The 72,089-nt window shown below is 44.8% G+C and overlaps 1 protein-coding gene across 2 annotated transcripts; it reads left to right on the top strand.

The window, feature by feature from the left end:
• The first annotated feature begins 2,798 nt into the window (after positions 1-2,798).
• FNBP4 (formin binding protein 4) lies at positions 2,799-32,145 on the top strand. Of its 2 annotated transcripts, none has more exons than XM_082269637.1 (17): positions 2,799-2,983; positions 7,034-7,117; positions 8,940-9,076; positions 14,399-14,591; positions 14,673-14,820; positions 14,904-15,021; positions 15,911-16,237; positions 16,810-17,002; positions 17,219-17,331; positions 18,938-19,042; positions 19,614-19,747; positions 20,633-20,820; positions 25,752-26,041; positions 27,027-27,150; positions 27,250-27,506; positions 30,578-30,735; positions 31,981-32,145. In XM_082269637.1, exons 1-17 carry the CDS (start codon positions 2,866-2,868, stop codon positions 32,069-32,071), a joined length of 2,778 nt encoding a protein of 925 aa, XP_082125763.1. In that variant the 5' UTR covers positions 2,799-2,865; the 3' UTR covers positions 32,072-32,145. The 2 variants fall into 2 exon arrangements, with proteins under 2 accessions (XP_082125763.1, XP_082125762.1); XM_082269636.1 differs by having other exon boundaries at positions 2,800-2,983; positions 14,901-15,021.
• Positions 32,146-72,089: the final 39,944 nt, after the last annotated feature.

Here is a 72,089-nt window from a genome sequence, read left to right on the forward strand (position 1 = left end):
ACTGTATGGGCGCGGGGCTTCAGGAATGACCATAGAGACCTGTGATCCTATATAGAAGAATCACAGGCACTCTGTGATCATTTCAGAGAGAAGAACGGTCAGCTGTGTTTACAACAGCTGACCGTTCTTCTCTCTCAGCGGGGAACAATCATGGGTGTCAGGCGGCAATTGGAGCCACCTGCCCCGTGCATCAGAGCCCCCGCTGCCGAGTGGAGGCAGGACCGCGCCACTGGCAGCGCGTGCTCGGCCCCTAGCTGCAGGCGTGCAACTGACGTAGGTCACGCAGGAGGGCCAGCTTGCTGCAGTAAATCGGCGGCTGGCGGTCCGGAAGCGGTTAAGGAAACAGGATCCGTTTTTTTTTTTAGGATAACAAATGCTTTTAGACCCGGTTCACTCTACTCTGACTTGGGACGCGACTTGTGCGACCTCAAGTCGCCCCAAGTCGCTTGTCATTACAAATTCAATATAAATGAATGAGAGCCGTCAATATGCACTACTGAAGTAGCTCCGACTTCAGAAAAGGTTCCTGTACTACTTCAAGGCGACCTCTATCCGACTTGTGCCCATAGACTTCAATGGGAGTCGCCTCTAAGTCGGATCCTTATCTATTTTCAAGCGACTGTGATCAGACTTTCCAGGAAGAAGAAAAAGATTACCCAGGCATTCCCCAAAGACAAAGTCGCCTGTCATTTAAGTCTCTTCAAAGTCACGCTAAAGTCACGTTAAAAAGTCGCTCCTTCATGGGGTGACTTTCTGGTCGTGGTAGTGTGAACCGTCTCTAAGGGATATCGTTAATAAATATTTCTGTCCCAAGTGAAGGAGCTTCTCCAACCCGTTCTGCAGGAAGGCCACCATATTTCCTCTGACCATTCCCATGTATCAGTTTAATATTACACCTTTCCATCCACCTATTCACAATAGGTGACCCAATTAACAATGGGAGTGACACAAACTTGGGAATTCTGTCCACTAGACACATCATCAGAAGACAAACGATGTCCCAGCAGTCTGATACAGTGGAATTAATTTATCTTCATAGATCTCTTGAGGATTATGGTTGATAAATATTTCTGTCCCAAGTGAAGGAGCTTCTCCAGCCCAATCTGCAGGAAGGCCACCATATTTCCTCTGACCGTTAACCTGTACAGGATTAATATTACACCTTTCCATCCACTCCAGGAGGGAAGCTTTATTGTCTTTATTCAGGGAAGTAATCCAAGTCTTGCTCTCAGCGTCCATTATTGTAGAATGATCTGCTCTCTCCAGGGGCCATAATCAGTGGGTAGGAGGCTTGCCCTTAGTCCTCTCCAAAAGCCCCTATGCTGGGTGGGTTTGTCACACCCGTGTTTTTGGAAATGTGTGAAAAATGCTCTACACTCCACGTCGTACTTGTGGTGCCGTTATTCAGGGGAGGACTGGGCCAGGGGGCCGGGGGGCAATTGCCACTTGGGCCACTCTGATGCCCTGTAAAAAGGCTGCACTGCTTATTCTACAGACATGCCTAAAGGATTCCTGGTGAAGAGAAGTAAAAGTCCCCACCGCTGACCTACTGAGTGGGGGTTGAAGACAAGGACAAAGTGCAGGCATCCCTCCCCCCCAGCATGGATGGTGTAAACTGTGTCTAAGCAGTGGCTGGTTCCATGCCCCACTGGAGACTCATCTACCCTGGCCAGCTCCCCCCAACCTCCCCCTGCTGGGCGGGTCAGAAACCTGGATTCAGACAGTAAGTAGAGAGTATCTGGATCAGGGCTTCAACTTGGAATGGGGGTCAGGAGGAGGATTGGGAGAGTGAGAAGGGGGGGAGGGAGAGTGGGAGGGGGGCCGAGTCGCTGCACCATGGGCCTCTGGTTTGTACTTGCCCCCTAGGCTGAAAGTTGCCAGTCTGCCCCTGCCGTTATTTCTCAATTGCATCGCAAACGCAGGTAGAAGTCACGTGTTTTGTCGCATTTTTTTCTCACTACAAAACATGTAAAAACATGTCGCCAAACGCGCTTGACTCTTGGCCAAAAATTCATTCTTGAGCTTCTTTGGTTTGTCGCAAGACAAGCAGCCTGTTGAAGCCAATGGGCTACCGTGTGAAAAACATGTGACGTGCAATGCGTCAAATCGTTCGGTGTGAATTCAGCCTCACCCTACGTTCACATCTCTGCGTACGACTGCGGGCGCGAGAATCGCATCGATTCCTGCAACCACCCGCAGTAAGAACTCACTGCTCTGCGGAAGCGCACGGGGCTGCCATTCATTCTAAATGACACCCCCACACATGTAAAATCGCAGTACGGGTGCAGGAACCACAGGGAAATGGCATGGTCATAAAGACCGCTGCATTTTTTTAAAGAAGCGCATGCACTTTTATTTATTTTTTTCAGAAACGGCAGCCCTTTCAAATGAATGAACTGCCGTGACTGCACAAACGCGGCATGCACAAATCGCAGATATGTGAACCCAGGGTAACGCTAAGGAGACACCTGAAACTGGGATTGAGAGGATTTGCACTGGGGATAAGTAGACATACAGGATTCATTGTACTGTTGGGGTCTGCAGTACTTTATTAATTTTGTTATGAGGGGTTTATTTATCACTTCAATTGATACAAAGTAATGATTTCACGTCAGTGACCAGAGCTGAACACTGCAGCCACCTCTGGCTCAGGTCAGTCAGTATGGGCGGGAATTATTCCCTGATTAAGTTGGTTGTAGTGAGTAAGTGTGCCAGCAGGGAGCAGTAAAGTGCATGCTTTATTGACACCAGGGGCGGGGTTTCTGACGGTCACATGCACCGGGAAAGTCTAGACGGAATGACGAAGGGGTACCGGCGCCCGGAAGTGACGTATTAGTTCCGCGCCCCGAGGTGAGAGGGGGCCCTATGCGCGCTCTCATGGGGAAGAAGACACGGGCGGTATCGGGCCGGAGACCTATACTTCAGCTCTCTCCGCCGGGACCCCGTGCTGCCACCCGGGAGGAGGCCGGCTCTGGTTCAGAGGGTAAGCCCCGCAGGCCCTGTGGAGGGAGTGGTGGTGTGGGGGAGGGGAGCACGTCTTCTGGTAATAGGATGATGGGTGGCGGAATACCCGTCTGTCAGTCCTATGTGTAACCAGCACAGGCCTCGGTGTGATTGTATGGGGGCCCTGCGGGTGCTGTACTGCGCTGACTTCCTCTGGGCCTTGTCACCAGGATATATTTTTACTTTCGCTGTTTATTGGCTGAAAGTTATGAAAGCAAATCGTGTAAACTAACCCGAACCTCAGCCTGTGTACAAGGAATACCGTGTCTCCCGCAATACCTCTTCTCCACCAATAGATGTCCTCAGTCTTCAACCCCGGAGACTGAGAACTTACTGTGAGTGCACAGCGCCCTCCTAGCCCATATCACCAATCACGCAGAAGCTGGTCGTCGACTGGGGGGGGGGGGGGAGGGGTGCAGAAGCCGGTTGGAGACTGGGGGGGGGGAGGGGTGCAGAAGCCGGTTGGAGACTGGGGGGGTGCTGGGGCACAGAAGCCGGTCGGCGACTGGGAAGGGGGGATGCGGGGCACAGAAGCCGGTCGGCGACTGGGAAGGGGGGATGCGGGGCGCAGAAGCCGGTCGGCGACTGGGAAGGGGGGATGCGGGGCGCAGAAGCCGGTCGGCGACTGGGAAGGGGGGGTGCGGGGCGCAGAAGCCGGTCGGCGACTGGGAAGGGGGGGTGCGGGGCGCAGAAGCCGGTCGGCGACTGGGAAGGGGGGGTGCGGGGCGCAGAAGCCGGTCGGCGACTGGGAAGGGGGGGTGCGGGGCGCAGAAGCCGGTCGGCGACTGGGAAGGGGGGGTGCAGAAGCCGGTTGGAGACTGGGGGGGTGCTGGGGCACAGAAGCCGGTCGGCGACTGGGAAGGGGGGATGCGGGGCGCAGAAGCCGGTCAGCGACTGGGAAGGGGGGGTGCGGGGCGCAGAAGCCGGTCGGCGACTGGGAAGGGGGGGTGCAGAAGCCGGTTGGAGACTGGGGGGGTGCTGGGGCACAGAAGCCGGTCGGCGACTGGGAAGGGGGGATGCGGGGCGCAGAAGCCGGTCGGCGACTGGGAACAGGGGATGCGGGGCGCAGAAGCTGGTCAGCGACTGGGAAGGGGGGGTGCGGGGCGCAGAAGCCGGTCGGCGACTGGGAAGGGGGGGTGCGGGGCGCAGAAGCCGGTCGGAGACTGGGAAGGGGGGGCGCAGAAGCCGGTCGGCGACTGGGAAGGGGGGGCGCAGAAGCCGGTCGGCGACTGGGAAGGGGGGGTGCAGAAGCCGGTTGGAGACTGGGGGGGTGCTGGGCACAGAAGCCGGTCGGCGACTGGGAAGGGGGGATGCGGGGCGCAGAAGCCGGTCGGCGACTGGGAAGGGGGGATGCGGGGCGCAGAAGCCGGTCGGCGACTGGGAAGGGGGGGTGCGGGGCGCAGAAGCCGGTCGGCGACTGGGAAGGGGGGGTGCGGGGCGCAGAAGCCGGTCGGCGACTGGGAAGGGGGGGGCGCAGAAGCCGGTCGGCGACTGGGAAGGGGGGGGGGCGCAGAAGCCGGTCGGCGACTGGGAAGGGGGGGGCGCAGAAGCCGGTCGGCGACTGGGAAGGGGGGGCGCAGAAGCCGGTCGGCGACTGGGAAGGGGGGGCGCAGAAGCCGGTCGGCGACTGGGAAGGGGGGGTGCGGGGCGCAGAAGTCGGTCCATGGCGGGGGAGCGGAACGCAGAAGCTGGTCAGTGGGGGGTGCTGCGGACGCGAAAGCCTGTGGGCAACGGGGAGGTGCTGCGGGACGTGGGGGTTGTGGGTCATTATGGGGTATTGTTTGTAGAATTTTTAGGAAAATAATGAATTAAATCCATTTTGGAATACGGCTGTTGCATGCCAAAATGTGGATAAAGTGAAGCGCTGTGAATACTTTCCTGATACACTGTTCTAAAATCTCATACAATCTCTGTAATTGTAGTACCAAAACTTTGTAATACATAGACAAACCTAAACAATCTATTCAAATTGAATCCAACCAGGCAGGCTATTGCCCTACAAAGTTTGTGGCAGATCTAAAGGAGATTGTACAATCAGATTGTGTAGAGTACGGTCAGCTTTATAAGCCCCATTTACTCCCCTAAATCTGCAGTCTTGTCATGTACCAGGTCCCAAGTCTTTCTTCTTCTGGACTGCAAAGTTGGGAGGGCCCTTTTCTGGGTTCCCAAGTCACTCCCTGGCTAATAGGCTCCAAAACACTGCACCACCGTGGGGAAATTATGATGAGTGGAGAACTGGGTGCACAGATTGTAATGCCTAATCCTCAATCCTAGAAGAAGTACAAGTGAGGACTAAGGATGGCAGATTTTTAGGTGTCATGGAAGGGAGGTTTATGTATGCCTCAAGATGAACTTTAAACAAAAAAAAATAAAAAATCCTCCATAATACAATATATTGTAGTCTCTGACTCTGTAAAACAGTAATATGCTTTCTCTGTATATCAATGTTGTGACACTGTTGCTAAAATGAAATGGCTCAAAAAAGCTGTCTCTGAAAAAGAAAATAAAAAGTACAAAAGTACGTTCCTATCCCGCTGCCCGCATCGCCAAACTCTGCAATGATTCGGAGAAATCATCTGAAAAAATCTGTTCAGAAACCAACACTAGTTTCAGGAGTGTCAGATTCCTGGTCCCCCACTGCGCTCAGTGGTTTCTCCTGTCGTCCCCTAAAGGACACACTATTGAAGCTGAAGTTTGGGGGGGGGGGGGGGGGTGTGAAGCAATTTAGCGAAGAGATTGACCAGACATTGAAATGTATTCAGAACTCTTCTAAATGCTTCTGAAACAGATTTTGGAAAAAAAAAAAATGGATGTTGTAAGACTCTAAACTAGAAAAACTTGTTCTGGTTTGTTAGCTTCATAAAGTATCTGTACATTATGTTTGGATGAATCCTGTCATTACAGTACAGGGTGCTGTATGAAGGCTGTTTTTTTTTTTTTTCTGTTTCCTCTAAGGTACGCCAATTTTCCACAACTACACAAAAATTTGCTGCTTGGTGAATTAGTTGCTATGTAAAGCCCCGTACACACACGCAGATCGTCGTCATACAAACGTCGGCGGACGAAAGATCTGCCGATTGTATGCGTGTTAGTATGGTGCCTCCGACAGATGTCTGCACACAATCCGCGGACAAGAGTCTTTCTTGCAAACATGAAAATTTTTGTCTGCAGACACCAGAACGGACAATTGTTCGCCTGTCAGTACAGAAATCAGCCGACAGACCGCAGATTTGCAAGACTGGGCATGCTCAGAAAATAAAAAACACAGGGAAAGTTAACCATTACATGACATCACTTCTGCAGTCAGCTGAAGTCTGCGGACAAAATTCTTGTGCTGTCCTTGTGCTGTCTTTGCACTTTTCAACAGACACCGACATCCCGGGGAGAAAAGACGAACATTTGTATGACGACGATCTGCGTGTGTGTATGGGGCTTAAGACTCCACTCTGGACACATTGTGTGTGTGTGTGTGTGAAAGGCTCCCTTACTTGTGTTGCCTTTGGGACAAAAAGTGAGGAACATTATTTAACACACAAACTACCAGATAACAGCAATTAAACAAGTTGGTATCGGTGAAGTTATTTTTATTTTTTTCTTTCTGCTGTCTGCATCTCCATCATGGTGATCGCCCTTCTGGTTTGGTCACCAGGATAAGGTTGAGGTGTGGACCTCAAAATATTATGTATTTGGACTTTTTATTAGCTTAGGCAAAAAAAAGGCAAACATGTTTTGATCTCTGCCATTGTGTATTTGGAGCTTTGCATCTCAGCTTATCCAAAGCCACATAAGCCCCAATTTGGGGGGGGGGGGGGGGCGGCATCCTATCTTTGTTAGCAGCCTGATTTTGAAGGCCAAAAAATGCCCTGAATGGAAGTAATTGGCAGCATCACCATCGTTTAATCCAGTGCCACTCATATGGGTCGCTCCTAAAATCGGCCTAGCTTCTGGTAATTTGAGGATTTTTATGTGTCATGTAATTAGTGTATCCCTGTTATAGTAATTGTATGCACTTGTCTTTTTCCATGGACAGATGACACAGATTCCCAGAAGGTCATTGCTCCTCCCATCACAGGAATGATCCCAGAAGTCCTGCCTGCAGTGGTGAAGCCTACAGGTTAGATGCCCATTATCGGCTACCTGACACAGTATTGGTGGTTAGGTTTGGGTTTAATGCCAATAACTTTAAACTCATGTTCTATACGCTATAATAATTCACTGATGGGCCTACCAAAATAGATGACCTGCGTAGGATAGGGCTACAGTGTTTTTTGGTGTTCTATTATAAAATGCTTATTGGCAAGTTGAGAGCAAACTTAAGGAGCATTTACAATTAAAGGCATACAAGGGAAGGATTTCAGCATGTGCAAAGATCTGTGTGTCTATCGGGGAACAGTAGAATTGTTTTTTTTTTGTTTTGTTTTGTTTTTTTTGTTTTTTTAGGCTTGTTTTCCCCAGTACATAAGTCAAAGGAGAAAGAAGCAAAAGTGTCCCCAGATAGGAATTCCAATACGCATGTACTTTCTGTACTCACAGCCAAACCATTTTATTTTTTGGCCCTTCTACTTCCCTTTTTATTTGTTCACCCCCTCCCCATCTGAAACCACCTATTTACAGTAGAACCCTAAGGCCCCTTTTCACACAGGCGGACCGTTCAGATCCGCCTGTCTGTTTTTTTGGCGGATCTGAACGGTCCCCCCATGCATCTCTATGGGGGATCGGATGTCAGCGGAGACATGTCCGCTGACACCCGATCTGTCAAATCTGGACGGATGGAAACCCTATTTTCCATCCGTCCAGCGGATCGGATGAGAACGGACCGACGGTCCGTTCTCACCCGATTTCCCCCATAGAGATGCATGGGGAACTGACAGCTGTGTCTCCGCACACAGCGCGGAGACACAGCTGTCGTCCTGCTGCTCAGCGGGGGATCGGCGGCTCGATCCCCCGCTGAGAAAAACGGACTCCGTCCAACGGACGCAGTGTGTGAAAGGAGCCTAAAGCATATCTAAACCCGAAAAAAAAAAAAAAAAAAAATGTAACATTATGGAGCTCTCCAGGCCTCTGCATTGGATTTCTTTTTTTATTTTTGCCTGTTAATCCTGTAAATGACACACTTCCTGTCCTACTGTTGCTATGGTGATCCTCCACCGTATCTATGGTGGAAGCCATACTAGTCTCCCTAGGCTGCTCTCCTCATTACAAATATGTCTTCACTTCAAACACATCTTCATTACCCGGGGGCAGCGACATTTGTAGTTAACAGAAGTTAGCTTGGCAGGAAGATATAACATTGTGTTTGATTTTCATTTCAGTGCACAGGTAGCTATAAAGAGTTTCTACCGATATCAGTAGTTTATTTTCTGTGCATACTAAAAATCCTGTTAATCTGAAAGATGATGCATTAGATTTTTGTCCTTGGGTTTAGATATTACAGTGAGTCTTCTTGACTTTTCCAAAGTTGTGTCTTTGCAAAGAAAAGAAGCAACTAACGAGGCATAAAATTACTTTTTTTTTTTTTTTTTTTTTATGTCATGTTAAATCATTTGGAATCCGACTACGCAATGTAGATATTTAGGTCATAACATGAACATAATTTTATATGTACATCTTGTGTATAGAACTCCATTGTGTATATTCCATTTCAACATGCAGGTTTTTCTTTAACCATGTTAAAAATAACAAAAAGAAGCAGAAAAGTAATAACTACATTAAAAAAGACAATCTCATCAGTAAAAAAATTGCTTGCCACAATATGTTTCCGTTTCTAAAAATGTTGTAGAGCACTGAGGTGATCTCATTAATTTGTTGGGAGTCTGTGTAAAAGAGGAGGCCTCTCTACAGAGGGGGATTTAGTGAATGATAAAAGCAGTCCGCATAATAGGTTTATTTCATATTCTCTGACTTTGTAATTGGTCTAAGCTGTTTTATATCTATAGGTGGTCTTTGTCTGCTTGGGGCATACACAGACAGCGATGATGAAGAGGGGGACTCGTCTGAGAAGTCCAAACCTACCCCTACTACAAAAGCAAATACTTCTGCTGACATTGACAGTACTCTGGCCAACTTCCTTGCGGTAAGATAATATATGCATGGTTAGCTTGCTGCAACTTTTTCTGTAAATTTTACCTTGTTTTAAAATGCTTTTTTTCTCTTTCGTTCATTGACAGACACAGCTTCTGATCTTCTTAACCATTGGATTATACTACCCCCTACAGGAGTAGGACACTAGGCAGAAAAAAAGTCTGACTATGCCTATGGGCAGTCCCAGTGGGTATACTCCCTCTCTCTGCTATAGGTTTTTTTTTTCTGCCTAGTCAGGAGTAAGGACCTAGTTCATTGCTGGGATCTCTGGTCCTGGCAATTTTTTCTTTTTGGATAGAAATCTTTCTCCTGGTATTATTCCTGTGAGATCTACAATCGACTGCCGGACTGGGCGACGGGCTGGATAATCTAGATCCAGTGGTCACCCCAGTCTGGCAGCAAACGTGCGAAGACCTCAGCTACGCGCTAGGTCGGCTGCGACATAGCCCCACTGGACGGGGGCTGGCCTGCGAGTTAAATGTCTCGTGAGGTCGCATACGACTGGGCCTCGGTCCAAATCGCAGCGCTCTTCCTGGCTGACAGCCCCCCTATTTCTATGGAGAGGAGGTTCTGTCTGGAGTGGTGCCCACCTGATTCCTTGTATGGGGAGTAGCTGTCCCCCCCTCTCCCCTGGAGGGTTTTGGGGTGGATGTGGGCCCCTCCTTGGGACAGACAGACCCCGGGTTCCCCTCAGGCACCCCCTTCATTCGTACCCCCCCCCCCCCCACTTGTGCCAGGACTGTGTTAGTGGTCTGGTCCACCTCCTGGGGTGGGGGCAGGGTGCTATTCTGGCAATGGGGTGGGGGGGGGCATGTAACTGTTGGGGGCTCCTGCCAGGGTCCCCTGTCCTTCCCGGGTCTGTCCTTGAGGCCCTAAGATTCCTCCTGGGTCCCGTGGGGCTGCCATTTTCATGCAGCCTTTGTGCTCAATGCATGTCAGCCATGTTTGTGTAGTCCGTTGGCCATTTTGTCATTGAAAAAAGCAGCGGCCATGGCAGTGGAGCCCCTCCTCATCCCCTGGTGCTGACTCCTGGATCTTTTCACTTCCTGATCACCGCGCGTGGAGTGCAGATTATCCTGGTGGTTGCAGGTACCTGTTTCAGAGAGGGAGGGTGGAGTCCTTTCTGCTGAGGATCACTTAGTGCTTTGTGCAAAGTGACCAGGTGGTGCTGCCAGTGCGAAGGGGGTTGTCCCTTTGCAGTGTTTTAAACTTTGTGGGGTCCCCCTGGTGACTCATGAAGTATTTGGAGCACGTCTCCCCACCTGATTCCCCTCTCTGAGGCTGCGGGGCCCTCCGGGCCCCAACCATCCATCGATGCTCTGACAGCGGTCCTGGAGTCATTTGTGTCCCGGGTATAGGTGGCTTTCGGGCGACAGGCTAGCAAAAAGCATAAAAAAAACAAAGAAAGGGCGCACCGACCTAGCGCATTATCCTCAATAGAAGACTTTTTTTAAGTAACATTAAAAATGGCTACTCACAGACGTAGATAAAAATAAAGCGTGTCTCTGGTGGCTCTGAGGAAGAGGCTAGGCCTCGAAACGCGTCAGTCATCTCATCAGTCATGGACGATTGTATGGACTAAACACGGACATTTGAGCAATCCAGCTTGACACGCTTTATTTTTATCTACGTCTGTGAGTAGCCATTTTTAATGTTACTTAAATAAAGCCTTCTATTGAGGATAATGCGCTAGGTCGGTGCGCCCTTTCTTTGTTTTTTTTTTTTTTGCTTTTAGTACCGGTGGACTACCCCAGTCCGATAAGGGCAGCAAGACCTTAGCCATCTGAGAAGCCAGGTGTCAGTCCCGTGAGGAGTGTGGTCGAGGGGCTTGGATACCAAGCGCAGGAGAAGGGTGGTTTCACCTTATTATTTTTTGTAGCAAAAAGCATCCCCTGCCTCATCTGATCCTGAATCTGATTTGGCCACCGCGGATGTGGGTCACCCTGTTGGGTCTGCGACCACGCGCCTGGAATTCTCAGATAGTGAGGACGATTCCTCCACATATTGCGCACAAAAAGGCACTGGTGGAAACGCTGATTATATCTGTGCATGAGACCTTAAAGATGGAGGATGAAGCTACGATGGAGGCACATTCCCTTTCCCCGCCTATTTTGACAGAATTGTCACTAAAGAGTGGGGACGACCAAAGCGCTCCCTTGGGGGGTCCCTAAGCAATGAGGAGTGCCTTCTTAAGTGGACTGTTCCACCGGTGGTGCACACTCCGGTTTCCAGATTGAACAAGGCAACTGTGATACCAGTTGAATAGTCCCCCGGCTTTAAGGATCCGGGTGACAGGAAGGAGGCCCACAATATGTACACTCTGGCTGGTTCTGCACCGTGGCCGGTATTCACCATTGCCCTGGTGTCACAAACTCTGACCAAGTGGGTTAAGCATTTACGCCGTGACCTGAAAGAACAGTTCCCCCTTCCTTTGCCGGCTGGTACAGTGGCTGTAGTTTATATGTTATGCCTCTTTGGATGCGGCTCCCCTCCCCTAGAGGCTCGGCTCTTTGTTTCAGCAGTGGTCTTTTGGCATGTCTTTTGGCTCAAATGCTGGTCTGTGAACCATACTTCTAAAAAGGCCTTGACTGATCTCCCCTTTCAAGCAGATAGCCTGTTTGGAGCTACCATGGATTACATTGAAGGTCTCACATGGGGTAAGAGAAACTTCTGCACGCTACTAAGGGCAAGGACCCTTGTCGTAGATGTGGGCCCTCCTCGGCTCATAAGATGTATTTTCGTCCCTCAGGGTCGACTGACAAGGGCTCGAAGCCTTTCAGGGCCTCCTCTGGAGGATCCAAACGAACCTCGTCTGGCAAGCCAAGAGCGGGCTTCTCCGGACCCGCGGACAAGGCTCCTTCAGCGTGAAGGTGCGCCCTCACCCGTATCAGGAGTGAGGGGATGTTTTTGCTGGTTTCCAGACCCGTGGACTTCCTGGTACAAGACAAGTGGGTCTTTGAAGTAATTTTGTTCGGCTACAAGATCGAGTTTCGCTCTTTTTTTCCCCCCGGCAACGTTCTTTCCTTCCAGCTTGCGCCTGTCCCCGGACCACTTACAGGGTCTGTTTGGGACGCTAAAAGACCTGTTAATTCAAGGGGTGGTTGCCCCAGTTCCAACTTCGGAACGTTTTCAGGGTTTTTACTCAAACCTGTCTACAGTCCCCAGGAAGGAAGGCAAGGTGTGTCCAATCCTGGCCCTCACGGCGCTTAACTGGTTTGTGCGGGTGCAGAAGTTCAGAATGGAGTCCAATTTACATGGTGGTGGCATCCCTGCAGCTGGGGATTTTCTTGCCTCTATCGACATCAAAGTTGCTTACATTCACATTCAAATATGTGTCGGTCACTAGCGCTTCCTCCACTTTGCCGTGGCAGAGGTGCATTATGAGTTTGATGCTGGTGGGGGGAAGGGGGTTTAAAATATGGACAGATAACTAGTTAAAAAAAACATTGACCTTCCTTAAAAAAAAAAAAAAGAAAAATTCTAATTATCATTAATTTGTATTGCAGATAGAAACGCATATTTTGTAAATGTCCTTTATTGTCTGATTTGTGTTAGAAGCCCAATATTATGAGTCAGAGATAACTTAACATTTCACTTAATATATTACTACATTTAGATATTACCCTGCAGATCATCTTTAACCTCCTCCCACCCGGCCACCGCACATATACGGGTACGTGGGAGCTTCCTTCTTCTGAGTCGATGTTCCTGAACGTCCTTTAGAAGAAGGATTGCGCGCCCACGCCCCCCCAGACACAGCGCAACACCGCTCGGCAGTAGTGCTCTGTGATTGGCTCTCCTGATCACATGACGGCTGTGCCCAATCACAGCCATCATGTAATGTATAGACAGCCGTTGTAACGGCGATTGGCTCTGCTTCCCCTCACACAGTCTGTCAGTGAGGAGAAGGAGATCAGATCTGTGCTGCCAGCCGGGGATCAGTGAGTTTACAGCAGTTTTACTTCTTTTTACTTACTGATCACCCAACTAGTGTCCCCAACACAGTAAAAAACACTTGTTGCACGTCTGTCCCAGTAAAATAATCTCTCCCAGTGAATATCTGTCCCAGTGAACATCTGTCCACATAGCTAAAAAATTATCCAGGGCCTTCCAAAATGTGACAGGTACTCAGGAAATAAAATGTGTAATTTATGCTCCTAGAACGCCTGATGGTCCTACTTGGATGTTGGGCCTCTGTATGTGGCCAGGAGGAGTAGCAGAATGTAATTTGGGGTGTCATTTTTGATATGTACATGCTATGTGTTAGGAATATCTTATAAACCGACAACTTTGGAAAATGTGGAAAGAAAATGAGAACGTATTTCTTTTTACACAAACACTTGTGGGGAAAAAAAAAATGACATGTTCAAAAGACTCATTATGCCTCGTAGAATATACAATGTGGTAAGTTTGTGGGTAATTCCATTGTCCTGGTGCTCCAGGGCCTTCAAAAATGTGATGGGTACACAGGAAATGAAATGTGTAATTTATGCATACAGAGTACCTGACGGTGCTACTTGGATGTGGGCCTCTGTAGTTGGTCAGGCTGTGGAAAAGTCTCACACATGTGGTAACCCCATACTCAGGAGTAGCAGCAGAATATATTTTGGGGTGTAATTGCAAGTTTATCTATGCCATGTGTAAGAAATAACTTGTTACTTTGACAATTTTGTGGAGAAAAAAAAAAAAACTTCATTACCCAAACTATTGTGGGCAAAAAGTTGCAACTTAAAAACTCACTATGCCTCTTACTAAATATCTTTGACTGTCCCCTTTACAAAAAGGTGTAATTTAGGGGGTATTTGTACTCTCCTGAAATTTTAAGGCCTTAAAAAATAAGATTGGTCGTCAGTACATCAGGATTGATCAATTTTCAATGATACATAGCCTAGCTTGTAGGCTCTATAACTTTCACACAAACCTATTATACTTATCAAGACTTTATTTCTTTTTTTAGTTTGCCAGTTTATTCTCAGAGGTCATTGACTCTTACATGCTAGGGCCAAATGTAGTAGCATCAGAGCCTGTCTGTTAACTAATTTGCTCAAGGCTTTCTATATAAAGTTCTAGAGATAGATTTTAAAACTTTTTCAAATACTGAAATTGTATTAGACAATTAGTGTTGTAAAGCGGCATGCTGATCTCTTCAGGCTGCAGTGGCCCCTTCAAGCTGAAGACCTTTTTGCTTAGTGGAGCCTTCAGCTTGTGTGTGTGATTACTGTCATAGCTGACACCATGTACAGGGAAGTCCATACATTGCAATGTTCTTTGTATTTTGTTTTTTCATACCCTAAAGGTTTTCTTGTTTTATTAGGAGATCGATGCCATCACAGCTCCTGCATTGTCTGGGGTGGAAGATACAGCCAATTCTACAGCTCCTCCACCAACTCCTCCAAAGCCAGATCCAAAAGATTCACACAGCGTGACATCTGGTGCTCATAATGGAGCAGAGCCAAATGCCACAGGGGAATTGTGGCATTATGATACTCATTGTTCTCTGGCTGGAGGTAAGAAATCTAAATGGCTCTGGGCGCCTTCTTCTATGTGGGCTTTTAGATGTAATTAATTTATTTTGTGTATTGCTTTAGTTGGAGTGGACATGGGAGACTGGCAGGAAGTGTGGGATGAGAACACTGGCTGTTATTACTATTGGAATACTCAGACCAATGAAGTGACCTGGGAGCTGCCTCAAAGTCTGGCTTCCCAAGTACAGGGAGCTCAAGGATATACAAACAGGTCAGGCCTTCATTTAGAGACTTTTGCCTTTTCTTTTATATACTAAATGTAAGCTATAATGAGATGTTATTGGCTTTCAGCAGTGAGCCTTCAGACTTTTCCAATGTGGTTACATCGGAGTGTGTTCCAGAGGTAAAGGAAGATACTTTGGTCTTGGCAGTCAGCAGTGTGCCAGTGCTTTCCAAAAAAGAGCCAAAGAAGGTATGTGGTCATGTATTTAGGTTTAGAAGTCATTGTAAAGACTTAGTAGGCAATACATCATGCCTGAAAATATTTTTGTCCTATATATTTATTTTTTTTTCTTTAATGCTGCAATTCCACAGCACTTTACAGAATACAATTCAGATCGGTCCCTGAATCCCAAAGTAGCTTAAACAAAATAGCCTATCACACTCATACTGAGATTTTTTTATTTTTTACTTTATCTACTCAAATGATTGTGCATGCACCTAGGAAGCCCACTGATCCTGGACATCACATTGCACTTCAGAGGCCTCAACGTATGCTGGTATGCTAAAGTTCAGTGCTTTGTCTTGCCCCCCCCCTGTTTTCTATAGTCCAATGAGTACACTGCTATTGAGTTTACTCACTGGATTTCACAGAGCAATAAGCGCAAAAGTCGAGGACTATGATTTTGTACATTCAGGATACGTGGGCACACAGATCATTTGGTAAAAAGGGACCAAGATGTCTTCTCAGGATGTTTTATCAAATGAAAGAGGGCAATGCAAGTTCGCTTTTAAATAAGATTTTACATATGGTATAGTCATAATTTGCACCATTATTTGTAAGAGTTAACCAGTTTTTATATTTGAATGCCTTTTCAGCCAAGTACTGTACAGCAGTAACGTCTAAGTTGTTTTTCTGAAAGGGGTATATACCCACCCTTGTCTGTCCTTTTTTCTCTAGAGGCAGAAATGGACTCACTGCTAACTCGGACAGTTAAAGCAAAACATTTTTGCCATCTTTTGACATCTGTCTAGTTTGAGGGAAAATTATCATGGCCTTATTGCTGTTTTTAGGCAGAATAGATAAAATAGTAACTATGTAACTATCCTGATGTGCAATAAACAGGATTTTTGTATTCTAGGAGTTGAATGATGGAATCCAAGCTCTGTCTAATAAAGAGGAGGATAGAGTGGGTGTGGCAGCATCTCTGCTCGCCCCGCTGTTGCCAGATGCTGTGAAAGAGGAGGAGGATCGCTGGAGGCGACGTGTCATATGCAAAGAGGATGTGGTTGAGCCTGCCTGTGAGGAGGATGAAGACATGGCTACTGTCTGCACTGATAGCGAGATGGCTGCTGATGAACAGGCCCAGGAAGATGTCTGTAGTACTGTGCAGTCTGGAGAGAGCGAGGAAGAAGGAGAGGAGCCGGAAGATACTTTGGAACTGGAGAAGGTGCTGGAAAGAAAGAAGGTATATCCTAGTATTTTAAAAAGGCTCTATCAAGCAAAATGCATTTCTGAGAAGTTTCCATTGGAGGCTGCTGTTTCCCGATGAAGTAGACCGCATGCTTGTTCTGGAGCAGATGCCTCTGAGGCTGCTGTTTTGGATCCAGACGTGTGTTCATTAAAGTAACAAGTCCTGATAACAGCTTTTCCAAACCTGAAGGCAACAAATGTAATATATTGCAGCTTACCCGATGTGGTGACTGCTTTAGTTGTCTGTCTTCAAGAGGCTTGCTTTTTTTTTTTTTTTTTCTGCCAGTAACTCCTATTTGTAGGATGACAATGCTCTCTTACCCTACTTTATCAGTACAACAGAAACAAGATAGCACTACAGGACTCTGCCCTCTGCTTCTCTTCTCTAAAACATAGAGTATGTTGTTCTGCACTTAGATTGCTGAGACCAATGGCAAATGATTTAGTCAGCACAAGCAGGTGTCCCTAGTGTGTAATTTACTGTGTTGTTCCTTACAGCTTCTTTGGTTGGCAAGCTATCCAGCGGCTTTTTTGAAAATGTGATAATCTAACATTCCCTTTTAACAGGCTGAGCTGCGAGCACTGGAAGAAGGCGAGGTCAGTCTTTCTGGGTCCAGCCCACGCTCGGACTTCAGCCAATCAGATGAAGCTCAGAAGGCTAAGGCTTTTTCTAGCAAGTGGAAGGTGTTTGTTCCATCAGCCAGCCCAGAGTCAGCCAGCCGCAGCTCCTCCAAGACTGGTCGGGAAACACCAGAGACGGGTAACACAATGCTGATTTTATAGAGATTTTTTTTGGCATGACCCCCTAAGAGCAACTTAAAAAACTTTCCTTTAAAACTGAAGTTTGAGGCTGCACTGAAAATATTAAAAAACCTTCCTGATTGTGCTTCCCACCCCCACAATTTGATTCCTTTTTTTTTTTTTTTTTTTTATCTCTTGATTATTTTATTTATAATTATTTGTCACTTACCTACAGAAATGGGGGCAGAAGCTGCAGAGTGTCCGCCTTCTTCGGTAGAGACCGAAAGTGACACTGCAACAGTGAAAGCAGCTCCAAAGCAAGAAGATGAGGAAGAGGACGATCTGAAGGTAAGTGCTGAGTTCTCTTGGTCTTATACTGCTTGTTACTACTTTAGAGTTTTTTTTATAACACAAATCAGTAGATCTTTTCAGGAAATTTCCTATGTTTATATTTGGCTATGCTATCTTACCCTCTAAAGCTTTAAAGTAGGACATATACAGTAAATGAGCTTGCTTTGTAATGAGGAACATGGGGTCAATAAAAGAAAATAAGATCTTAAATGGAACCTGTTGGGATGCGATTGTGGTAGTTGCCGTCTTAGACTTTTTTTAACTTGATGAGCAGCTCACCCAGCACAAGCAATAAAGGGACATCGGACTATATAGTCAGTGACTTAAAGTGAAGCAAAGATAAGAATATCATCCTTGGAATTTGGAAGTAATCTTTGGCAGATCTCATGTTTATGTCTTCAAAGTTTAAAAAGAAATGCCATGCAGCTGGTATGTATCTGAGTGAAGTTTAAGAGTTTTTTTTTTTTTTTTTTATCTGGTCACAAATATTGCTAAAGCATCTTAAAGAGGTGGATAAGAAAAGTTTTATGGTGATAAGTAGCAGAAAAGTGGATACTTTGGCATTCACAGTGGCTAAGAATATGAAGTGCCCGAGGTAACCAGTGAATGATGTGTTATGTTTTATGCCATACTTCCAGGGAGCTCTTGAAGCATTCCTGCTTAAGCAGATTTAATGGTACAGGGAGGCTGTTCTGTACAGAACCATGAATGTATATATACGTGATTCTGCACTTTCTCCTAGAGGGCGCACTGCTTCTGCTGTGATTTATCACAGTAGACGCTGATCAGTGGGTGGCGGCCACTGGATGTCCGCCGGCGCCTACCGATCGTCAAGGAGAGAGGCTAAACAAAGCTCTGCATACGTAAACAATGCAGTGCTCTGTCCTGAAAGTGGGGATCTGAGGGAATAAAATCCATCACTTCCCTAAATAGAAACGCCACACACAGCACACAAAAACATTGGCTAGGCACACATTTAATCCTTTGATCGCCATAAATGTTTAATCCCTTTCCTGTCAGTACAGTGACAGTGCATATTTGCATCAGAATGTCTGTCGCAATATCAGTTTTGCTAGAAGTCGCTAATGGCTACCATTACTAGTATTTAAAAATAAATAAAACATCCAGTATGTATCCCTTGTTTTGTAGATGCTAAAACTTTTGCACAAGCCAATTATTATTTACGCTTATTGGGATTTTTTTCACCAAAAATATGTAGCCGAATACATATTGGCCTAAATTTATGAAAACATTTGTTTGTTTTTATTTTTTATTGGATATGTTTTTTAGAAGAAAGTTTAAAAAAAAAAAAAAAAAAAAACCCTGTGTATGTGAGAGAGAGAGAGATTAGATAGATTTATAGGAGATAGATATAGATAAATACTTATAACACAGATACAATAAAACAAGATCTTCAGGGTGCTGGGTGAGCGCTAGATACAATTTCTTTGTTTTTACAGTAGAAGTATTGGATGTGAGAGTGATTTCGTTTGGTTCTCATTAACCCTTTTGTGTTTGGGTTGCTTGTATAAAGTGTAGGGTTTATGTTGAACAGACTCACTGAATAGTTGGTAGTAACAAATATTTTTTTTATTTTTTATAGTTCCAGATTGGAGAACTGGCTAATAGTCTAATCAGTAAACTGGAATTTTTGGGCATAAACAGGCAGTCAGTGTCCAACTTCCATGTGCTGTTGTTTCAGACTGAGGTGAGTATTTGTTCAGTCTTGTCCAGTGCTGGGGTTATAGGGTTGATTTACTAAAGGCAAATGGACTGTGCACTTTTGCATGTGCAGTTGCACTCTGCATGTGCAGTTGATCCAGAGCTTAGTAAATTTTAGTTAACCTTCACTTTACAAAGAATAGCCGATCACATGCAAGAGAAAAAAAAAAAGTGTTTTTGCTTGCAAATGATTAAATACTAGAAATCAGCAGAGCTTCCCCTCATTTACTAAGCTCTGTAGCAACTGCACTGGCAAAAGTGCATAGTCTATTTGCCTTTAGTAAATCATCCCCAATGTTTTAGTAAAAGTGGTTACAAAAAGGGCCGTTGCAAGCTAACTTCCAATCTGTGAAAAAAGCTAGGGAATAACTCGTCTGGGGATGAAAAGGAGAAAAAAAGTTTTTACTATAACTGGGGTTGATAGAAAATGTGGGTTGTAGGAGGCGGCTAGTACACTAGGGAGGAAAAACCCAGACTGTATTTTGGAACTGTATTGAACCCTAGTCCATTGTGCTGAAATCTCACGGCTGCATTTATTTATTTGGTATCTCCAACAGACTCGAATCTCAGATTGGAGGGAAGGAGCGCTCAGCGGAATCTATCTGAAACGTAAATTGCAAGACGCATCTGAACAAATAAAACAGTATGAAATTAACGCCACCCCTAAAGGCTGGGCCTGCCACTGGGACAGGTACGAATCTTCCCCAATTTTCACCTTTCACATCTCAAAACATGACTTGTGACATCACCACCTGACCTCGTGACCTCATCTGTCTGGAGACTGAACACGGCCGCACTTTAGGTTCTGGGTGGGCAGATCCCTGGAGCACAGTGAGCGCTTGGGCCTGCACATTGGAGAAACTTAAGTTTTTTTTTCATAGCTGTGTATGCATATTGTCCATGTAAAGCCTTTCCTGAAAGGACACACATAAAAAAAAAAGGGTGGTTAGAACTCACTCCCAGTGCCAAGTGCGCTGAAGGGGCAGGGACAGGGGGATGCGCATGCGCGAGCTCTGTGACCATTTCAGGATCCGGATCCCTATCCTTTCCCGTCTTACACCAGTGAAGTGCCGACAAGCTTCATGGCCCCAAGGGTGACAGCGAAGAACAAGATACGTCCCGTGATGCAGGTCAGACCAAAATTATTTCTTTTTATACTTGTGTTTATTCATTATTTGTGTTTTAAGTTTTTTTTTTCTGTACTTTGTGCTTTTAATTGAAGATCTTTGCTCTCTTATCTTTCAGCTCTCAAAAAGTAGACACATGCTTATTTTAATCCCGTGGATATCATATTTGAACTTATTCCCAGAATGGTGGTGTCAACCATCCCCAGCTGTATTAAGCATTTTAAGCAATTTGTTATCTTAATTTGATCTGTGTTCAGAGTTGCATAAAGATGCTCTGCAAACCTTTGCCAGTCAATCTTAGGATGGCATTTTTCTTTTTAAAGTTGAGATAACTTTTTGTCAGGTTCCCTCCTGTTGGCTGATTGCAGCTGTAGGAGTGAGGACCTTTTATTGGGCGAATATCCGAGGGGTGAATATTTACAGATTTTTGTCTGTTTTTTGTGATTCAGGAATCATAGGCGATATTTCTATGTTAACGAAATCTCAGGAGAGTCGCAGTGGGAGTTTCCTGATGTGGATGAGGAAGAGGAGGGGTCTGCACCCCAAAATAAAACACAAGCAGCCTCTAAATTGGCTGAAAAGGACAAGGTTGAAGGTGCAGTGGCTCTTCCTCCCGAGCCACCAACAAGTATCCCAGGTAACTCCAAAGGAAAATTTTGCTTTACAGAGAGCAAATGTTTTGATGTTAATATCAAAGTGTATACCTATTTATTTTTTTCAATTTTTATTTAGATTAATTTGTGTACATTTTTTTTTTTTTTTCATAACATTTGTAACATGAACCTATGGAATTGCAACATTCCAAAAAAAATCTACAGATTTGCCAATGCTGTATATAACACATCCTTTATCCTATAATGTTGGGAAACAACATTTCCCAGGATTTCTGTGTTGCTTACCCCAGAACCACAGGGGCATTTTTTTACCACCTTGAGTAATTATTTTGATATTTGAAGTTTAGCCACCAAATACCAAAGGTACAATTGTCATATAAAGCTGAATTCCAGTCCAGTATCTGAAAAGACAGCTAGAATTCATATGTGAACTGTCTTCAATGCGAAAGTATTTGAAATTCTGTTTAGCCAGTCTTGGGATTCAAGCACCCCTTTCCAGGGACGGGTAGCAAGATTTCACTTGATCCATCAGCCTGCTGATTGGACAAGGAAATAGTATTACACTGATGTGACTATCGCTTTTCATTTTTATCCTGTCAGCACGCTCCTAGTGTTAGCCTGATAGCACAGCAATATGCATTAGAGCCCTAACTGGCTTGCAGTGCCGTCCCTTCCCTGTTACAGTCTGAGTGCTACTGTGTAATAGATCATGGGAAGCCAATATAGAATTCAGGCACCTATATCGGGGCTCAAAATTTCAAGTCCTGAGCTACTAGCTAGGCCTTAAGAGTTCCTCGCCACCAGTTGCCACACCCAACCCGCCCCTAATTCCATCCCTAAACACGCCCTCATAAATTATCTCTTAAAATTACATTAAATGTTTTTGCATGAATGCAGAAATAACAAAAATAAATATTAACTTAATCAGTGCCCGTCAGTGCGGTCTCGCCTGTGCCCGTCAGTGCGGCCTCGCCTGTGCCCGGGAAGAGAGGAGAGGAAGAGGAAAGCCGGCCGGATAATCAGAGTGGGGATCACCCCGCTGTAACAGCTTTCATTTGATTTGCCGGGTGCTCGCCGTCACACAGTCCCACCTCTATGATCGGCTCCTATGATAGATGTCACACGTCCCAGCATTGGACCGGTGTTCTGTCTATCAAAGGAGCCAGGCCAGGAGGCGGTGCCTTGTGTGACAGCAGAGCGCCCGGCAATTCAAATGAAAGGTTTTAAAGCAGGTGCGATCCCCGCTCTGTGATGATCTGGCCAGCTTTCCTCTTCCTCTCCTCTGGTAAGTCAACAGAAGTCCTAAGAGCCACAAAGTATATAGGTTAAATAATAAGCATGAATTGATGAGCTAAATTTTTTTAAACCTTTGGATGCAACTAGTTTGAAGATTGAGACGTAACTTTTGTAGCTGCCAGGACTAATCTTGCTGCATGTTTCTTTTTTCCCCCAGTAGTTTTTAACCCCTTGGAGTCTAAGCCTTTTTCTGACACTTGTTGCTTACAAGTTAAAATCTATTTTTTGCTAGAAAATTACTCGGAACCCCCAAACATTATCTATTTTTTTTAGCAGAGACCCTACAGAATAAAATGGCAATCGTTGCAATATTTTATGACGCAAGATAATTCCACAGCGGTCTTTTTTGGGAAGAAAAACACTTTCATGAATTAAAAAACAAAACCGTAAAGTTAGCCCAATTTTATGTATAATGTGAAAGATTTGTGAAATATAAATAGATATCGAACATGTCATGCTTTAAAATTGTGCACATTTGTGAAATGGCGACAAACTTCAGTACCTTTTTAAATCTCCATAGTCGAAGCTTTAAAAAAAATTGTAGAGGTTCCCTGTTTAGCATTACAGAGGAGGTCTTGTGCTAGAATTGCTCTCGGTCTAATGATCGCGGCGATACCACACGTGTGGTTTGTACACAGTTTACATATGCAGGCGCAAATTACGTATGCGTTCACTTCTGTGCGGGAGCACAGAGGTGACAGGTACTCTTTATGGAGGGACCTGGGGTCTAAAAGACCCCAAATCCCTCATCTGCACATAAAAGCATTTAAAACGCCAAGTTTGGCTGTTTTTTAAATGCTGTTTTGTTTTGTTTTTATCTGGCGCCTTTAGGGCTCCAGTGCCTGGAAGTGATGTCATGACATCAGTTCCGGGTTTTACATTGGAGACCCGATCAGGGCCGAATTCGGCTTTGTTCAGGTCTTCGGCCAGCTGGCCGATATGCCGGCTGGTCGCTCAGGTCTCCCCGTTAGACGGGAGGCGCGGCGGAGGGGGGGCGACATCCTCTCCCACTCCTTGTAATGAGCCCAGTCGCATTATTACAGGAAAGCCAACTGTCGGCTCTAAACAATGGTGATGCCAGGCTTTACCCTGGTACACAACCCCCTGAAGCCAAGGCCGCATATTTGCAAGAAAATCAAATTTATGGGTACAGGCTTATATAGCCTATCACAGAGCAATGCAAAATGCTGACATGTCATTGAGAAGAGAAAGGAGAAAAAGAGGGGAATAAAAGGGGGGAAGTAAAAGGCAGGGAAGTGAGTATGAGAGGGGTATGAATGGATAAAGAGGAGGGCAAGCAGGGAAAAAGCTCCTCAGTCTGCCAGTGTTCTCCCATCGCTGGTCGTATTGGAGCTTGTGCTTCATTAGAGGGAGCAGTAAAGGTAGGTATCCATTGGGGGGGATAAAAAGAGGGCCTACCCTTATGGGACATAATGTTAGCATAATCTGGCTTTAAATTGAAGCATGACCAACACGCCTGTTTATTGATGAAGTCTGTAAGTTTGCCTTGTATAGATCAACTCCGTAAATCAACTCCGTTAATCAATTTCTACAAGTTTTTCTGACTGCATTTACCATGTACATGGCCAGAGATTTCCAGTAGCGCTTGTTTGGTTGGAATGTATGATGCAGCAGGTATTGTGTATAAATGGTGACTTCCCCAATGATCTGGTGCACACTTCTGGTTCTATTATGGTTGAATCATTGGGTATAGCCATCACTCATGAAGTGACTACACTCCTAAGTAAAAATGTCCAAATTGGGCCCAATTAGCCATTTTCCCTCCCCGATGTCATGTGACTCATTAGTGTTACAAGGTCTCAGGTGTGAACGGGGAGCAGGTGTGTTAAATTTGGTTTTATTGCTCATTCTTCATACTGGTCACTCGAAGTTTAACATGGCACCTCATGGCAAAGAATTCTGAGGATCTGAAAATAATTTTTGCTCTACATAAAGATTGCCTAGGCTATAAGACGATTACCAACACCTTGAAACTGAGCTGCAGCACAGTGGCCAAAATCATACAGTGGTTTAATAGGACAGGTTCCACTCGGGAACAGGCCTCGCCATGGTCAACCAAAGAAGTTGAGTGCACGGCCTCAGTGTCATATTCAGAGGTTGTCTTTGGGAAATAGACGTATGAGTGCTGCCAGAATTGCTGCAGAGGTTGAAGCGGTAGGGGGGGTCAGCCTGTCAGTGCTCAGACCATACGCCGCACACTGCATCAAATTGGTCTGCATGGCTGTCATCCCAGAAGGAAGCCTCTTCTAAAGATGATGCACAAGAAAGCATCAGTTTGCTGAAGACAAGCAGACTAAGGACATGGGATTACTGAAACCAGGTCCTGTGGTCTGATGAGACCAAGGTAAACTTATTTGGTTCAGATGGTGTCAAGCGTGTGTGGCGGCAACCAGGTGAAGGAGTACAAGGACAAGTGTGTCTTGCCCACAGTCAAGCATGGTGCAGGTAGTGTCATGGTCTGGGGCTGCATGAGTGCTACCGGCACTGGGGAGCTACAGTTCATTGAGGGAACCATAAATGCCAATATGTACTGTGACATACTGAAGCAGAGCTTGATCCCCCCCCCCCCCTCTCTTCGGAGACTGGGCCGCAAGGAAGTATTCCAACAGAACAACCCCAAACACACCTCCAAGACGGTCACGGCCTAGCCTAAGAAGCTGAGGGTAAAGGTGATGGACTGGCCAAGCATGTCTCCAGACCTAAACCTTGTTGAGCATCTGTGGGGCATCCTCAAACGGAAGGTGGAGGAGTGCAAGGTCTCTAACATCCACCAGCTCCTTGATGTTGTCATGGAGGAGTGGAAGAGGACTCCATTGGTAACCTGTGAATCTCTGGTGAACTCCATGCCCAAGAGGGTTAAGGCAGTGCTGGAAAAAATGGTGGCCACACAAAATATTGACACTTGGGGCCCAATTTGGATGTTTTTACTTAGGGGTGTACTCACTTTTGTTGCCAACGGTTTAGACATTAATGGCTGTGTGTTGTTGTTTTGAGGGGATAGCAAATTTACACTGTTATACAAGCTGTACACTCACTACTTTACATTGTAGCAAAGTGTTATTTCTTCAGTGTTGTCACATGAAAAGATATAATAAAGTATTTGCATAAATGTGAGGGGTGTACTCACCTTTTGTGAGATACTGTATAGGATGTCTCTGTGGTGTGCCTGAGAGGCAAATGGATTTAAACAAAGTTGGCTCTCTGCCGTCACTCTTTCAGAAAGCTGGTTGCCTTCGAGGAGTAGGTCATCAGGCCATCAAAGTGGTTTGCATGCTTGGTTTTGAAACAAACCCTGGAAAAAAAAAATTGTCAGACCTTGAGGTGTGCTCATAAATCTGAGTCAGAAAGGCTTAGCGGGAAATCAGGACTTGTCTAACAGGAGTCATGGGGCCTGGGATTGTGGAAGTTGAGGACGGCCCTCTGGAAGGTTGGTATAGTTGTACCAATAAGTGGGTGAGTATATAGGCATTTCAAAGCCTCCTGAGAAGTTGGCAAAGTAGCAGGGTGCAGTTAATATGGACTGAAGGAGTAATGCAGAGGGACCCCCCACCCTTTATGTGATGCATGAACGTTCAATCCACCACCTGGCATAATGCATATTCTATGTATTTATGACATTCACTGTTCTCTTTTCCAGATTCCACCTTGACTAAAACCTTAGCCATTGCACCAGTTAGTCAGAACTGGAATTACCTTCAGCAGCCCCCACTGCCTTTAGAAGTTCCTCTTCCCCCACCCCCTCCCCCTCCTGAATCCCCACCCCCTCCCCCTCCCCCTCCTGAATCCCCTCCCCCACCACCACCTCCCATGGAGGAAGAAGAAATCGAGGAGGTTGAAATGGAGGAAGAAGATAATGTTGAACCACCAGTCCCAGGAATGGAGAACATAGTCGTGACCTCTGCCAACACTGAGATTCCTGCCTCTAAGGTGAGGACACACTCTGTAAAAGACTAGATCACAATAGAAGGCCTCATGGCAGTAATGATTCAATGAAGGGTCCGTGTTTGTTGTTTTTTTTTTTTTTTTTTTTTTTTTTTTTTACATGCTCATAGTTGTGTAACTGCAGTGTGAGATCTAAGGCACTTCTTTCTCTGCTAGTCTCAGGAGATTTGGGTTGAGATTTGTAAATATCACCTTTGTGCTGTGCTTCTTGCTGAACCTCTGACATGAGAAAGCAAAGCCTTGCTCTTCTGCCAAAATGGCCACCTCCATGCAAAAATACAGTGTAGAACAAGGCATAGATAGTCAGTCATGGGGAGAAATCGGCTGAAGGGAGATCACAGGAAATGCTGGTGACAAGTTATTTAGCTGCCTTTTTTGGGCCCAGCTTCCATAATTCAGTTCCTCATTCACTATATGCAAACTATAGAAATAAAGGAAAAACATTTTTTTTTTTTTCTTTTTATTCATTTTGGATAGAGTAATGGAGGGTTATAATAACCCCTGTAAAGTTTATTTTTACTAACTTTGTACCATTGGGGAGATTTCCCTTTGCTTTCTGTCCCATAGCCAAACAGGAAGTGAGAGGCAATTCCTGCAAATTAAGGGAATCTCTTCAGGACCCGCAGGTCACCAGAACTAGTGTCCCCATTGGAAGATTTCCCCTCTTATTACTTTTCTGGGGACAATCCAAAATTTTGGATTTTCTTTTACTTATACTTTCAATGGACAGGACAACTAGAATGGGGGAGTCTTCCGAACATGGGCACAGACCGCAATCAAAACTAACAGATGTCCTAATCCATCTCCCCTATATCCAAAACTTAAAAAGTTTTGCCCTTAGTTATACTTTAAGGCCAGTAGGGTTACTGGCATTGAATTGTTGATCAGGGGTAGGGCTTGGCTGCAGTCAGAGCAGAATTTGATATGTGTGTGGCCTATGAAATAATTTATTTGTGTTTTGTAATTTCAGGCGAAAATTGAACAGGCTGTATCTGGAAAAGTTTCAAAGAGGAAAGCTACAGATATTTTTCAGGAGCAAACAGTGACGATAGGAAGTTGTCCTGTGCTCTACACTCAGCAGGCTATTCCGGCAGGTCAGGATTTGTTTACTTCCTCCTTTAGTGTGGTTGGTTTTTAGCTTATGAGCAACTTGGATAACATTTCTGTGCAACATTTCTGTGCTTTGTTTTCAGGTCCTGCCATAACGGCCATGAATGTCGCATCCAGTTATATGGGGCTTCCACTCCAAGTCCCTGCACCTATTGTGATGACTGGTTTGGATTACACTATTCCAAGCAATACTATGGTGCCATCTATACCACTTGTGATGTCACATGCAAACATACCAACTCCTACAGTGCCAGAGCAAAAGGCCCCACCGCCACAAGCCCAGCCACCTCCGAGTAAACCACAAGCAACAGAGAAGACAAAAAAGACTAAAAAACTGAAGGTACTGTATATCTTGCTTTGTACAAGTACTGCTCTATGGTAGTGGTAAGCTATCCTGTGTAAAGCTGCAGTGTTCCTTTTTTTATTTTAATGTTCAGTATTAAATTTGAGGTAACAGTGAGCCTTTCGTTTTAACTATATACACTTTTTTTTTTTTTTTTTTCCGTTTTTAGATAAAATGGGTAATTGTTAAAACCCCTCTCTGTTCCTATTGTTAGGATTTCTCTTAGTTCCTCTTGCACACAACAGGAATGGAGAGGAAATTGTTTCAAAGTGAGAAATTCCCACTTGGGCAGTTTTAACCAGAACAAGCGATTTTCTCCAATCACCCTGTCACACAGACTTCTGACAGGCTACATGTGGCCATTTCACATTACACTTTACACACATTACTGGGGTGTATGTGCTTGCAGGAGATCAGCAGTACTGAGAAGCAACAAAGGATAAAAAGTGAAAGAAATTTTATAAAATAAAAAAAGGCAGTGGTGTATGATACTTTAGCAAACCAAATGTTATTCATTTAGGGTTTAAAGCTGCTTTAAATTCTATCGAGCTGTGTATTTTACCTCTGTCAAATTCTGTGCAGTGATTTGCTGGAGGGAGAAGTTTTGAAGATCTGGTTGTATGTTTGCAAATGAGAGAAACTTGTGGGGGAGTCTTGTGTTGGTTGTGAAGCTGTGGGGGGTGCATTGAGCTCTGCTGGCAGTGATGGCCACTGCTCTGGGATGGGATATAATAAATATATATATATATATATATATATATATATATATATATATATAGTACAGACCAAAAGTTTGGACACACCTTCTCATTCAAAGAGTTTTCTTTATTTTTTCTTTATTTTCATGACTATTCACACTTCAAGAGGTAGTCCCCTGAAATGGTCTTGAAGGAGTTCCCAGAGATGCTTAGCACTTGTTGGCCCTTTTGCCTTCACTCTGCGGTCCAGCTCACCCCAAACCATCTGGATTGGGTTCAGGTCCGGTGACTGTGGAGGCCAGGTCATCTGGCGCAGCACCCCATCACTCTCCTTCTTGGTCAAATAGCCCTTACACAGCCTGGAGGTGTGTTTGGGGTCATTGTCCTGTTGAAAAATAAATGATGGTCCAACCAAACGCAAACCGGATGGAATAGCATGCCGCTGCAAGATGCTGTGATAGCCATGCTGGTTCAGTATGCCTTAAATTTTGAATAAATCCCCAACAGTGTCACCAGCAAAGCACCCCACACCATCACACCACCTCCTCCATGTTTCACAGTGGGAACCAGGCATGTAAAGTCCATCCGTTCACCTTTTCTGCATCGCACAAAGACACGGTGGTTGGAACCAAAGATCTCAAATTTGGACTCATCAGACCAAAGCACAGATTTCCACTGGTCTAATGTCCATTCCTTGTGTTCTTTAGCCCAAACAAGTCTCTTCTGCTTTCTTTAGCAGTGGTTTCCTAGCAGATATTTTACCATGAAGGCCTGATTCACACAGTCTCCTCTTAACAGTTCTATAGATGTGTCTGGTGCTAGAACTCCGTGTGCCACTGACCTGGTCTCTAATCTGAGCTGCTGTTAACCTGCGATTTCTGAGGCTGGTGACTCAGATGAACTTATCCTCCGCAGCAGAGGTGACTCTTGGTCTTCCTTTCCTGGGGCGGTCCGCATGTCAGCCAGTTTCTTTGTAGCGCTTGATGGTTTTTGTGACTGCACTTGGGGACACTTTCAAAGTTTTCCCAATTTTTCGGACGGACTGACCTTCATTTCTTAAAGTAATGATGGCCACTCGTTTTCCTGTACTTAGCTGCTTTTTTCTTGCCATAATACAAATTCTAACAGTCTATTCAGTAGGACTATCAGCTGTGTATCCACCTGACTTCTGCACAACACAACTGATGGTCCCAACCCCATTTATAAGGCAAGAAATCACACTTATTAAACCTGACAGGGCACACCTGTGAAGTGAAAACCATTTCAGGTGACTACCTCTTGAAGTGTGACTCTCTTTATTTTCAGGACTATGAAAATTGTAAACTCTTTGAGTAGGTGTGTCCAAACTTTTGGTCTGTACTATTATATATATATATATATATATATATATATATATATATATATATATATATATATATATATATATACACACACACACATTTTACCTTCATGAATGTTTATTCAAAGTGAACACGAGTTTTACATACTTATTTTGATTCACTTTGAAATGTCGACATCCCCTATGCTCTGTTAGTAAATCAACCCCAGATATTTAGGAGATGTGTGCACTTTTGTAGTAGGTAAACCGATGATCGGCTACTTTTTATGAATGCGTCCCCTACATCTTATTGGCAAGAGTGGAAAGTCTCTGTAGACTTCAAAAGCCAACAGGAGTTTGGGAGCCAGGGAAGCCAAGAGTGTTCTTTTATACTGGCAGAAAGTTTTTTAAATTTGCTATTTGATATAGTTCTTCAATGCATTCTAGCAGCACTCTAGTTATCTGGCTTCTATGAACATAAGCCATTATTCTGCTTTACAAATTCCATTAAAGCCCATTGTTTCAATAGCTCACACTTATCTATCCTTTTTACTATTTAAATTTTTACTAGAGTGACAGGAGTATAGCTTTCACCAACCTTCTGATGCTGGTTCAGGTCTCCTATGCAGTATTTGCAGCCACCCTGCCTTCCCCATCTCTCAAGTATTCTATTAATGGACAACGAAGGGAGGGGGCGGGTAATCGCACAGCCACCACATCTCTCCTGTCAGATCAGCGGGAATATAGCTAGCACTGTACTCCTCCTGCTCAGTAAAATCTATTCCAATTCTAGCGTTAAGTGTGGCCTAAAAGTCAACAGCCAAGAATCTCTGAATTTTCTTTGATATAGCCCTAATGATAAAACGCAACATATTTATGTGCAAAGAGACCATATCTTTGTAGCTTGTTTGCCTGCTGGTGTAATTTATATAGTCCTGTAAATAGTGCTTATATTCTAATTTATATAGTCCTGTAAATGGTGCTTATATTCTAATTTATATAGTCCTGTAAATGGTGCTTATATTCTCTCGTAATCCTCTCTAACTTTGTAGGTTAAGAAGAGTAAAGTAAAGATGCCCTCTCTAGTCCAGAAGTGGCAGAACATCCAGAAGGAGCTGGATGAAGAGGAGAATTCCAGCTCCAGCGAGGAGGATCGAGGTGTTCTTAACCAAAAACGTATTGACGAGTGGAAGATACACCAGCTGAACAGGTATAAATGAAGGCCTAGGGAAATGGCGGAATACATTTCATTAACAATTTTCTCTCCTTTTCACGTGAAACAGAACAATGTCTTAACATTCTGTGTTTTAACTCCCCCTTGCATTATATTGCACTGATTGACAACATGGCTTCTAATTAGTCAGGATACTCCAGTTGCATCATATGTACAGAACGTATATCAGCATTAGATAGATATATTCAGATGTGTTCTGAGAAAAGACAGTCATACAGAGGAGCTGAACTTTAAAGTTTGTTCAAAGCCAAAACTACTATGGACGGATTAGGGAAAAATCACCTGTGTCCCATTTGGGGAGATTTACCTTCATTTCTTGTCTGAGACACAAGAGTAAAGGGCCATACACACTATAAGATTTTCTGAAGACTTTTTCCTTCAGATTTACCTTTTCTATGTAGTGCAAGGGCCTGCCAGATTGCATACAAATTGAAAGTGTTTAGGTTTGACCTCATATTATATGGTTTTGGTAAGTCTAAGGGCTCTTTCACACGGGCGATCCGATCAGATCCGCCTGTCAGTTTTTTAGGCGGATCTGATCGGATCCTCCATGCAGCTCTATGGGGCAGCGGATGTCAGCAGAGACACCTCCGCTGCCATCCGCATCCGATCCTGTCCGTGAAATCTGGACGGATGGAAACCTTATTTTTCCATCCGTTCAGTAATCGGATCGGATCTGATGAGAGCGGACAGGCGGTCCGCTCTAATCCGATCCCCATAGAGGGCAGCGGGGGCTGAGACACCTCCCTCTCCGCTCTGCAAGCGGAGACGGAGCTGTCATCCGCCGGCTCAGCGGGGATCGCGGATCGATCCCCGCTGAGCAATACGGATCCGCCTACGGAGGCGGACCGTGTGAAAGAGCCCTAAAGGAAAAAGTCTTCAGAAAATCTTGGTGTGTATGGCCCATTACTGAGAATCTCCTAATAGCAGTCACTGAGCCAGGTGTCCCTATTTCTGTTACTTGCATTTTCCAGTGATAACCGTGTAAAATATGGGAGTGTCCAGGACAAATTGAGGGAGTGAATCTCTTCAGTGTAGACATGATGGATCCCAACCCTTCCACACACAAAACGAATAAATATTTTGGCGTCGGATATACTGCTAATGTTTCTGAATATGCGTAGGTGTGGTAACCTCATAAAATGAATATGACTCTTACCCCCCCCCCCCCCTTCTGAATTGTATTGTGGCCTAATCCTTTATATTTGATCTGCATTTCAGTGGCATGGCAGAAAAGAATGCTAATTTTGAAGCCCTTCCTGCAGACTGGCGAGAGAGATTGAAGAGGCGGAAAATGGAAAAAAGCACGTGACCACTTTTTGTACACTTGTATACTTTCTTACTTCACAAATGTTACTCTGAAAATAAAAAAACTTTCTCCCTGTCCCCACTCCTCTACCCTGGCGGTGTGTCATCCAGGAAGTTGTCACGATTTGTCACCAGCTGTCACCCCCTCTGGCCTTGATGGTTTTCTTCTCTTATGCAGAGCTGCCTTTTTTCTTTTGTATATTTCTCAAACCATTTTGTTTTATTTTGATTTTGTATTTATTTACTTTTACTTATTCCCAGATCCTCCTCACATTGAGGAACATTCCTTCATAATAGACACCCCCCCTTCTATAATCAAAAGGCGGTACCAGTTAGGGACCTTTTTCTGAGAATGGATGAAGCGGTTTTATGACCCTTTTTGTCATGCAGCACTTTCCTGGTGATTTATTTTTTTTTTATATGTACACTCTGAGCCTTTCTTACCCAGCCACTAGATGGTAATTCTGTGATGGACAATATCACATGAACACAAATCATACCATGGTGGGAGAAGTCGTTTTTGATTTAGATAGGTGCTGCTTTTGCTGTGAAAAGGTAAAACTGCACAGTGTCAGACTGTCTTTGGAGTGACCATTTTCCTCACAAATAGGACTGCTTGGTGCAAAAAACACAAATGGGTCCAGCGCTGCCACAGCATGTGTAAGCAGTGGCAGACCTTTATGCTGTTCACATTTTTCATCCGATTTAAAATCTGCTTGGGTGTAATGGTGCCGGTCGCCCACCATCATATGCAAATGCCAGAACTGCGGCCTCACATGCTTTACTTGATATTGCTGCACTAGCTAAAAGCAACTGCCAGCCATACATGTGGAAATTCTGTATTCTTTTCATCCACTTTTGATTGGGAAAAACAAAAACCAGTCACATAGATATAAATGGTTCATCTTCCAACCATTGTGTCCATCATTTCCTGATTTCAAGCAATCGAAAATTGGGGTAGAAACTGAATATGCCTTTTATTTGGCATTCCATTACTTCCAAAGAAATTCTTTTGGGTGCTTGATGATGGTAAACGATTTTGGTAAATTGCTGTATACCATGGATTTGATAATTGTTTTTCGATTGAAAGCTTTCAAGATTGTCGTGTGTGGCCGGCAGTTTGATTGATGTGGATTTTTTTTTTTTTTTTCTCTTTACCTTTTATTATGAATAGGGGACAAGACCACTTTAAAAAGGTGTGCCTCTATTACCAACAACAATTAACAACTATTCACAGGATTTCTATAAGATGAGTGGGTTGTCTGACTCCTTTGTCCAGGCCAAGCAGGTTCCTAGTGCCCCAGTAGCCTCAAAGCTGGTTGTTAATGTATGCAAACCCTGACCTTATTACTATTTGCTCCGGTAAATGTACCATTGAAAGCGTTGTTACATCTCCTAGTCCTGTCAGAAATTTGTACCTGCCCAATTTTAGTGCAGATTATGTGTGTTATCTCTAGAATAATTATCCTTTCCAGTTCTCATCTCGCCTCTGTTACAGCGATGTAACCGTTAGAAGGCTCAATAACCACTGAGATCATCCCCTCGGGCTTCTTCCAGGTGCTGGGTTTTTGACCTCTAGATTGGCCAGCAAAGATGACATGGCTCCCATGCATGCGCACAGGATTACTCATTAAGACACACTGGGGTTGATTTACTAAAACTGGAAAGTGCAGAGGCTGTGCATGGTAGCCAATCGGCTTCCAAGTTTTGTTTTTGAACAAGCTGAAGTTAGAAGCTGATTGTCTAGCATGCACATCTGCACCGATTCTGCACACTCCAGTTTTAGTGAATCAACCCCACTGCGTCAAGCATGTAGCTCCGTGTTCGTTTCAGAGAAGATTAGGAACAGGACATGGTTAGTCTTGTTGCAGACGAGACATAACATGTCTCTTCTGTATCAAAGAGCTGCCTGTTTTCAAACTTTTTACTGCTAATTTAGTCCCACTTTAAGACTCAGACCAGCTTGTCGAAAGGATCGCTAAGGCAGTATTCCAGTAAAGCCCCAGAGCTTTTTTTTTTTCTTATAACCGTTTTGAGGAGTGTTGAATTTTCTGTCATGTTTTTATTTCATCTGTGTTGAGAGATTTCTTCTTATTTCCTGTCCAGGTGACAGATGTCAGAACAGGAAGTGAGGAGAAATTTCCCCCAAAGGGGATACAACTTGTAAAATCTGATCAATTCTAACCCTTGTCTGCTGTATCCAAATAAGAGGTGGAGTTTTACTGTAGGCCCCTCAGAAGATCAACTTTGGTTCTCTACTCTGATGGGAATGACATTGTAGCAGGTTTATTAAACGGTGGCGTGAGATGAAAGCACTTTGAATAATGTACATTACAGTCATTTTGTTTTTTTTTTGTTTTTTTAACCTGCCCACAGATAATTCTAATCTGTATGTATTGGATTTTACTCCAAATTGGCCATACTTTGAGAGGGTGCAATGTATTTTAAACTCTTCAGGTTTTCACGGTTTGTAAATTATGTAAATACAAATAAAAATGCATTTTTACTTTCATTCCAGGTTGTTTTTTCTCCTTTGCTTTTTTTTTTTTTCCCTTGTTTTACACTATTGGTGTATTGGGTCTTTAGTATGTAAATACAGGAACAAAAATGTAATGCAGCTAGCCAGTCTATAGATGCGATGGCTGCTTTTGTTTAATTTTCATCCTGATGATCCTGTAAGTAACACACTTCTATCCTAGGTTGACATTGCTCACTCAGTGTCTCTGTTGAGCAGCATTCCACGTTAAAACAGGCTACATTCACACCAGCGATTACGGCCAGTGCAAATTCTAGAGCCAAAAATCAGATTGCGGCTGCCAGCTCCGTTCACAATGACTGGTCACCTGGTGGCCACAGATGTTTGCTGCTGGATGCACTTTGTGTGACTGCAGAACACCAAACTTTCTATTCACCCCATGATATAGGGGAAAGCGTACTGTAGTTACCTTTTAGAGGTGACCTAGGCAGGGCTGCTTATGCTTGAGAAAATTTGTAAACTGGAACAGTAAATATATTTTCCCCTTGAAATAAGTCTGGGAAATTAAGACGCATTATTTGATGAGCTGGACAAAAGCAAAAAAAAACATTTTAGTGAAGACCAGATCAGTGTGATTAGTAAGTCCAAGTTACTGAAGTTAGTAGATCAGACTTTTTTTTTTCCCACTGCAATTTGATCTACACTTCTTACTCAGCCACTTCTTGCCACATTACACAACTAGAAAAATTACAGTTTCTCGACAGTGCTTCATTTCTTCCAGGATCACCTCCCTAATAGTAGAACAGAGGTGGTGATGCCAATTCATTGTTTAATAAATGAGCTGAAGACAGAAACGCAGGAAGCTGAACAGGGTTTGTGCTGCCGAGGAGGGTGCCCTTTTTTCCTTTTCTCTTTTATTGCACATGTTTCTCCAAGTTACAAAACATACAAAGGTGACTAATGTCAGAATAAGATTGAGCCCCCGCTCACACTGGGGCGACCTGGTCGCCTGACAGGTCGCCTTCCATAGAGAAGCTGCAGACCCGTTCTAATAGGAGCGACACAAGTCGCTCCGACTTAGAAAAAGCGTCCGGAGCTTCTTTGGGGCGACCCGGAGCGACCTGCATAGACTTCAATGTTATGAAGTCCGTGCCGGCCGCTCCGAGGTCGCGGTGTGAGCAGCACGCCGCGACCTATGAGGTCGCCCGGCAAAGTAGCGTCGCCCCAGTGTGAACGGGGCCTGACAATAAGAGGCATGGCCGCATACTTTGTTGGTACATATTTTACCAAAAGATAATGCACATACAAGATGGATCCAACATGTTCAGTGGGGAAATTAATTTTTTGCTCTCCAGCAGACTTTGTAAGTTGGCCCACTTACAAAGAAATGAAGAGTCTATCATTTTTATCATAGGTGTATTTTAAATGATGGAAACAGAATATCAACCAAAAATCCAGAAAAAAACATGATACAAATGTTATAAACTGAGTTGCAGTTCAGTGAGTAAAATCAGTATTTGATCCCCTACCAACCAACAATAATTCTGGCTCCCACAGACTGGCTACAGTATGTGCTCATGTCGTACACAGATTAGTCCATTTAAGAAGGTGCTCCTAATGACAACTCATTATGTGTATAAATGACACCTGTCCACAGAATCTTTCTTCCATTGAAACCTCACTATTGTGGGCAAGATCAAAGAGCTGTCAAAGGACATCGGACAAGATTATAGACGTGCGTAAGACTGGAATGGGCTACAAGACCATCAGCAAGAAACTTGGTGAGGAGACAACTGGAGCAATTATTCGCTAATGGAAGAAATACAAAATAACCAATCGCCCTCGGTCTGGAGCTCCATGCAAGATTACGTCTAATGGGGTAAGGATGATCATGAGATAAGTGAGGGATCAGCCCAGAACTATATGGGAATTGCTTGTGAATTATCTCAAGGCAGTTGGGACCACAGTCACCAAACGAACCATTGGTAACAAAATATGCTGCCATGGATTGAATTCCTGCAGCACCTGAAAGGTTCCCCTCCTTAAGAACGCACGTACAGGCCTGTCTGAAGTTTGTAAATGAACATCCAAATAATTAAGAGAAGGATTGGGAGAAAGTGCTGTGTGGTCAGATGAGACTAAAACTGAGCTCTTTGGCATTAACTCGACTCACTGTGTTTAGGAGAAAGAAAAATGCTCACTATGACCCTAAGAGCACCATTCCTAAAGTCCAGCAGAGGTAGAAACATTATGCTTCGCGGCTGTTTCTCTGCTAAAGGTATAGGTGGACTTTGCCGCATTGAGGGGCCAATGGACAGGACCATGTTTTGTAAAATCTTGGATAAGAACTTTCTTCCCTGAGCCAGAACACTGAAGATGGGTCGTACAGCATGACAATGACCCAAAACATACCGCCAAGGTAACAAAGGAGTGGATTAAGAAGAAGCACATTAAGGTCATGGAGTGGTCCAGCCAGTCTCCAGACCTTAATGCTATAGAAAATTTATGTAGGGAGCTAAAACTTTGAAAAACCCTTAAAGTGGAGTTCCGGCCTCAGGGGCCAATTTGAGCTAAAAAATACCCCTGGGACAATCAGGGCTAGTACATTCCATAATGGATAGCCTCTGAACTGTCCCGGGTCACACTTATCTGTTAAAAGAACCTTAAAAATTTCTTCTCCAGCGCTGCCAACTCAGGTGTGGGCAGCTGAAGCCGCAGCATCCCTCTTCGTGACGTCGGAGTCCCACAATGCACTGCACCGGCCCCGCTCGTCACTTTCCCGGCGCAGGCGTGGCATCCCTGCACAGCTTCTGGGCATACCCAGTAGCTGTTTAGCAGTGAATACCGCACCTGCACTGGAAGTGATGAGCGGGGCCGGTGCAGGCGCATTGATTCCTGGGAGTGATGACGTTCAGCTCCCAGGAGTCATCGCAAACCGGAAGTGACGGCACAGGCCGTGGCCACAGAGGGAGGAAGTGGAAGGAAGGTGAGTATATTTTCTTGTATAATAAGGTAAGTGACCAAAAAAAATCCCCATTATCTATTTCTTTTTCAGGTTCCCCTTAGCAAGCAGATGGCCCAAATGGGAGAGGGAGAAGTCACCAATATTTTGCATATGGTAGCTTATTCTATTCTTAGGGCTTCTAATGTGTTATACTCCAAACAGATATATCAGCCAAGCGCTCACTCTGAAGGGGAAGACTGGCGTGCTGCTCTCCTCTGGCAGGGAACTCCAAACGGTTGCATAAAAGAAAGGAAAAGGAGGCGCAAACACCTAGTGCATTACCCGTGGTACTGTTTAAAATAATTTAATAAAATGCTGAATGCATACTCACAAACATGAAGAATTAAAATCGTATTGCAAATTCCCGTCACATGTGTGTTGGACCATGTCCTGGAAATTGTGACCGCTAACGCGTTTTGGGAGTCAAGCTCCCTTCCCCAGAGCCCTACCCCAGAGAGCTCTGAGGAAGGGAGCTTGACTCCCAAAACGCGTTAGCGGTCACAATTTCCAGGACATGGTCCAACACACATGTGACGCGAATTTGCAGTACGATTTTAATTCTTCATGTTTGTGAGTATGCATTTAGCATTTTATTAAATTATTTTAAACAGTACCACGGGTAATGCACTAGGTGTTTGCGCCTCCTTTTCCTTTCTTTTTTTTCTTCTAATGTGTTAGTCAATTGTGCCTTGCCATACCATTCTTTCGAACACATCGTTATTTCCCTCACAAGTTCTCTCAATTAAGCACTTCAACCTGTTAAATGTTTTTGGGGGGGCATGGCTTGGACATGCTAGCGTGAGGCCGCATCTTCGGTGAGTGCCTGTATCCACCTGGGTTTTCACTGCTGTAAGCCAGACAGCCGCCACAGCATGCCTGGCAACGGCTGATCATCCTCACAGGTGAACAGAACCACTGACCCAATCAGGAGTGCTGGATTCATATTTTTCCCCAACAGCATCAGCACACACATGGAAGGCCCCAAAATGGCGCCGGCCACCTGAAGCCCTCTGCATCCTCTCCCTGCATGGAGCCGCAGCCACACACGCAGCTTTCTCATCTGCATTGCAAGGGTCAGGTACAGTGCCATAGCCCAGCTTCCTCACAGGCTTCCATATCACAATCACTCACAGGATCTCTGATGGGTGACCTAGACAGGGATTGGGACTTAAAAGAGCATATCAGAGTGCTACCTCCCAAATCTGATATCTCCACCGTTGAAGTCAATTTTAAGGAGGCCTTGGATGACAAAATTGAAACAACCGCTCTGGGCAATCGGATTGTGACACTGGAATCTGGTCAAGAAGATAATGCGAGCTCTAGAATAGCATTAAAAGGGAAGAATGCAGAAACAAGATAATGTGGTTGAATCACTCCTTTTGCAATTGGATGACTATGAGAACAGGGAGAGGAGGCAAAACATACGCATCAGAGGCCTACCCAAGGCAATGCGGGCGCCAGACTTAATACCAACTCTACAGGGGATTTTTACACAAATCCTTGGCAATGCGTGTTGGCAATAATTCAGACTCTCATTGCCCTAGGCATCAAAGTTCCTTCAGATATCTGGGAGCACTCAATAAGGCACAGACGGCAGGTACGATGTCAAAGAATGCTCGGTTTATTCAAACAGTGCAATTGTTTTTGTAGTAGGAAAAAAGGGGAAGTCCCTTATTCAGCATACTTGGCATTGAGTTATACAAGACTAGTTTCAGTAATTTCCCAGTGCGTGTGACCGGCGGCTCCGATGGCCGCCGGCCACTGGCGATCTCCCGCAGCAGAGAGAGGACAGTCAGCTGATGTAAACACAGCCGTCTGTCATTCTCCCTGAAGTGATCACAGGGGCTATGTGATCCTGCTATATAGGATCGCATGTCTCAGATTACTTCACAAGCCAAGCCCCTAGGGACACATTTTACCCCTTGATCACACATACTGTTAACCCCTTCCCTGCCAGTGTAATTTTTACAGTAACAGTGCATATTTTTAGCACTGATTACTGTAGTAATGTCACTGGTACCCCCAAAAGTGTCAAAAATGTCAGTCAGGGGTCCAATCTGTCCGCCGCAATGTCCCAGTCCCGCTAAAAAAAAAAAATCGCAGATCGCCGCCATTACTAGTAAAAAATAAAAATGACAAATCTTTCCCGTAGTTAGTAAACGCAATAACTTTTGCGTAAACCCAATCAAGTGACAATTCTGAAAAAAAATCTATATTTTTCACATTCTGCTATATAACATTCCCAAAAAAAAAAAATGTAAAAATCAAAAAAAATTTAAAAATCATTTTTTTTGATTGGTTTGCGCTAAAGTTATTGCGTCTACTAACTACGGGAAAGATTTATGTCTTTTTTTTTTTTTTTTTTTTTACTAGTAATGGCGACCATCTGCGATTTTTAGCAGGACAGATTGGACCCCTAACTGCCTTTTTTGACACTTTTTTGGGGGTACCAGTGACATTACTACAGTAATCAATGCTAAAAATACGCCCTGTTGCTGTAATAAAGACACTGGCAGGGAAGGGGTTAACATTGTGGGCGATCAAGGGGTTAAATGTGAGCCTAGGGGAGTGATTCTAACTGTGGGGGGGGGCGTGGCTTGTGAAATGACCATAGAGACCTGTGTTCCTATATAGAAGGATCACAGGAGCTCTGTGATCATTCCAGGGAGAAGGTTTACAACAGCTGAACGTTCTCTCTCAGCAGGGAGCGATCGCGGGTGTCTGGCGGCAATCGGAGCCGCCATTCTGCTGCATCGGCTTCCCCGCTGACAAGCTGCGCGCGCTCGCCCCCTAGCCTCCTGCTCGCAACCGCCGTACAGTTACGGCGGTTTGCACAGCAGCAGCTGCCTGCCGCAGTACATCTGCGGCGGGTGGTCATAAAGAGGTTAATAGAGACCTAAGAACCTGGTTTGGATTGGGGAGACCCCCCCACGCTGATTTTTTTTTTTTTCCCTGATTATCTGATCTCTCATTTCCTGCGCACTCTAAGCGAATAGATCGAAGATGAATTTAACCACTTAAGCCCCGGAAGATTTTACCCCCTTCCTGACCAGGGCCTATTTTGCGATTCGGCACTGCGTGACTTTAATGGACAATTGCGCGCTCGTGCGACGCTGTACCTAAACAAATTTGACGTCCTTTTTTTCCCACAAACAGAGCTTTCTTTTGGTGGTATTTGATCACCTGTGCAAATTTTTTGATCATGCGCTATAAACAAAAAAAGAGCGACAATTTTGCAAAAATAACAATATTTTTCACATTTTTTTTTATGTGAAATTCCCCCAAAAAAATGTAAAAATCAAAATTTTTTTAACATTTTAGGCCAATTTGTTTTCTGCTACATATGTTTGGTAAAAAAAATCTCAAAAGGCGTATTTTGATTGGTTTGCGCAAAAGTTATTGCGTTTACTAACTAAGGGAAAGTTTTTTGTTGTTTTTTTTTTTTTCTTTGTAATGGCGGTGATCTGCAATTTTTTTTTTTTTTTTTTGCGGGACTCCAACATTGCGGTGGACAGATCGGACCCTTGACTGACTTTTTTGACACTTTTGGGGTTACCAGTGATATTACTACAGTAATCAGTGCTATACATATGCACTGTTACTGTAAAATTACACTGGCAGTGAAGGGGTTAACTTTTGAGAGGTAGGGGTTAAGTGTGTCCCTAGGGGCGTGCTTCTAACTGTGATTGGATGTGGCTTGAGGTGTATGAACAGTGATCAATGGTCCTACATAGTAGAACCTTATGATCTCCATTCTTACACAGGGAAGAATGACAGGCGGCTTTGTTTACATTAGCCGCCTGCCTTTCTCCCGCTGTAACAGCCAGACACACGCACACACACACACACACACACACACACACACACGCGCGCGAGGGGGGGGGGGGGGTCCGTGAGCACGCCTCCGGCAGCGCGCGCTCGCTCCCTAGAGCCTCATAGGATAGTGACGTACGCCTACGTCGCTTTGCCTGTGAGGGTCTGACTGCCGACGTAAACCGTCGTTAGGCAGTCGGCAAGTGGTTAAGGGCTCTTTCACACGGGCGGTCCGATCAGATCCGCCTGTCAGTTTTTTAGGCGGATCTGATCGGATCCTCCATGCAGCTCTATGGGGCAGCGGGTGTCAGCGGAGGTCACCTCCGCTGACACCCGCTGCCATCCGCATCCGATCCTGTGCTGAAATCTGGACGGATGGAAACCCTATTTTTCCATCCGTTCAGTAATCGGAGCGGATCGGATCTGATGAGAGCGGACAAGCGGTCCGCTCTCCTCCGATCCCCCATAGAGGGCAGCGGGTGCTGAGACACCTCCCTCTCCGCTCTGCAAGCGGAGACAGCTGTCATCCGCCCGGCTCAGCGGGGATCGCGGATCGATCCCTGCTGAGCAACACGGATCCGCCTGCGGAGGCGGACCGTGTGAAAGAAGCCTAAGACCAGACAAAAATGTCTGTATTTAGTGAGACCAGTGATCACTGATTATTGTATTAGAAAAGCGTGCACCTAGCTGGGGAGGTTGGGATCTGATGGAAGGAGGCAATGCAGCCACAGGTTTGTGCTAATGAGGTCAGCTGAATAATTCCTTCCTGTGTCTTATGGTGGCCATACACAAAAAATCGGCCGAAATTCAGTCATTTGGACAGTTCCTTCGCTGCACAAATCGGTAATCGGTTGTGACGTTTTTGAGCCAAAAAAAAAAAAACGAAGGACAAGTTCTGCCGAATGACCAATAAATTAAAAGGTAATGTGTTTCTCATCCAAACTGTTTGCACTAGGTATATGTGAAAAAACAGATTAATTTATGTTCATTGAACGATTATCGGTGATTACATGACGGCACGATCGTCTGCTCTTACGTCCGAGTGTTCGTTTTTGGAAAATTAGTTTGAACGATTTTTCATATAGTAAAAACGACAAACAAACACACACAAGGGCGCACCGGCCTAGTTCATTATCCTTAAAAAGTTTACTAAAATAATGGAATAAAAATACTCAAACGAGTTCTTGATAAAGGCATATCAGACAAAATATAGAGTCCTCAGCATCGAGATCAAGATTGGATCGTCCCCCGAAGCTGTATAGGCTTACGCATTTCGAGGCATCGCCTCTTCTTCAGAGCCTGAAGGCAGAGAAGCAGCATACCTTGCCACAAGCGCTGATCCCTAAAGCCCCGTACACACGTACCGATGGTCGGCATACAAATGTTCCTCTTTTCTCCCCGGGATGTCGGTGTCTGCTGAAAAGTGCAAAGACAGCACAAGGACAGCACAAGAATTTTGTCCGCCGACTGCAGAAGTGATGTCATGTAATGGTTAACTTTCCCTGTGTTTTCTATTTTCTGAGCATGCCCAGTCTTGCAAATCTGCTGTCTGTCGGCCGAATTGTGTACTGACAGGCGAACAATTGTCCGTTCTGGTGTCGGCATACAAATATTTTCATGTTTGCAAGAAAGACTTTTGTCCGCGGATTGTGCGCAGACATCTGTCGGAGGCACCATACTAACACGCGTACAATCGGCAGATCCTTCGTCCACCGACGTTTGTATGCCGACGATCGGTACGTGTGTACGGGCCTTTACTGCTAATTTGATTGTACCTGACAATACTTAAAACATAAGGTGTTGTGTTTTAAAGATAACAACATCATTTAACATATATAAAATCACTATAGAATAAAATGAAATTATTGACATACTGCAGTGTGGTGTGTTGCTCCCAAGAGCTCATTCACAAGTGTGTCAGGCTCTGTCACCCCTCTGAAAAGTGATCCACACTTAGATTACTTTTCCAAGGTGCTTGACAGGTGGTGAGGAGGTGATATGTTGCCATCTCACCACCTTATTTAGCTCTATAATTGCACATGGTTGCGGTGTAGTTCTCCATAAAGGCTCCACAAAACTGCATTAGTCACATTTGGCAGGCCGCACCACCAGCCAAAAGCGACATGCTGCTTAAGTACAACATCATGGCCATGGCACGTGTACAGCCATGAGTAGCTGTATCATTAGCGGTTGGTGTGGCCATCAGGAGGCAGTAAAATCATGGCGGCCCACAATTGCCTAGTTGTGGTTCGGGCAGATTTAAAAAAAAAAAAAATGCAAATTGTCGCAAAATCACAGAAAAAACGCACCACATGCTTTTCTGCAGCTTCTCTATTAAACTCTATTGAACCAAAAAAGCAAAAATGGCACAGTTTTTGCATTTAAAAAACTCCCTGACCCTTTCCAAAGACGCAGCGGCTGAAAAAAGCATTGATGTGAACGTGTCCCATCGGGAAACCATGGTAAATGGACTGTAGTGTATTTCAGAAAAAAATCACATCGGTGTGAACCCGGCTTTAACCACCTAAGCCCCGGAAGATTTTACCCCCATTCCGACCAGGGGGTATTTTGCGATTCGGCACTGCGTGACTTTAACGGACAATTGCGCGGTCGTGCGACGCTGTACCTAAACAAATTTGGCGTCCTTTTTTTCCCACAAACAGAGCTTTCTTTTGGTGGTATTTGATCACCTGTGCGATTTTTTGATCGCGCGCTATAAACAAAAAAAGAGCGACAATTTTGCAAAAATAGCAATATTTTTCACATTTTTTTATATGAAATTCCCCCCAAAAAAAAATGTAAAAATCAAAATTTTTTAACATTTTCGGCCAATTTGTTTTATGCTATCTATGTTTGGTAAAAAAAATTGCAAAAAGCGTATTTTGATTGGTTTGCGCAAAAGTTATCGCGTTTACTAACAAAGGGAAAGATATTTGTCATTTTTTTTTTAACGCGTAATGGCGGCGATCTGCGATTTTTTTTGCGGTACTGCGACATTGGGGCGGACAGATCGGACCCTTGACTGACATTTGTGACACTTTTGGGGTTACCAGTGACATTTATACAGTAATCAGTGCTATATATATATATATATATATATATATATATATATATATATATATATATATATATATATATATATGCACTGTTACTGTAAAAATACACTGGTAGTGAAGGGGTTAACTTTATTTGGGAGGGAGGGGCTGTGTGTATCCCTAGGGGCGTGCTTTCTACTGTGATTGGCTGTGGCTTGAGCTGTAAGGACACTGATCAACGGATCTACATACTAGATCTGTGTGATCAGTGTCTTTACAGCGAGGAGAATGACAGGTGGCTTGTTTACACAAGCTGCCTGCCTTTCTCCCTCTCCCCCGCCGATCGCCGAGTGACCGGCGGACATCGGGTCCGCTGGTCACACGCGCGGGGGGGTCCGTGACCACGCGGGAGCGGGAGCGCGCCTCCGGCGGCGCCGGCTCGCTCCCTAGACCCTCACAAGCTAGTGACCTAGCCCTACGTCACTTTGCCTGTGAGGGGCTGACTGCCGATGTAGATCGGCGTTAGGCAGTCGGGAAGTGGTTAAGGAAAGCAAAGTTTTAAATTTTAAGGTATGAAGGAAAAAAAAAAAAGCAGGGAGTAAGGGGTTATTTACCTCTTCTGGACCGCCCGCCGCAGATTTGCTGCGGCTGGCAGCCCCTCCTGCGTGAACCGATGTAGCTGTATGTCGGTCGCGTGCCTGCAACTATGGGAATCCGATGCACAGGGCAGGCGGCTCTGATTACCGCCGGCCACCCGCGATCGCTCCCCGCTGAGGGAGAAGGACGGTCGGCTGTTGTAGTCTTCTCTCTGGAATGATCACAGAGCCCCTGTGATCCTTCTATATAGGATTACAGGTCTCTATGATCATTTCAAAAGCCTACCCCCCATACAGTTAGAATCACTCCCCTAAGCTTACATTTAACCCCTTGATCACCCACTGTGTTAACCCCTTCCCTGCCAGTGTCATTATTACAGTAACAGTGCATATTTTTAGCACTGATTACTGCAGTAATGTCACTGGTCCCCCCAAAAGTGTCAAAAATGTCAGTTAGGGGTCCGATCTGTCTGCCGCAATGTTCCAGTCCCGCTAAAAATTGCAGATCGCCGTCATTACGAGTAAAAATAAAAGTAGTTAGTAAATGCGATAACTTTTGCGCAAACCAATCAAAATACGCTTATTGCGATTTTATTTTTTTACCAAAAATATGTAGCAGAAAACAAATTGGCGTAAAATGTTAAAAAAATTTGATTTTTAAATTTTTTTGGGAATGTTATATAGCAGAATGTGAAAAATATTGTTTTTTTTTTTTCAGAATTGTCGCTCTTTTTTTTGTTTATAGCGCAAAAAATAAAAATCGCACAGGTGATCAAATACCAGCAAAAGAAAGCTCTATTTGTAGGAAAAAAAGGAGACCAATTTTATTTAGGTACATCATCGCACAACCGTTAAAGTGACACAGTCCTGAATCGCAAAAAATGGCCTGGTCATTAAGGGAGCAAATCCTTCCGGTCCAGAACTGGTTAAAAGAACTTTGGTTACCTTAGGGCCAATCAGGAGGTGACATTTATTCAATACAAACACAAGTTGTGTACTGATTGTATTAAAAAAATAAATGTATTTGTAAATATGAATAACAAATAAATAAATAAGATCTACATGAGGCCGATTCACAAAAGCCGGCACTGATCTTCCTTTACCCCCCCCCCCCCCAGGTTAGGTGTAATCTCACATAGGAAGGACTCTGGTTGCTATGGTAACCATGCGCGAATATGAATACTACCCACTGTGAGGAGCCATCTAGTCCTATATAATACTAAGGGACGTCACACACGCTACAATCTGATTGTACAATCTCATTTACATTTACCAAAACAATGTAATATGAGGATGAACCTAAACAATCCAAGTTCAATCCAATCTCACAGACACTTATATTACATCATTGTTAGTAGATCAAAAGGAGATTGTACAATCAGATCAGCATAAGGCTATTCTCAAATTATAACATTTTCTTGTATAATCATTTTTTTAGATTTACCAAAACCAGATAATATGAGGTCAAACCTAAACTCTTTTAATTTGTATGTAATCAGACTGGCCCTTGCACTATCTAATCGAGGGGAAATCTAAAGGAAAGTGAATAAAAAACATGTATAATGTATGGACAGCTTAACCGCTTACTGCCCGCCCACCATCAAATGACAGCGGAGCGGTGCAGCTATTGTTCTGGGATGCCATCATATGACAGTGCACCAGAAGGGCCTCTTGCGGGGGCACGCAGTGCAGCGATCGTGGCCGCCCCGTGTTGCTAGGACACGGCGCGACCCCGATCTTGGAAAAGAGCCAATGACATGGCTCTTTACCCATGTGATCGGCTGTGTCCAATCACAGCCGGTCACATGTAAATGAGGAAGTGCCGTTCATCTGCTCTCCTTGCCTCACACTGTCAGAGGTATGATAAGTAATATATGTTATTACTTTCACTGTTTCAAAGTATAAGGCTACATTCACACCTGAGCATAGCGTTTTTACGTGTCTTTTACCACGATTTTACCGCGATTTTTACCGCGTTTTTATAGGCGTTTTTTGTGCAGGCGTTTTTAGATTGAATAGAGACCAATGGAAAACGCCTGTAATCTGCCCAGAAAGAAGCTCATGTATTTTTTATGAGCGTTGGGCGTTTTGCTCACAGCGTCAAAACGCTCAGATGTGAACAGGGGCCATTGAAATGAATAGGATTTGTCTTGTTGGGCGTTTTGAGAGCTGATCCTAGAGCAGAAAAACGCCCCCAAAACGCCTACATGTGAACGGAGCCGGCGTTTTTGAGTGTTTTTCAGCTCCAAAAACGCTAAAAAAAAAACCGTTCCAAAACGCCCAACAAGTAAAACCCCATTCATTTAAATGGCCCTTGTTCACATCTGAGCGTTTTGCAAAACGCCTGTAGCTGAAAAAAGTACATGAGCTTCTTTGTGGGCTGATTACCAGCGTTTTTGATAGATGTCAATGCCTGCCTCCAAAAACGCCTGAAAAAAACGCCTGAAAATCGCTCTAAAAAAACGCGGTAAAACACTACGCTCAAGTGTGAATGCAGCCTAAAAGAACTCCACATATTAGCAATTATCTGCTCTTTTTGTACTACAAAGGGCTAATTTTTGTTTATTTTTAACCCCATTATGACAGGTGATTAAAAAAAAAAAAAAAAAAGCATGCTGCGTTTTTTGGTGGATTTTGCAGAAACGCACTACATTTCATTTAACATGGTTTCCTATGGGACACTTTCACATCTGTGCTTTTTTCAGCCGCTGCATATCTGGAAATGGTCGAGGACTTTTTTCAATGCAAAACGGTGCTTTTTTTTTTTGCTTTTTTGGTGCAATAGACTTCAACGGAGAAGCTGCAGAAAAGCATGTAGTGCATTTTTGCCTCGATTTGCGTTTTTTAACCACTTAAGCCCCGGAAGATTTTACCCCCTTCCTGACCAGGGGGTATTTTGCGATTCGGCACTGCGTGACTTTAACGGACAATTGCGCGGTCGTGCGACGCTGTACCTAAACGAATTTGACGTCCTTTTTTTCCCACAAACAGAGCTTTCTTTTGGTGGTATTTTATCACCTGTGTGATTTTTTGATCATGCGCTATAAACAAAAAAAGAGCGACAATTTTGCAAAAATAACAATATTTTTCACATTTTTTCATATGAAATTCCCCAAAAAAAAAAATGTAAAAATCAAAATTTTCTAACATTTTCGGCCAATTTGTTTTATGCTACCTATGTTTGGTAAAAAAAAAAAAAAAAATTGCAAAACGCGTATTTTGATTGGTTTGCGCAAAAGTTATCGCGTTTACTAACAAAGGGAAAGATTTTTGTCATTTTTGTTTGTTTTTTTTTTAAACGCGTAATGGCGGCGATATGCGATTTTTTTTGCGGTACTGCGACATTGCGGCGGACAGATCGGACCCTTGACTGACATTTTTGACACTTTTGGGGTTACCAGTGACATTTCTACAGTAATCAGTGCTATAAATATGCACTGTTACTGTAAAAATGACACTGGCAGGGAAGGGGTTAATTTTATTGGAGAGGGAGGGGTTAATGTATGCCTGGTGCTTACTGACGTGTGTGGGGGGAGGTGACTGAGTGAGTCAGGGACAGATCGGATGTCCAGCTATGCTGAACACTGCGATCTGTCACTCCCTGTCACTTAGGAGATCCAAACTAGATTCCCCGATGATCGGGGAAGAGCGGCGGCGATCGCCGCCGCTCCTCCCCTGGCCCGACTCCCACTGTGACTGAAAACAGCGGGAGCGCGCCTCCGGCGGCGCCCGAGCGCCGCCTACAGGGGGAGGAGTCCAGCGACGTAGGTCTACGTCGCTGGACGATAACGAACCACTTTGCCACAGTACGCTCAATGTGAGCGGCCGACAAGTGGTTAACATTGGTTTCCTATGGGACACTTTCACATCTGTGCTTTTTTCAGACGCTGCATATCTGGAAATGGTCGAGGACTTTTTTTCAATACAAAACGGTGCTTTTTTTTTTTGCTTTTTTGGTGCAATAGACTTCAACGGAGAAGCTGCAGAAAAGCATGTAGTGCATTTTTGCCGTATTTTGCGTTTTTTAATCTGCCCAACAACAAATTGGCCAAAAAAAAAGCATAAAAATTGCAAATCGCAGCATAATCGCATATGCAAAAACGCACAACAAAAATCACTGCAGAAAAGGATCAAAAGCAAACTGCATAGGTGTGATCCGAGCCTTATGCTGGCCATTCACGTATCGATTTTCAGACGAGAATTTTCATGCGAAAAATCTTTGTACATTCGCTGAATGAAATAACGTCATCTGAAAATGTCACTCGCTTTTAACATTCAGCTTTAAAATGAATGTCATTTCTGAGCAAAAGCCGCATCCACTGTCTGATAATTCCTATGACCACAAAGTTTTCTATTCTTCCCCCCAACGATCAGAAAATCCAACGAACGTTCTTAAATGGAACATTTTTGTGAAGGAAGACGTTGTTTTTTTATTGGCAGCAGAAGTGACAGCCGGCGCCGGGAGCTTTTATCAATCCACCTGCCTATGACAAGGGAGCCTGTCATACATTATATATTCCTATTCTCACAGTGGATGAGAGATTTTCCTCCCTAACCATATACTGGATTATTTATATTTACCACTGCACAGAGATATTGAGGAATAAATTGCCTTTTCTTAAAAAAAATGAATAATAATTTAGTTAATATGTAAAGTTTAAGGATAGTAACGGATTAATCAAAACAATAATCGGCCAACTAGTTGGTTATGAAACTAATGGTTAGCTGTAGCCCCACTCTCATGTTACCTCCAGGCTCCCTGCTCTGTCTCAGCCCTGCTGAGGCCGGGTCTGTTGCCATGGCTACTGAACGTTCAGCAGGAAGTAAACAGAGCAAACAGATCGTTAGGCCACGCCCATCCCCTGGTCATGTGACCAGCAGCTGCCTGGGAGCCGTTAAATACAGCTGCAGCCCGGCTTGTTTGTGAGACTTGCAGAAGAGTTTTGAAGTGGATGGTTGTGTGTGAGGAGCTGTGCAAGAATCTACTGCGGAGTACAACAGAGTGCTTCATATTAGAATTAGATAGTAATATTAGTATTAGAATTAGATAGTAATATTTGTATTAGAATTAGATAGTATTAGAATTAGATAGTAATATATTTGTATTAGATAGTTTTTAGTGATCGTAATTTGTAGGAATAGAAAATGGGACAATATTTCACCCGCCAAGCACCATACAATGGTGCATCTTCCTTCCCCAATGAGCGCCCCATTTCTGAAATTCCCTCCAATAATCCCTCTATACGCCACCCCCCCTGGGCTTACCGCCCCCTCCCCATACCAGGCTCCCTTTTATCCAGGTCCAACCCTGGTTCTCCCCTCTTCCGCTTGGTCGCCCTTAATTGGAAGCCCGTCCCCGGGTTAGAATGCGTCTCCACGCAATCTTTTTGGAGTTTATACCCTAATTTCATCCATTACCCCCGGGCTTCCCATTCTCGTGGCTCCGTCCCGGATGCCCCCTGTTCCCCGCGCTCCCTTTCATGGAATACCAAGCCGGGTTCTCCACTCTACCGCCTGGCCGCCCTTAATTGGGGATCGAACCCTGGGTTCGCTGGCCTCTCCCCAGACTCGTCTGATTGGGAGTTCCAGCCATCTTTCCACCAGCGCAACCAGCCTGCCTACTCTGGTGGTGTGCGCAGGGTCCCACCATCCTCAGGGATCGTATCTAGAGGGTATTTTTCAGATGATTTTCCCGCCCCCCATTAAGTGGAAGTCCATCCCCAGGTTTATTTCTCTTCTTACAGGGTTCACAGGACAGTCTTAGAAGATGGGTGGCACAGTGGTGTAGTGGTTAGCACTTTCACCTAGCAGGAGGAGGGTCGCTGGTTTGAATCCCAACCATGACACTACCTGCCTGGAGTTTGCATGTTCTCCCTGTGCCTGCGTGGGTTTCCTCCGGGTACTCCGGTTTCCTCCCACACTCCAAAGACATGCTGGTAGGTTAATTGGATCCTGTATAAAAAAAAATTGGCCCTACTGTGCATGTATGTGAGTTAGGGACCTTAGATTGTAAGCTCCTTGAGGGCAGGGACTGATGTGAATGTGTAATGTATATGTAAAACGCTGCGTAAAATTTACAGCGCTACATAAGTACCTGAAATAATAATAATAATACACACAGGGTTCAGAGGGAAGTCCTGAAAGGCACACACACAGGGGTCACAGAGCAGACCTGGAAGGCGCACACAGGGTTCACAGGAAAGTCCTCGGAGGCACATACAGGGTTCACAGGAAAGTACTGGAAGGCACACACAGGGTTCACAGAGAAGTCCTGGGAGGTATAAACAGGGTTCACAGAGCAATTTTAAGACATACACACAGGGTTCAGAGGGAAGTCCTGGAAGGCACACATGGTTCACAGGGAAGTCCTGGAAGTCACACACAGGGTTCATAGGGTAGTCCTGGAAGGCACAAACAGGGTTCACAGGGTAGTCCTGGAAGGCACAAACAGGGTTCACAGGGTAGTCCTCCAAGATACACAGGGTTCATAGGGAAGTCCTGGAAGGCACACACAGGGTTCACAGGGTAGTCCTGGAAGGCACAAACAGGGTTCACAGGGTTGTCCTGGAAGGCACAAACAGGGTTCACAGGGTAGTCCTGGAAGGCACAAACAGGGTTCACAGGGTAGTCCTCCAAGATACACAGGGTTCATAGGGAAGTCCTGGAAGGCACACACAGGGTTCACAGGGTAGTCCTGGAAGGCACAAACAGGGTTCACAGGGTAGTCCTCCAAGATACACAGGGTTCATAGGGAAGTCCTGGAAGGCACACACAGGGTTCACAGGGTAGTCCTGGAAGGCACAAACAGGGTTCACAGGGTAGTCCTGGAAGGCACAAACAGGGTTCAAAGGGTAGTCCTCCAAGATACACAGGGTTCATAGGGAAGTCCTGGAAGGCACAAACAGGGTTCACAGGGTAGTCCTGGAAGGCACAAACAGGGTTCACTGGGTAGTCCTGGAAGGCACAAACAGGGTTCACAGGGTAGTCCTCCAAAATACACACAGGGTAGTCCTCCAAGATACACAGGGTTCATAGGGAAGTCCTGGAAGGCACACACAGGGTTCACAGGGAAGTCCTGGAAGGCACACACAGGGTTCACAGGGAAGTCCTGGAAGGCACAAACAGGGTTCACTGGGTAGTCCTGGAAGGCACAAACAGGGTTCACAGGGTAGTCCTGGAAGGCACAAACAGGGTTCACAGGGTAGTCCTCCAAGATACACAGGGTTCATAGGGAAGTCCTGGAAGGCACACACAGGGTTCACAGGGAAGTCCTGGAAGGCACAAACAGGGTTCACAGGGTAGTCCTCCAAGATACACACAGGGTAGTCCTCCAAGATACACAGGGTTCATAGGGAAGTCCTGGAAGGCACACACAGGGTTCGCAGCAGTTCTGGAAGATAAACACAGGGTTCACAGAGCAGTCCCCCAAGATAAACACAGGGTTCACAGGGAAGTCCTGGAAGGCACACACAGGGAAGTCTTGGAAGGATTACACACAGTCCACAGGGTAGTCCTGGAAGGTACATACAGGGTTCACAGGGCAATGCCGGGAGACACACACACAGGGTTCACAGAGCAAGCCTGGAAGGCACAGACACAGGGTTCACAAAGCATTTTTGCAGAATGCTTTGTGAAATACATTGCCCCTTTCCCCTTTTTAAGGGTACCCAACTGTATGCCCGTGGGCCACAGGGGTGCCAAACCCCTGGCCCACAGGCCACATGTGGTCCCCCCACCCCCTGCTCTGCGATGGCAGATTGGCAAGCACCGATCGTGGGTTCCCAACCTGCCATTCACCAGCATCAGCGTGAAAGGAGCCGGCACTAGAGGAAGCATGCGGCTGCAGTAGAGAGCAGATATAATGCCAGCTCTTGTCACAGGGGAGTGCTACCAAATGCACTCTGCCTCCTGGGATGGCATCTACTAGGGATACCTGCCAGCAGTACAGTACTGACCAGCTGTGCAGTACCCACCAGGAGTACCAGGCAGAAGTACCCACCATCAGTACCAACCAACAGCACCCGCCAGCAGTACTCACCAACATTACTGGCCAGCAGTACTCACCAGAATTATCAGCCAGCATTACCCACCAGCAGTACCAGCCAGCAGTACCAGCTAGCAGTACCCACCAGTGATACCCACCAGCAGTATAATACACACCAGCACTACCAGCCAACAGTACCCGCCAGCAGTACCAGACAGCAGTATCAGCCCTGGAGCACAGGGGGGATCACCAGCAGAAGAAAGATGGTCCTGATTCCCAAATATAGAGCTTAAGTTCTAGCTATAGGGATCACCAGCAGGGAAAATGAGGTCCTGATTCCTCAATATATATAAAATTATAAACGCAACACTTGTTTTTGACCCCATTTTCATGAACTGAACTCAAAGATCTAAGAACAATGGAATTCATCCGTGAAGAGAACACCTCTTTAAAGTGCCAGACCCCAATGTGAGCATTTGCCCGCTCAAGACGATTACGACGACAAACTGCAGTCAGGTCGAGACTCTGATGAGGACGACGAGCATGAAGATGAGATTTCCTGAGATGGCTTCTGACAGTTTGTACAGAAATTCTTTGGTTATGCAAACCAATTGTTGCAGCAGCTGTCTGGGTGTCTGGTCTCAGACAATCTTGGAGGTGGAGATGCTGGATGTGGAGGTCCTGGGCTGGTGTGGTTACTTGTGGTATGCAGTTGTGAGGCCAGTTTGATGTACTGCCAAATTCTCTGAAACACCTTTGGAGACAACTTATGGTAGAGAAATGAACTAATTTCTCAGGCAACAGCTCTGATGGACATTTCTGCAGGCAGCATGCCAATTGCACGCTCCCTCAAAACTTGCGACATCTGTGGCATTGTGCTGTGTGATAAAACTGCACATTTTAGAGTGGCCTTTTATTGTGGCCAGCCTAAGGCACACCTGTGCATGACCTCAAACTAAGTGGAAAAAAGTTTAAAACTCTCTAAAGTCTTAGAGAGTATTATGTTACTGAAAGTGTAGTTGATGCTGGGAATAAACTTCCAGCAGAGATAGCGAGAGTCAAGAGTAAATTGCTTCAAACATGCTAGGGACAAACATTTTTTATTTATTTTTTTAATATTCTCTGCAAAACAGAAAAAGGAGCATGATTGGCCGGCTGTAAGGGGAGGAGAAGCCGCATTTTAAATTTTTTTAACATTTTGCAAAACAGAAAAAGGAGCGTGATTTTGGACGGCTGTAAGGGGAGGAGGAGGCCGCATTTTTTTTTTTAGAACATCCTGCAAAACAGAAAAAGGAGCGTGATTGGCCGGCTTTAAGGGGAGGAGGAGGCCGCATTTTTTTTGTTCATTATTTTTTAACATCCTGCAAAACAGAAAAAGGAGCGTGACTGGCCGGCTGTAAGGGGTGGAGGAGGCCGCATTTTTTTATTTTTTTAATATTCTGCAAAACAGAAAAAGGAGCGTGATTGGCCGGCTGTAAGGGGAGGAGGAGGCCGCATTTTACATTTTTTTAACATTCTGCAAAACAGAAAAAGGAGCGTGATTTTGGCCGGCTGTAAGAGGAGGCCGCATTTTTTTTATAACATCCTGCAAAACAGAAAAAGGAGCGTGATTGGCCGGCTTTAAGGGGAGGAGGCCGCATTTTTTTTTTCATTATTTTTTAACATCCTGCAAAACAGAAAAAGGAGCGTGACTGGCCGGCTGTAAGGGGTGGAGGAGGCCGCATTTTTTTATTTTTTTAACATCCTGCAAAACAAAAAAAAGGAGCGTGATTGGCCGGCTGTAAGGGGAGGAGGAGGCCGCATTTTACATTTTTTTTTATTTTTTAACATCCTGCAAAACAGAAAAAGGAACTGGATTGGCCGGCTATAAGGGGAGGAGGAGGCCGCATTTTAAAAAAAATAATTTTTAACATCCTGCAAAACAGAAAAAGGAGTGTGATTGGCCAGCTGTAAGAGGAGGCGGCGGCCTCGTATATTTTTTTTTTATAACATCCTGCAAAACAGAAAAAGGAGCGTGATTGGCCGGCTTTAAGGGGAGGAGGAGGCCGCATTTTTTTTCATTATTTTTTAACATCCTGCAAAACAGAAAAAGGAGCGTGACTGGCCGGCTGTAAGGGGTGGAGGAGGGCGCATTTTTTTATTTTTTTTAATATTCTGCAAAACAGAAAAAGGAGCGTGATTGGCCGGCTGTAAGGGGAGGAGGAGGCCGCATTTAACATTTTTTAACATTCTGCAAAACAGAAAAAGGAGCGTGATTGGCCGGCTTTAAGGGGAGGAGGAGGCCGCATTTTTTTTTTCATTATTTTTTAACATCCTGCAAAACAGAAAAAGGAGCGTGACTGGCCGGCTGTAAGGGGTGGAGGAGGCCGCATTTTTTTTATTTTTTTAACATCCTGCAAAACAAAAAAAGGAGCGTGATTGGCCGGCTGTAAGGGGAGGAGGAGGCCGCATTTTTAAAAAAAATTTTTTAACATCCTGCAAAACAGAAAAAGGAGCGTGATTGGCCGGCTATAAGGGGAGGAGGAGGCCGCATTTTTAAAAAATTTTTTTTAACATCCTGCAAAACAGAAAAAGGAGTTTGATTGGCCGGCTGTAAGAGGAGGCGGCGGCCTCGTATATTTTTTATAACATCCTGCAAAACAGAAAAAGGAGCGTGATTGGCTGGCTTTAAGGGGAGGAGGAGGCCGCATTTTTTTTCATTATTTTTTAACATCATGCAAAACAGAAAAAGGAGCGTGATTGGCCGGCTGTAAGGGGTGGAGGAGGCCGCATTTTTTTTTATTTTTTTTAATATTCTGCAAAACAGAAAAAGGAGCGTGATTGGCCGGCTGTAAGGGGAGGAGGAGGCCGCATTTTAAATTTTTTTAACATTCTGCAAAACAGAAAAAGGAGCGTGATTTTGGCAGGCTGTAAGGGGAGGAGGAGGCCGCATTTTAAATTTTTTTAACATTCTGCAAAACAGAAAAAGGAGCGTGATTTTGGCAGGCTGTAAGGGGAGGAGGAGGCCGCATTTTTTTTATAACATCATGCAAAACAGAAAAAGGAGCATGATTGGCCGGCTTTAAGGGGAGGAGGAGGCCGCATTTTTTTTTCATTATTTTTTAACATCCTGCAAAACAGAAAAAGGAGCGTGACTGGCCGGCTGTAAGGGGTGGAGGAGGCCGCATTTTTTAATTTTTTTAACATCCTGCAAAACAGAAAAAGGAACTTGATTGGCCGGCCATAAGGGGAGGAGGAGGCCACATTTTAAAAAAAAAATTTTTTAACATCCTGCAAAACAGAAAAAGGAGTGTGATTGGCTGGCTGTAAGAGGAGGCGGCGGCCTCGTATATTTTTTTTTACATCCTGCAAAACAGAAAAAGGAGTGTGTTGGCCGGCTGTAAGGGGAGGAAGCCGCATTTAAAAAAAAAATTTAACATCCTGCAAAACAAAAAAAAGGGGCGCGATTGGCCAGCTGTAAGGGGAGGAGGCCGCATTTATTTAATTTTTTTTATTTTTTAACATCCTGCAAAACAGTAAAAGGAGCGTGATTGGTCAGCTGTAAGGGAAGGAGGCCGCATTTTTTCTTTTTTTTATTTAAATTTTTTAACATCGTACAAAAAAAAACAGGAGCGGGATTGGCCGACTATAAGGGGGGAGGCAGCATTTTTTTTTTGTGAATAAACAATATCTTCATTTTTCAGAAAAAAACCCTTACCCACTAGGTAATTGCTTTTTCATGAAATCATTTCTTACTGTTTTTCTGCCTCCTTGTAACATCATCCATGACCTCCTGCACCTATCCTTTCCCCCTTCACTTTGGGCTTGTTTGGAACAAGCAGTGTACATTAGTTGCAGTCATGTGCACGGCTCTATGTACACTGTAAGAGCAGGAAAAAATGCTATTTTTTAAATTTAAGAACAAATAATTCAATTGGATTTTTTTGAAACCAGAGTTTAGTGTCACTTTAAAGGGTAACTCGATTTTTGTGGAAAAAAAGCAAATAAAGAAAAAATAATATTGCTGTAATTTTCTGTAATATGCAATGCAATATGTCTACCTGGAGGTGTTCTGTACACAGAATGTACACGGACCACACCCCAGAAACATCATTTCCTGCTTGTGTGATTGGCTCACTGATTTTACCAGAAGATTTTAGCATCCCCTGCAACCAAAATGCCATTTTGGTAAGATACTCCCAACAGGAAATCACATCTAAAAGGGATGCAGGCCCTGCAATTTTCTCCATTAGAGCCCTGCAGGTGGTTGATAAGAAACCACTACCATCAGACTCACTTCTGCACATGGGCACAGACAAACACACAGGGATTTCTACAGAATAACAAAAGGTAGGAATCTGCAACAAAGTTTGTCAAAACCCTTGTAATGTACATCGATCACCCAGAGGGGAATGTTTTTTTTCTCAACAAAAGTGGAGTTACACTTTAACATCTTAAAAAACAGAGGTGCGTGATTGGTCGGCTATAAGGGGAGGAGGAGGCTGTTTTTTTTTTGTTTTGTTTTTACACTAAGCCATATCCTTATTTTTCAAAGATAATCCATACACATGCACTAGTTTCCATGTGGGCAGGAGTGGGTGCAGGAATCTTCAATTCAGCTATGAGGAACCCTTAAAGTGGGAGTAATCTGCCATGCATGACTTGTACCTATAGGTCAGCCTATAATAAGGCCTACCTATAGATAATGTAAATATCTCCTAAACCTGTACTGTTTGGGAGATATTTACTGTACATGCAGCCAGTGACTTCATAAGGGGAGGAGGAGGCCAGACTTTTCTTTTCTTTTTTTTTAAACATCCCGCAAAACAGAAAAAGAGTGTGATTGGCCGGCTATAAGGGGTGGAGGAGGCCGCATTTTTTTTTCAACACTTGGGCCTGGTTTACACTGATGTGATAAGTGCTCTGACTTTGGAGCACATGCTGCATCAGAAGTGGCACCCCTATTCAGTGCAATGGAACTGTTCTAATCGGTGCGACTTGCATTGAGACCTTTGGTCCAACTTTGGTACGACTTTCATTGACTTTTGTTAAAGAAGTCGCATGCAAGTCATGCCCAAGACGCACTGGGATTCGGCTTCAAAGCTGCAGCAGTGTGAACCAGGGCTAAACCATATCCTTATTTTTCAAAGATAATCCATACACATCCACTAGTTACCATGTGGGCAGGTGTGGGTGCAGGAATCTGAACGCATGCTGTATATACCTGCAATTCAGCTTTAAAGTGGTTCTAAAGACAGAAGGATTTTTACTTTAATACATTCAATGCATTAGGATAGAAAACCCTCTGTGTGCAGCATCCCCATAGCTCCCCCCCCCCTCAATACTTACCTGAGCCCTATTTTGATCCAGTGATGTGCATGAGAGCCTCAGCTCTCTGGGGACTCTCATTCCTCATTGGCTGAGACAGCAGTGGGTTCCATTGGCTCCCGCCACTGTCAATCACAGCCAGTGAGGAAAGAGAGGGGGCAGGGCTGAGCCATGGCTATGTGTGTGAATGGACAAACAGAGCAATGGCTCAGGAGCGAGCATGCTCGGGTGCCACCACAGCAATCTACTTGCTCTGAGGGCACTCGGTAGGAGGGAGGAGCCAGGAACGCCAGCATGGGACCCAAGAAGAGGAGGATCTGGGCTGCTCAGCACAAAAACCATTCTACAGAGCAGGGGAGTATGACATGTTTGTTAGTTTTTAAAAAAAAAAAAAACAAGCCTTTTATATTACTTTAACCACTTCCGCCCCACCTCACGTAGATTTATTGCAGCACTCTGCCGCTTACAGGCAAAGCGACATAGACCTACGTCGCTCCCCCACGAGACCCCCGCTCGTTCCCTGGGGAGCCAGCGCGTGTGACGGGCGGCTCCGATGGCCGCCGGCCACTTGCGATCTCCCGCAGGAGAGGGAGAAAGACAGACGGCTGATGTAAACACAGGCATCTGCCATTCTCCCTGAAGTAAGCACAGAGGCTATGCCATCCTGCTATATAGGATCGCATGTCTCTGTGGTTACTTCACTAGCCACGCCCCTAGGGACACACTTAACCCCTTGATCACCAATAAAGTTAACCCCTTTCCCTGCCAGTGTCATTATTACAGTAACAGTGCATATTTATAGCATTGATTACTGTAGTAATGTCACTGGTACCCCCAAAAGTGTCAAAAATGTCAGTCAGGGGTCCGATCTGTCCCTTGCAATGTAGCAGTCCTGCAATTAAAAAAAAAAAAAAAAATCGCAGATAGCTGCCATTACTAGTTAAAGAAAAAACAATAAAAATGACAAATCTTTCCCGTAGTTAGTAAACGCAATAAATTTTGCGCAAACCAATCAAAATATACTTATTGCGATTTTTTTTTACCAAAAATATGTAGCAGAAAACAAATTGGCCTAAAATGTTAAAAAAGTTTGGTTTTTACATTTTTTTTGAAAATTTCATATAAAAAAATGTGAAAAATATTATTTTTTCAAAATTGTCGCTCTTTTTTTGTTTATAGCAAAAAGAATAAAAAAAAAAAAAAAAATCGCACGGGTGATCAAATACCACCAAAAGAAAGCTCTGTTTGTGGGGGAAAAAAGAACGTCAATTTAATTTGGGCACAGCGTCGCACGACTGCGCAATTTGTCCGTTAAAGTCATGCAGTGCCGAATTGCAAAATAGGGCCTGGTCATTGAGCAGCCAAATCCTCCGGGGCTAAAGTGGTTCATTAACCCTTAACATGGGCACATCTGTAAAATCTGTTGAGAGAAAAAATACAGCTCTCACCTCAATGACAATGGAGAGCAAACAGAGGAGAGCTTTATTAACTTTGGTTTTCTCCGTTTCCTTTCATGTTATTCTTCATTGCTTGTAACTCGTGTGCGACTCCCAAATCCTCGCTCTGCAGGATCTAAAATCAAATATTTCCATACTATAAAAATAAAAAACCTCAAGAAAACTTGCATAAATACAGTGCCTTGCAAAAGTATTCACCCCCTTGGCCTTTTTTTTTTTTTTTTTTACCATTTTTGTTACATTACAGCCTTAAGTTCAATATTTTGTTAATCTGAATTTTATGTGATGGATCAGATGGATCAATAGTCTAAGTTGGTGAAGTGAAATGAGAAAAATATATACATAAAACTATTTTTTTAGAAATAGAAAACATAAAATTTGCATGTGCATATGTATTCACCCCCTTTGTTATGAAGCTCAAAAAAAGCTCTGGAGCAACCAATTACCTTCAAAAGTCACATAATTAGTGAAATGATGTCCACCTGTGTGCAATCGAAGTGTCACATGATCTGTCATTACATATACACACCTTTTTTGAAAGGCCCCAGAGGCTGCAACACCTAAGCAAGAGGCACCACTAGCCAAACACTGCCATGAAGACCAAGGAACTTTCCGGACAAGTAAGGGACAATATTGTTGAGAAGTACAAGTCAGGGTTAGGTTATAAAAAAATATCCAAATCTTTGATGATCCCCGGGAGCACCATCAAATCTATCATAGCCAAATGGAAAGAACATGGCACAACAGCAAACCTGCCAAGAGACAGTCGCCCACCAAAACTCACAGACCAGGCAAGGAGGACATTAATCAGAGAGGCAGCACAGAGACATAAGGTAACCCTGGAGAAGCGGCAGAGTTCCACAGCAGAGACTGCAGTATCTGTACATAGGACGACAATAAGCCGTATGCTCCATTGACTTGGGCTTAATGGCAGAGTGGCCAGAAGAAAGCCATTACTTTCAGCAAAAAAAAAAAAAATGGCACGTTTTGAGTTTGCGAAAAAGGCATGTGGGAGACTCTCAAAATGTATGGAGGAAGGTGCTCTGATCTGATGAGACTAAAATTGAACTTTTCGGGCATCAAAGAAAACGCTAGGTCTGTCGCAAACCCAACACATCTCATCACCCAAAGAACACCATCCCCACAGTGAAACATGGTGGTGGCAGCATCATGCTGTGGGGATGTTTTTCAGCAGCCGGAACTGGGAAACTGGTCAGAGTTGAGGGAAAGATGGATGGTGCTCAATACAGGGATATTCTTGAGAAAAACCTGTACCACTCTGTGCGTGATTTGAAACTAGGATGGAGGTTCACCTTCCAGCAGGACAATGACCCCAAACACACTTGTAGCAGGATTCCCAGCCGTTTTGCTGGTTATGGGTCCGCCAGGGTTACCGCTAACAACAACAGCACATTTAAGCATGTTCTCCGAGAGTGAGCACTGAGACAAGGAACAGTCCAGCATCTTTGGGTTTTTATATTTATTGTGAACTTGGATGGGGGAAGGGATGAGTGGGATACTCCTCTGGCTCAACTGTGCACAATTTTAATGGGACAACTGTTAAAACGCCTGACTTGACGCTGGCTGGATGCCAGTCAATACCGGTTGACGCTGGTTAACGCTGACTTGCTGTCTAACGCTGAACTGACTTCTGACACTTTCATGCGGCACAAAGTCCTAGTTAAAGCTTCCTTTTTACCCCTCTTCACTGAGGTAGCTACTTATAAGACTGCTGCATTGTTTAACACTTCAGGGCCCGCACCGGCACCCTCTTTCACACACACACACACACACACACTTATCTTCAGGGCTTAAGCACTGGCACCCCCTTTCCAAGCCCCCTCTACTGGTTAGCTGGCTCCTGGATGCCTCCGACCTTCTGGAGTGGTCCCCTATCCTAGGTGGAACCCTGGGCAGTTTACAGTACTCACGACATTGCTTTCTTGGAAACCTTTGCCCCAGCAGCTCCACTCTGTCCACAGCACACTGGATCCCTCTCTGCAGCTCAGCTCAACCTTCTGTCCTTCAGGCCGACCGCCAAGGACACCTTCACTAGCGCTGACAGGAGGAGAGACAGCCATCACTGTCCTCCTGGGACTCTGCTTCCTGTCAAAGACACCCTGTCATGTGCTCCCCTAAGACTTATACCCTTCCCAGGATGCATTATGGCAGATTCTGCCCTATGGGATAGATACAAGCCCTGGTGTGCTATTGGCCAGGTTTCCTCCACTGTCCAATGAGAGCCCTCATTGGACACAGTCGGGAGACTCCCCAAGCTCAACAGGCACACCTGGAAACATATGACAGCCTAGCTGAACAATCAGCCCCCCCCCCCGATAAGCAGGCAGGGCACCCTTATAGGTTTTCCTAGCACCTACCTAGAAGGGTGCTACACACTGCTAAAGCAACACTTGAGTGGTTTAAGGGAAAACATGTAAAATGTGTTGGAATGGCCTAGTAAAAGCCCAGACTTCAATCTAATAGAAAATCTGTGGTCAGACTTAAAGATTGCTGTTCACATGCGCAAACCATCCAACTTGAAGGAGCTGGAGCAGTTTTGCAAGGCGGAATGGGCAAAAACCCCAGTGGTAAGATGTGGCAAGCTCATAGAGACTTATCCAAAGTGACTTGAAGCTGTGATTGCTGGAAAGGGTGGCTCTACAAAGTATTGACTTTAGGGGAGGGAATAGCACATTGACTTTTTCTGTTATTTTGTCCTATTTGTTGTTTGTTGTTTGCTTCACAATAAAAAAAAAAACAAAAAAACATCTTCAATGTTGTGAGCATGTTCTGTAAATTAAATGATGCAAATCCTCAAACAATCCATGTTAATTCCAGGTTGTGAAAAAAAACACGAAAAATGCCAAGGGGGTGAATACTTTTGCAAGGTACTGTAATAGTGAAATACTCTTAGTCCACCAAAACTTTGTAGAAGTGTCTGTTTCTCAGTACACAACTTTCTTATAAATAAAGAATATATTCTCAATCCACTTAAAATTCTGTGTCAGTGTCTTTTTTTCCTTATTAAGAAAAAAAATCCTCTTCTTCTATTCCCACACAATGGGGGAGATTTACTAAAACTGGAGGGTGCAAAATCTGGTGCAGCTCCGCATTGTAGCCAATCAGTTTCCATAATTCTTTTGTCAAAGCTTAAGTGAACAAGCTGAGATTATTAGCCGATTGGCTGCCATGCACAGCTGCACCAGATTTTGCACTTTCCAGTTTTAGTAAATCATCCCCAATGTGTCCAAACTCCACAGAGCTTTGCACAGAGCAGGTAAGTACAGACAAAGAAAGGTTTAAGAACACTAAAGCCCCGTACACACGATCAGATTATCGAACGATCTGTCGTCCGTTTTTTGTGGCATGCTAGTCTGATGTGGAAAGTGAAGAGGTTATTTTCATACGAATTTTCCCGTACGACAGAATTCTACTTCAGAAGTGATGTCATGTGTTGGATTGCTTTGTATGTGTTCTTTCTTCTCTGAGCATGCCTAGTCTTGCTCTTAAGATATTTTTCCATCAAAATCTGTACTAATGAGATGAAAATCGGATGTTGTGTTACGGACGACAAAAATTATATAGCCTGCACATCAGGATTTTGTCAGCCGAAAAGTCGGAGTTGGCTGTCGAAAGCACCATACTAACAATCCGAAAATCGTCAGATCGATCGTCGGAGGAATTTTCCCTATAGATTTTCTTATCTTGTGTACGGGCCTTAAGGCTCCTTTCACACACTCGTCCGTCGGACAGAGTCCGTTTTTCTCAGCGGGAGATCGATCCGCCGATCCCCCCGCTGAGCAGGAGTATGACAGCTGTGTCTCTGTGCTGTGTGCGGAGACACAGCTGTCAGTTCCCCGTGCATCTCTATGGGGCAAATTGGATGGGAAGTTAAGAGATGAGATAGTGAAGTATATTCAGTTGTGCAGTATATACAATAGACCATATATCAATCTCTATCTATATATAGGACAATTGATTAGATATCAGGCCATTCAGTATCTATCAGTCAGTTCAGTATACCCTATATTGATCTCTATCTATATGACAATTGATTAGATAACAGGCCATTCAGTATCTATCGGTCAGTTCAGTATACCCTATATTGATCTCTGTCTATATATAGGACAATTGATTAGATAGCAGGCCATTCAGTATCTATCAGTCAGTTCAGTATACCCTATATTGATCTCTATCTATATGACAATTGATTAGATAACAGGCCATTCAGTATCTATAGGTCAGTTCAGTATACCCTATATTGATCTCTGCCTATATATAGGACAATTGATTAGATAGCAGGCCATTCAGTATCTATCGGTCAGTGCAGTATACCCTATATTATATATATATATATATATATATATATATATATATATATATATATATATATATATATATATATATATATATATATATATGTAATACTGCCCCCTAGAGGACAGCTGAGTATTACACCTTAAGGATTTCCCTGGGTCACCTGTAGCAACTGGTTGCAGAAAAGTAGTACTTTAAGGTCTTGGCTCAGTCAATGATCAGTCCAGGGGATGTTGTTTTGTAGTTTTATTTAGAACTGGGATAGGAAAAGGGATGAGTGGGATACTCCAACTAGTAACTATTCACAGTATTGAGGGCATCTGACTTGAGGATGCGGCAAGGCCGCTACTTCACTATGCTACTGGAATGAAGGTAATAGAAGTGTTTCTACTTGTAATTATCTTCAGGGTTCTAAATTGGCACCCCCTTTCTCTCTCTGTGTAGCTGACACTCATCCACTGACTCCTACACTCTGGAGTGGTCCCCTTCCTGGGCAGACCCCAGGCAAGTTCCTCTGTACTCATGGACACTGTTTTTCCAGAGTCACCGATGCCCCCCAACTCCTCTAGTCAGCTTCTCTTGGACCTCCGGATTCAGCCACACACTCTGGTTCACCAGGCCGACCGCCTGTGACCACCATCCACTGCTGCAGAAGAAGAGACAGCCGTCACCCTCCTTCTGGGACCTGGCTTCCCGCCCAAAGACCCTGAGCACATGTGTCCTTGGCTTTATATACCCTGCCCCATAATTCATCAAGACAGCCAGTCTGTGCCAATCACTGGGGCAGTAAAAAAAAGCCTGTGTGTCACTGACTGGGTTTCCTCCACTGTCCAATGTGAATCCCCATTGGACACAGTGGGGACACTCCCTCGGCCCAGATGAATCACACACTGGACACCAGGAGCAGGCCTAACTAACAAATCCTGCTCCCTGAGAAGCAGGAAGCATATACATTTAGCCTGCTGCTCTGCTGTTAAGCAGACAGAGCCAAAATTACTCTGCCTACCTAGCACCTATCTAGGAGGGTGCTACATATAGGACAATTGATTAGATATCAGACCATTCAGTATATATCGGTCAGTTCAGTAAATATCAGCAGTGCATTATATATATATATATATATTATATATTGATCAACCAGTAATAAACCCCCCCCAAAATCCACATCATGTCCAAAAGACTGACAAGGAGAGGCAGACACTCACAGGCCACGAAAAGAGGGCAAGCAGCCTCTGTGTCCACAGTGAAAAGTGGTGGTCACAGTCGACATGGTGCAGGTGGGGCACACCCGTCCTTTTTTCCTAGTGCTGGCCGTGTTATTCAGCCACAACATGTAGAAGAGTTGGTGGAGTGGATAAATAAGCTGTCCTCATCCTCTAACACCCACGCTCACACTAGTTTTCCTTCCACCGCAGCTGCCAAAGCGGCCCGTTCCACAGGCTCCTTCTCCACAGCTACTCCTTCTGTCGCCCCACCATCATGCATGGAGGAGTCACCTGAACTATTCGATCATAGTGTCAGTGATATGCTGCTGGAGGATGCGCAGCAATTAGAAAATTGTGATGTTGGTTCGCAGGTTGATGAAGGCAATAACGTGAGCCTAAAGAGAGGGGGTAACTATGATGGACAAGAACCTATCAGTCATGTTCCCACAGCTGCAGCATACTGCCAAGTTTGCTCCCGTGACGAGGAGGGAAGGGATGATGAGGTCACTGACTGTACTTGGGTGCCTGACAGGATAGAGGAGGAAACGAGGAGGAGGAGGAGGCACAACTCCAATGAGGCAGGATGTGCTTCAGGGGCCTCCATAGGAGTAGCCAACCTATTGCATCACAGCACAGAGCTCCACAGGTGCAGGGTGCTGAAAACTCCCCGCGGACTTCCAAAAGTTAATTAGTGTGGGCTTTTTTTTAGCACATGTGCAGTAGACCGCAGCGTTGCTGTTTGCAACATTTGTCTGAAGTGGATCAAGTGTGGCTACAACACCAGACGCTTGGGCACCACATGCTTGATGAGGCATATGACAACCTGCCATGCGGTCCATTGGCAACAGCACCTGAAAGAGCCACAAGATAAAAACAAGCATACTGCACCTTGCTCCTCAACTGGGATCTCTAACCCTACTTTACCTCATGTCTTCTCAAATACCTGCATTGAGAGGGATGATGGTATAGCAATGATTGGCACAGAGACTTGCACCCAATCTGCTAGCAGTACACCACTGCTTGATTTGAGCGGCAGGCAAAATTTCACTACCCCAGTTGCTGAACCATAGAAAGAAATACTGTCCCAGCCATCCACATGCTCAGCGTGTTAATGCTAGCTTGACCAAATTGCTAGCATTACAATTGCTGCCTTTGCATCTGGTAGACTCTGCTCCCTTTCACAATTTTGTGGAATGTGCTGTACCACAGTGGCAGGTACCAAAAAGGCATTTCTTTTCACGCAAGGCCATTCCGGCTCTCTACCGTCATGTGGAAGGTAGTGTTTTGGCCTTGTTGGACAGAGCAGTCCGCAGGAAGATGCACATTACTGCTGACTCTTGGTCCAGCAGGCATGGACAGGGATGTTCCATTTACTTCACGACGCACTGGGTAACTCTGCTGGTAGCTGGGAAGGATGCAGGACAGGGTTCAGCGTTGCAGCTTGTTTTGCCACCACGCCTCCAAAAAGCTGGTGCTGGTTCTGCCACATCTGGCTACTCCACCACCTCCTCCTCCTCTTCTTCTTCCTCCGTGTCCTCTTCTGCTCAATTATCCTCTGAAGCAGCAGTGCTCCCTAAGCGTTCAAGGGGCTACGCAAGCAGTCAGGCTAAAGGATGCCATGCCGTGCTTCAGTTGGTCTGTCTAGGGGATAGGAGTCACACTGGGGCAGAAATTCTGTCAGCTCTGCAGGGGCAGGCTCAGAGATGGTTGATGCCAGGACAGCTTGAGCCAGGAATGGTTGTATGCGACAATGGCACCAACCTTCTCTGCCCTCCGACAGGGACACTTGACACATATTCCATGCTTGGAACATGTCCTGAATCTGGTGGTGAAGCGTTTTTTGACCAGATACCAGGGTTTCCAAGATCTACTGAGGCAGGCCAGAAAAGTCTGTGGACATTTCCGGCGTTCATACAATGCCAGTGCTCACTTATCTGACATTCAATGGGAATTCAACCTGCCCACCAACCGCCTCATTTGTGACATGCCCACCAGGTGGAACTCAACATTTGCAATGCTGCAGTTGCTGCAAACGCAGCAGAGGGCCATTAATGAGTACCTGTGTGAATATGGCACAAAGAACAGCTCAGGGGAGCTTGGCTTCTTTTCGCCACACAGTGGCTTCTGATAAAGGATGCATGCACTGTCCTGTCACCATTTGAGGCCACCACAAGGATGGTGAGCTGGGATGATGCATGCATCAGTGACACTATCCCTCTAGTCTACCTGCTGGAGCACACACTTCATGGAATCATGGACAGGGCACTTTAGGCAGAACAGCAGGAGGAAGAGGAAGACTTTTTTACCTCACAAGGCCCCCTTTATGCAGATATAATTTCTGCAGGGCCAGAAAACACAGAAGGAAGAGGGAGGAGGAGGATTGTGGCAGCATGGATGTAGAGGATAGCATACAGCAGTGTTCAAGGGAGGGTTTTGATTCCCCAGAAACCCCAGGAGTTGTATGTGGTTGGGGAGAGGTTGCTCCTGACAATGTCACCCTTAAGCTCATGCCTCCTCCAACTTACATTGCATTAGCACCCTGATTCTGCAAAGCCTGCGAAAGGACCCGAGGATTCGTGGCATCAAGGAGAGAGATAATTACTGGTTGGCAACCCTTCTTGATCCACGTTACAAGGGTAAAGTTGCAGAGCTCATCCTGCCTTAGCAGAGGATGAAACATTCTGAGGAAGCCTTAAAAAAAATGTGTGTACCACCTTTCCAGACACTGGGAGGTTAACATTCTCTGGACATATTTCTGAGGCATTGTTCAGACAAAGGAGGAGCGGTGGAGAAGGCGGCCGGCTGACAGATGCCTTCAAACAGTTTTTAGTCCTCAGCAGCACCCAGTACTGTTAGGTTTAAGCAACCATCACCAGCGTCTCCATCATATGGTGCATGATTATCTAGGGGCAAGAGCAGACTTGGAGACCTTTCCAAGTGAGCATCCACTGGGTTACTGGGTCTTGAAGATGGACCACTGGCAAAAACTTGCTCAATATGCAATGGAGCTACTGGCCTGTCCTGCTTCCAGCGTGCTTTCTGAACGGACGTTCAGTGTTGTTGGAGGTTTTTTGACAGACAAAAGAGTGCGTCTGTCCACAGACTCTGTTGACCAGCTGACTTTTATCAAAATTAATCAGTCCTGGATAAACAGCAGCTATCAAGCCCCTGATGCTGATGTAACTGATTGAATTTGCTAGGGGTCTGCCATCCCTTGAAGACTGCATATGCTGCCTATCCTATTCCTTAACCTTGATTCTGCTAGCTTCAAACAATGTTTTTGGTTTAGGTCACCCCCAACCCCCAAGGCCTAATTTTTCCGCACTTGTATGACAGGTGCATACAATTTAAATTTTGTATGTATTAACAGCAGGCCCAGTCCCTGTGCCCTGCATCCAGCAAGAGTAACTGTGAGGGGTTACGGTGTTCAGGCACCACCAACACCAAAGGCCCAATTTTTGGCACCTGTATGACAAGTACATGCAATTTCAAATTTGTATGGAATTCTTACCAGCAGGTCCCATTCCTGCGCCCAGCAAGTGTAACTGTGAGGGGTTACGGTGCTCAGGCACCACCAATACCAAAAAGGCCCAATTTTTGGTACCTGTATGACAAGTACATGCCATTTCAAATTTGTATGGAATTCTTACCAGCAGGTCCTGTTCCTGCGCCCAGCAAGAGTAACTGTGAGGGGTTATAGTGTTCAGGCACCACCAACAGCAAAGGCCCGATTTCTGGCACCTGTATGACAAGTACATGCCATTTCAAATTTGTATGGAATTCTTACCAGCAGGTCCCATTCTTGTGCCCAGCAAGAGTAACTGTGAGGGGTTACAGTGTTCAGGCACCACCAACACCAAAGTCCCAATTTCAGTTTCAGTTCTTGGCGATACTAACCTTCTAGGTCCCCATCATTCCAGCAGGTTTGCAAAACCGACACCCAACCATGGCCAGGTCAGATGACAGCACAGCACCCCCACTAGATCACTGATAAGAACACATACAACACTTGATCTTTGCCAATTTAAAATTGGTATGGAATTTTTACCAGCAGGGCCCTTTCCTGCACCCAGCAAGAGTAACTGCGATGGTTTGCAGTGTTCAGTCACCACCAACAACCAAGGCCCAATTTTTCTGCACCTGTATGACAAGTACATGCGATTTCAAAATTTGTATGGAATTTTTAGCAGCAGGGCCTGTCCCTGTGTTTAGCAAGAGTAACTGCGATGGGTTGCGGTGTTCAGGCACCACCAACAACCAAGGCCCAATTTTTCTGCACCTGTATGACAAGTACATGCGATTTCAAATTTGTATGGAAATTTTACCAGCAGGGCCCGTTCCTGCGCCTAGCAAGAGTAACTGTGAGGGGTTGCAGTGTTCAGGCACCACCAACAACCAAGGCCCAATTTTTTTGCACCTGTAGGACAAGTACATGCGTTTTGAAATTTGTATGTATATTTGTATATGACATTTAAAAAAAAAAAAAAAAAAGTCAGTATTGCTGCAGCAGGCTACACACATCGTAGAGATGCGCTACTTTACAGGCACATTAAAAGGGACCCCCCAGGCACGATATTGATACTTTCACTTTAAGCCTCATTAAAATCAGTTAATAACATAAAATTTAAATCACTGCTCCTTTAAAATTTTTTTTTGCATTGCTACATGTTCCCCAGGTCAGTACCCGGACCCCCATACACTTTTTTTGGGCATAAAACTTGCACTTAAGCCTTCAAAATGAGGCAGATTGATTTTTGACGTTCAAGTCCCATAGACTTCAATTGCGTTCGTTTGTTCGAACAAACTTTTCCTGTTCGCAGTGTTCTGGTGCGAACCGAACAGGGGTGTTTGGCTCACTAACGATCAGATTATCGTACAATCGCTTTAAACGCTGTACTTATAGCGGCATTAAAATATTAATTTATAGCGGCATTAGAATATAAAATATCATGGGGCAAAATGTATAGAACAGGGGTACTCAAATATAAAATTGAAAGGTCCACTTACCAATTTTCCATCAAGTCCGAGGTCCGGAAAAGTTATCGTCTGGCTGCTGGTCCTGGCTTCTGGTCTCTGTGGTGCCGAACTCTGTGGTGCTGGGCTCTATGGTGCTGGCTCTGTGGTGTGGTGCTGGCTCTGTGGTGCTGGTTGGTGTTGGCTCTGTGGTGCTGGCTCTGTGGTGCTGGCTGGTGTTGGCTCTGTGGTGCTGGCTGGTGTTGGCTCTGTGGTGCTGGCTGGTGCTGGCTCTGTGGTGCTGGGCTCTGTGGTGCTGGCTCTTTGGTGCTGGGCTCCTGTGCGATATCCCGCTGCGGCTGTCACTGGAAATGGCACCTCTAATTTCTTCATAGTCCCGGCTCACAGGCAGAGTGATACAAATGCACTTCGCCTGTGAGAGGAGGAGCGGTACAGAGAAAGCAATTGGCTGCAGTAGAGAGCAAAGCCGCTGCTTCCTCTGTACGGCTCCTTCTCTCACAGGCGGAGTGCATTTGATATCACTCCGCCTGTGAGCCGGATCTACAAAAGGATGTAGCGGCTCCATTCTCTCACTGCAGCCGCCCAGGATCTAAGGGCGTCGGAGTCTGCCTATTGAGGACCTGGGGTATAGAAGATGAAGCATGCCATTGTTTGAGCAGCAGGATGGGGGAACCTATTCAGTTTGTGACCTTTCTGCCCACAGAGCAGAATGAATGTCAGCCTCAGTATGTAGCTTCTCATACAGGTATCTGCTTTGTGTCTCATTCCTATTATAGTGATGAGGTCTGTTAATATTAGGAGCATTTACTTTATTGATGGGTTTGCAGACTGTTTGGCATGTCAATTTTTTCCCAAACTTTTTCAAGGCATGCAGGGGAAACAAATAGATCAATGAATTAAAGTGTTTGTAAACAATTACATATACCCAGTGAAGTGATTGGCCTCTCATACACAGAGATGAAACAATCCTCCTACATAAGTTGTACCTGTTTATCTGCAGTATTCTTTTCTCTATGTTGATTTAAAGTCCAGAACTCATAAAGCTAGTCTAAATCTGTCAGTAAAAATGGGGCAGAGAGCTGAAGCTGCACACTGCAGAGCTCAGTGAGCAGAGCTTTGAAAGCGGATTGGAGGGAAGGGACACAGTACACAGATCAAAATTCCTCTGATCTTCTCTATACAGTACAGGATGGATGAATAGAGTGGGCAACAAGCCCAACTTGATAATGCCGAAAAGCTATAGAAGCTTGGACGTCCACCTGGTAGCACATGGAGGAGGAATAAACTGAAGACCAGGTGATGGCCTTGCAAAGTTGGGCCATTGGATCAAATCTGATGTGCATCTATCCTATTTTAAGCCCTGTTCACATGCATGTTTGAGGCGTGGTGCATTCTAGGTGCGTGAGTTTTACATACATTACTGGAACATAGTTTAGTACTGTTTGCAATACTTTTAATATTTGCAATAACAGGTAACTATCTCTGCAAGCTCTTGAAAGGGGAGGTTTGGGACTGTATATGAGGTACAGGAGGCACAATCGTGAAGTGAATAATCAATGTATGATAACCTGTTTATTTTTATAAAACATAACGCATTTGCAGTTGGTACTTACAAAAATATAGATTTTGTGTATATATACACCAATGACATATAGTAATTCATATATATCCATAAGCAACATAGCACATTGCAATATATAGTGATGTAAGCCACTTGTACTCCATGCCATCTGAACAATAGAAATTGCAAAGATTACATAATAAGATCTATATAAAAGTGTCAAGGTCTTACCTTGCCCTTCTGTTGGCAGCCGTCTTGGACATGTGCAGACTGATGCCTCTTATAAACTCTGA

This window comes from Pelophylax lessonae (assembly GCF_965119305.1).
Source record: "Pelophylax lessonae genome assembly, chromosome: 10".
In the NCBI taxonomy this organism is placed as follows: Eukaryota; Metazoa; Chordata; class Amphibia; order Anura; family Ranidae; genus Pelophylax; species Pelophylax lessonae.

Coding starts and splice junctions, on each gene's coding strand:
- FNBP4 (XM_082269636.1), top strand. CDS start 2,866: ATGCGCGCTCTCATGGGGAAGAAGACACGGGCGGTATCGGGCCGGAGA. Junction 20,821..25,751: donor GCCACCAACAAGTATCCCAG/GTAACTCCAAAG, acceptor TCTCTTTTCCAG/ATTCCACCTTGACTAAAACC. Junction 26,042..27,026: donor CTGAGATTCCTGCCTCTAAG/GTGAGGACACAC, acceptor TTGTAATTTCAG/GCGAAAATTGAACAGGCTGT.